Source organism: Nipponia nippon, unplaced genomic scaffold (genome assembly GCF_047370975.1).
Source record: "Nipponia nippon isolate SJK-2023a ecotype South Korea unplaced genomic scaffold, ASM4737097v1 scaffold_2, whole genome shotgun sequence".
Taxonomy (NCBI): Eukaryota; Metazoa; Chordata; class Aves; order Pelecaniformes; family Threskiornithidae; genus Nipponia; species Nipponia nippon.
The window spans coordinates 69,500,171-69,572,259 of record NW_028262336.1 but is presented as its reverse complement, the minus strand read 5'-3'; the positions used below and the strand labels follow the sequence as shown (position 1 = coordinate 69,572,259).

Here is a 72,089-nt window from a genome sequence, read left to right as displayed (position 1 = left end):
GAAACAATGCAGGATTGAGCTTAGACTTGACTGGCTTGGACTGGGTAGTGACACAAGAACAGATGAAGCATTCGGAAGTGCTTGAAACTGAAATAAAAAAATATCCTTGCCCACGTTATGGCATTGTCATCCATAATTATCATGGATTCATAGTAGTAATGATGCGAGCTTAGCTGCCAGTGTAAGAAGGCTTGCCCAGCTTGCTCTGCCACCTGAAATACCATAAGCATTTGAGCCTCCTAATCCCACCTCACAGACAAAATGGATTGGTTTTGGTGTGCCTTGCTGTTTTATTTCAATAAGTTATTTAAATATGCAGTGTGAAGAGGCAATGTCGGAGAATGAGTTTATAGCCTTGTAGTTAGTTTTTTCAGACATGAAGTGGGCATTACTCCAATTAATATTTGATTTATTTTCTGCAAAGCATAAGCTTTTAGCAGAAAAGCGTGAAAGAGACCTTCTCTATATAGCCATTAGCTTAAAGGGGTTAAAGCATCTAACTGTCAAATGAGATACTTAGATAGAAATCATAATTTAGGCAGAGGAATAGAATTTTTAACATGAATATCTTTCATCCTGGGTCTCATGATTACTGCAGGATTAGCAGAGTCAGAGGGACTCCATCAATGTCTCCATTTTTCTTCCACAAAAAAAAGAAGGCCACACTGAATTATGCAAAGACACATCTATGCATATATAAAATGGCACCCAGCTGTAGCCCAAGTTTGAATTTCCTATCGGCTACCCTAGGTTGCTTCATATTTCACTATGGATTTTGTGATTCAGGTTCTCAGGAGTTTGGTTTGTAACATAGCCTGTATATGGAGCAAGGTATAATTCTGGTAGGTAGCAGGACATCTAAGAATTAGTCATTTTAATATCAAAATCCTTTTGTGAGTTTAGCCCAAAGGATTATTCTTATATTTAAGAGCTACAGACTCATGAAAGACAGATCCAGCTGAATATCTTAAAGGATTTAAATAACTACTGTTTATAAAAATGGGCAAAATGAATCCAAATTTCATCAGTTTCTGCTAACTTCTTAATGTGCCAAGGCAGTATATTTTCGTGTTATGTAAATGTCAAAGCCAAGATCTTTTTCTGGAATCTGTGTTTTCTTACAGCTTTATATAGCATACATAAGAAGCAATGTTGTGATGAGGTCCTTTATGGCAGGGAAAGGGGAAGATGTATATTTTTAGCAGAATACTTACAGAGAGCATGATATTTCTAGTAGGAGAAAGTTCCATGTGAGATGAGTTAGGTGTGGTGTATTTTAATCTCAGTAAGATTACATTAGTAATCTTTTTGCCAGTATTTGATAGCATTTGACTTACTTGAGACCTACACGTGGCCCAAACTCTTTTTTACCTCCAGCTTTAGTGTAGAATTTGCTAACTAATGTTCTCTTTCAGTCTTTGTCTTGCTACCCTAACATGCCTTATAAGTATTCCTCTATATTGGCTTCCTTTCAGATTGAAAGCTGCCATTTCTCTTTTATAAAACTATTTTAGTATGCATACAGTATCTTTCACCCAGTAATACCAATAATGACCTTGGAAGGGAACTTTACACATGGCTACAACTGTAGTTTAACATTACACTGAGGCATCTTCTAGACCTATAGAAAATTAATCTTCTCTATGTTTGCAATCTTATAATCTTCAATTTCATCACTGTTCAAGAAAGTAGAACTATGTAGGCTGGAGCTAGATCATATAAGTATGCATATATATGTGTATATTTATGAACAATGCTGTGGATAGGTATATATAACATGCATACTCCACTTCCCTCAAATATTCTGGCTCTTTTCTGAACTCACAGATAAGTATTTTATTACAAAAAGAACAGGAGTTCTATTTATTTGACAGCCATCAGTAGCTTCAAGACTGAGTACACAAATATGTAAAAGATAATTTTCTACAAGGTTCAGAACTTTTATGGTCAATCTGGTAAATAAAACACAATGGGGAGAGAAGCGAGGTTGAACACAACCAACCGTTACATAACTTCCCCAGAAGGCTGGGACATATCTTGAGCAATTTAAGTAATTAGATTGCACACCATACATGTATAATATAAATTCTAGTTAATGATAATGGAAAGAAAAAAGGAAATGACAGATATTTGATGGTTACTTCTCATTAGCTTTATTTTTCCTCTGCAAGTAGCAAAACCGAATTCTAAGGATGAAGTATTAATATAAGAAAAATGTGGCTGACATTAAATTAATACATAGCTTAAATTCAGCTTTTAGGAATGATTCATCACATTTTGACAATTCCCCACAAAATTCTCAGTGTTGGCATCCTAGCACAAAATGGAGAGAGAAACTGTCTCTTTCACTAGCTATAACTACAACTAGAAAGACTGATGTGTATGTAGCAAGCTAAATTCATTCTAACCTAAAATGTCCTTTTGGTACAAGGAATAAGGTCACATTAAGGGAATCATAATGTTTTGATAGTTACTGCCAGGACAGGTCTTGCTCAGTATGTTTGTAGATTCATCTGGATGGCTTTTAAGCCACTGAGGAAAGGCCATTTATTTCTGGCTTGACAGTTGTATCTGACAGTGGATGCTTGCTTTGTTGTACCTTAAAGTACAGCATGAAATACAGAGACAGGATTCACTGCAGAGCCATCAACAGAGAGTTAATCTGTACTATTAACTATCTTCCCCCTTCCTATCTTTTTTTTCTCAAAAAAAAAAAAATCAAACTACAAAAAAACCCCAATCAACCAAAAAAAAAAAAAACACCTAAAATAAGTGATCTGTAAATAAGACTATCCGTTCCAGAGTTGTATATAAATAAACATTTTTGCAGATTTATTTTCTGGCTTCTGGGCCTCACTGTATAATATTCTTCTGTGCCGTGCTCATGAAAAGCTTGTGAAACAGCATCTCTGTAATACTTCAAAGAGCCAGAATCTGTGTGGCCCATTTCTACCTTTCCTCACATTACTGGGTGTGGATTTGCTGGTATGTACTACCAGCCAGAATTTGGCCTCAAATCTAAAGCACTGCTTTAGTGTGTAACCTATATGGTCGCGTGGGACTCTGAGTGTTAATGTGCCAGCCACAGGGGAGAACACTTAGAGATCCTTAGGAGATTTATTGAGACCTCTTATTTCTGTGGATTTAAGCATGAATTAATATATTTTCAAAATGAAAAGGAAAAAAAAAATAAAAGAGCAGTAAAAAAATTCCCCAAATCCTTCATCATCTGAACACGGCAGGAAGCAAGATATGAAGAAGGGCTTGAACAAAAGTATTATCATGGCATTGTATATTTACACATGAAAAAATCATAGCACAGCAAGTCAGAAATTTTACTTGTTAATTCAGATGAAACCTGACAGCTCAGTGAAAACCTGAAGATGAATAAATACTCTAAGATCAATACCTAAATCCATTATAGAGAGTTCACAGAACTGCAGGTCAGCAGAGAGCATTCTGTATTCCCACTCCTGCACAGTTCTCGTCTCATGGATCATGCCAGTTTCAAGATTGACTGTCTGTTCCTCTTCAGGAAACACCCTCCCTTTCACTAAAATGCTCCATAGGAACACCACAAAGTCTAGCCTCCAGCTGCTGCAAAAAGAAGGGGTCTGTCCTCTTGCTGCGTCTGCTCCCTTCACCATGAATCACAGATGAAACTCTGGGTAGTATGAAAAGACTTTGCTCATGTGCAACTTATAGCAACTTTCCAGAGGAGAGCAAATTTAATAAATGGAGTAAGCGTATACAAGAAAGGCCTTGGCAAAAGAAGGTCCTGAGGAGACGTCTATGGAGTGATGCAGAGAAATGCATCTACTCTACTTGTACCCAGAACTAGTCACACACACAGCTATGTTGTGCGGCATTGGAGAATGCATTGCTCTGGCTTGTGGTAATGGAGGGACGAAAACCATGTGAAAGTCCTCAGAGACTTCCTGGTAAATCTGTATCTCTGCGTGGTGATTGAGGTACCTCGAGTCTCATAGGTCTTATCAGCTCATGCTCAGTGCCATCCTAGTGTTCTTACTAGGACCTATGTGCACCATGGAGAGGTGGGGGAGCTCCAGGTGTGCAACAAACCTGTGTCAGTGAAATTTCCTGTCTGTGGAGGCATGCCCTGAACTTTTCTCCCAGTTGTTTCATCTTAAGAGCTCTTTGATCCAGAGGTAAAAATGAATTTGGCAAAAAAAAATATTCCTGCACTTTGGGAAAGTTTTGATTTATATCTAGAATTTATACCCTGAAGCAGATTATTTGTACTGTTCTTCAACAGCCTCAGGTGATCAAATCACTGTTTCTTCTGATCCAGAGGTGCAAACATATATGTTTATGGTTCAAAGTTACTGGGTGTGGAACTTGCATGCAAACAAACCCTATTTACATATTGATTCCTCAAAAACTCAAACTTTTTCCTTTGGAAATAGTCCAGTTTCATGTAAGGCATAATGCAAGAGAAAAAAACAAAATAAAACAGGCTATTCTAATACTTTGCTGTCCTAAATGAAAACAGCTTAGACATTTTAGAAATGGGATACCAGGCCTCCAGCACAATGGGCAAATGCCAGACCTGCGCTAAGAAATCCTAAATGAAACCAGTCTGTGAGTAACCTGACAGTCCATAATACACCTTTCACAACTGGAAGTGACTTCTTTTCATACCTGGGGAAAAAAAAATCTATAGTTATGTTCTAAAGATCTAAATGTTAAATTGTTATGATGCTTCCTTTTTTTTTCTTTGCTTTCAGTTCCTCAATTGCATTCATAAACACAGAAAATTATGATATGATGTAGTAAAGCTGATACTTTGAATCTCAAGATTCATATACTAATCTTTGAAAGGGATTTTGTTTTGCAGGTAGAAACTGGACCCAGTTATTTGTACCCCACATTGCATTCCAGTGACCAGAAGCAGTGTCTGGCTGGTTTCCAGCTGGACTGGCTGCTTTTGCTATGAATGCACCAGTTGGCAATACACGGGTGCAAGTTAATCTAAGTATGTTCAGCAGCTACATGTCTTAAGGTGGTTGGTTCTTTTGGACATCAAAGGTAGTACTGTTAATTGGGCCTAGGAATAAAACATACATGAAAGAGTTTGGTAATATTCTTTGCACATTTACATTTTGTGGGGGAATTTTCTATTCTCTCATTACACTCTGAATTCAGTCTCTAGGAGAAAGGTAAGAATGTTAAAAAAGCATAGGTCTACCTAGCTCACCAGTTGTGCTGTTTTTCATGCTCTTGGAACACAAAGATCCCATTCCAATCTTTTTTTGCTGACTTTAACAAGAATAGAAACAAGGCCTAGGGTCACAGTTTCCTTGTTGACTTTTTCCTCATTTTTTACATTTGAATTCAATTTGAGATAAACTTTGCCCTCTGGGGAAGCAATTACAGATAATACTAAAATCAACATAAATTAAAACCTGATCATATTTACAATGTCACCAGTTTGTGAATTATGCTCCCCGTGTGAAAAGTTTTTTTCTTCTTAATTTTGGAAGGGTCACTGCTATGTATATGCTTATATGTATAAACAGAAATACCGATACATCAAACAGAATCATTCTTCTTTGTAGCATGATTTTTTATCTATACAGTGCTGGTAATGAATAACCTCAATCAGGAAATACATTTTCTTGGCACCCAATTTTGCTCAGTCTTTGGATCCATTAGTGAAAAGTTATTAAATGCATCCTGGTTTTTGTTTTAAGAAAGCACAAAATCATTTTTATACCCATAGTAATGTTTATGCTTTGGAATAAATCTGCAAAACAAGACAAAAGGAAAAACCACACATTTAGGAACTGCCTTTTCAAGATCTGAAGAAATTCACACATGAAGCAAATAAACAGATCTTCTTTACATGGATGAAATTACTTTTTTTAAAGTGAAAAAAAGGTATGAAAAAAAAAGAAGTAGTAAAAAAAAAGATAAAGAGAAAAAGAAAAAATACATAAGTGGCAGAAATGCTTTATTTTACTTTACTTTTTAAAAAAATGTTTGCCTGTTCTTGACAAACTGGGACAGTGAACATGGGAAATTGAAGAATGGTAGAAAGTAGGTATAGGAAAGACCTAATGGAGGTCATTCTTAGCCATCCCAAATGCAAGATAGTTCCCTACAGTGTACTCTTGAGAGTTTGGTCCAGTCTGATTTTAAATGAATCAGCTGATACCATTTTTACAACCTCTCTAAGGAGACTATTCCACTGTTAAATAAATATGCTTGTGAGTCTCAGACACAGAAGTTATTCAGGCATTAGAATTAAAAATAGAGCCACAGGGAAAATAAACTGAATAAAATGTTATGTATAGATTTGGTTTGCCATCCAGATTCGATTAGAGTTAACAAAACATAATGAATGTGCATGCAAGCTCTCAGCAGGATGCCTGGCAAGACCTAATTGAGGGTTCAGGGCTGAAGCAAAATAGTCTTGTCAAGGAGTGTAGGTTTTGAAAAGAAGTGGATTTATATGTAGACATTTCTGAAAACATTTCCATATATTTAGACATCTCTTGTCCCAAAAGAGGAAGTATGACTGTGGTTCATCTCTCCTACAGAAGTCCAGAGACTTTTTTTTTTTCCCCACTAGAAAAATAAAGGTGTGCCTTTCCCTTGGGTTAGGTAACATGTAAACACTATTATATGAAATCAAATCCTAATTAAGGTTAATTGGTTGGTAGCTTTAAGATAAATTCATTGCGTACAGTAAATTCTAGCTTCCACACTAGCTCTCAGCCATACCTTATTGCCCTAATGCATGAAAGCCCAGGTCTTTTCCAGTGTTTTATGCAAGTCCACCCAAGAGAACACACCCTTTCTCCACAGGAGTGAATCCAAAACTTGCAGCCCCAGGGATATAAACAGCAATAGGGGAGTGCCCGCTACATCTCTCACACCAGCCGGGGTAAGGACTGTGAATACAGGGTTTTCTCACTTACTGTGACCGTAGGTTTGCGGAGGCAAAGGAAGAACCTGATCACAGCAGACATTGCACTCACCCAGATGGAGGAGGTGAGGGGCTGAGGTAGTCAGGAAATCATGGGCAAATTTGTGGGTAAGCACCTCACACCACACACCTGACTCATTAGGGGCAGAGAGGCTGGGCAGGAGACCATCATGGGGTCTGGACTTACTGGACTGTGTGCCCTGCCTGCCTGTGTGGAGCACATGTGGGAAGGGTGAAGCTTTCCAGATACTTCAGATAGGCTGGGCACCCTGAATACTTGCCAGCTGGCAGTCCCAGACTAACATGATGCAAAGGAAAGAGCCAAAGGAGGGAGAGGAGAGGCCACAGATAGTTCACCCCACCGAGGAGCAGCCGGGGCGATGCTGTCCCATGGGCAGGGACAAGCACGAGCCCCTCAGCTTAGATGATGTCCGAAAAGGAGGAGGGAGGAGCCTCTGCTAGGGCTCTCCCAGCTTTTTTCTTGGAAAAACTCCCAAGCAGGCCAAGGCTTGACTGACACTGCTTTCTCCTATCTGGAGCTGGCCATGAGCAGCCAGCTAAAACCTCACCCTGCTGGTTGTATGTCCCTCTCACAGAACAGCCTCCCCTTACACGCGCACCTAACAAAAAGGCTAGAGCAAAATATGGCATCTTGAAGCTGTTTTCTCCTGTTCTGGAGGAATCCTCCATCAGCTGCTTTGGACAATATAATAATTGTCTGCAGCACAGTTGTAAGGCTGAAAATCTGGCCCAAAATATCAGTTTATTTTTTCTTTAGCACGTTTCTAATTTGTCACCACAGACTGGTCTTACTCACAAGAGGGGAAAGCTATTTTTGTGCTGTTGCCAAGATACTACTGGCACTAGCAGACTGATCAGATAGCAGCTGTCAATAGCTGTGACAAACTAACACGATGATTCAAAGAAGGGAATTTAAATGCTGTATAACTAACAGTGGTACAGAGCCTGCCTGACATATCTCCCACGTGCAAATCTTCTCCTGCCTGGAAAGTTGGGTGAGTCCCATTCCTTCACAAAGTTCTCTGTGACACTGAACATCATGAGATGAACAACCTAGAGTTATCATTCACAAACCCCATCACAGAACCTGTACTTCATACCTAGCACAGGTTCCCTTAGAAGTGTACAATATAGCTTGAAGGCTACTATAAAGATGGCTTTGAGGAGCACTGTACTACCAGAAAGAATGATGGTACAAACAAGGTAGGATCGAAAGGCTTTGAGAGCATAAGTGAATGTGGAAACACAGAAGGGGTAGTCATACCTAAAGCAAACCAAATAGTAATAGGGAAAGCTTAACAAACAGAAGCCAGAAACATTTCACAAAAGCAAGATTCTTTACCTTTATTGCCAGCTCTTCAACAGTAAAATTTAATAATGCTTATGCTTTCTTCAGAATTTCTTTCAGAACAGCAATTTTCAGTATAAAATGCTGCACTTAAAAATATGTCCAATTTAAAAGAGACATAGTGGGAAAAGGAGTCTGGATTTGCTTGATCTTTGCACAAAAACTGAAGAATAAGCATTGGCGAAAATAATGCAATTTACATTCAGTAGTGAAAATGTTTTTAACAGAATGTGTACACACTTTGCATTTATATGTCTGTAGCTTGGCATATACAGTGTAAAGAAATAATTTACCAATGATACTAGCTGTTACATTAGGGATTCTGTGCCCACATAAAAATGTAAAATGTATCTCCTGATTGTGAGCCATATGCACTTAAAATGTGAAATCTCTGTCCAATAAAAATGCTTCAAAGTCACCTTGCAAAACGGAATGTACAAAATAACACTAAATGCTACATGAATAGATTTTTAAACAGAAACCTTTTATCTAGGTGTAATTAGTGTAATATTTTTAAAATATAATCAGAAAAAATGGAATTGTGTTTTTCTATGTGTACGTATATGAGCCTGTGTGTGTATACATATATACGCATGTATGAGCCTTTGTGTGTATACATACATATGCAGACACACAAATCTGTAGAATCGTATAATAGACAACATTAGGATCAGTATGATACTATTTCTGGAATTTGTATCTTTTGCCTTCCTGTAAGGCTATAGATAACAGTAAACAAGATATGATTCCTGTACTTGGTATGTTTTCAATGTCAAGGGAAAGGTTAAAGTCTAAAGCAAAAGAAAATATATAGCATTTTGCTGACAAAGCACCACTGTAAAATACTGTCAAATGAGATAAACAAGGATCCTGAATGTCTCTGAGATGACAGTGAGATTTAGATCAAGTACTACAGTTGGGAAACTCCTTTCCGCCAAATGGAGATTCCCTTAGACAAGTCTAGATTTAGAAGGTTCCAAAGTTGCCAGAGTTCAAAACTCTTCAGCTGCCACGTCAATATGTTTCTGGAAAAATCATAATTTTTGCGTCTATTTCCCTGTCAGTTCTAAAGACAGGCCAGAATTCTCAGGCAGCAATATTAAATATTTGATTAGTGTAGAGCTTTCCTTTAGTACAACTTTTCAGCTATATCATCCCTTCTAGCTAATAAAATAAGCGTAAAAATATGTTATGGTATTGGGTTTACATGGCAAGGTTTTGGTAGTGGGGGCCTGCAGGTTTGGTTTCTGTGAGAAGATACTAGAAGCTGCTCCCATGTTGGACAGAGCCAGTACCAGCCAGCTCCAAGACGGGCCCACTGCTGGCCAAAGCCAGGCCAACTGGCCGCGCTCGTAGCACCTCTGTGATAACATATTTCAGAAAGGGAACATATTTCAGAAACGCTGAAAAATGCTGCACATCAGCTGGGAGAAAGCAGTAAGAAAATGTGAAACAGCCCTGCAGACACCAACGTCAGTGAAGAAGGAGAGGGAGGAGGTGCTCCAGGTGCCAGAGCAGAGATTCCTCTGAAGCCCCTGGTGAAGACCATGGTGAGGCAGGCTGTTCCCCTGTAGCCCATGGGGGTCCACAGTGGAGCAGATATCCACCTGCAGCCCATGGAGGACCCTGCACCAGAGCAGGTGGATGTGCCCTGAAGGAAGCTTCAGCCCGTGGAGAGCCTATGCAGGAGCAGGCTCCTGGCAGGAACTGGGGCCCATGGAGAGAAGCCCATGTAGGAGCTGGTTTTCTGGCAGGACCTGTGACCCTGTGAGGGACCCATGCTGGAGCAATCTGTTCCTGAAGGACTGTACCCTGTGGAAAGGACCCATACTGGAGCAGTTCTTGAAGAAGTGCAGCCTGTGGGAAGGACCCACATTGGAGCAATTCATGAAGGGCTATATCCCATGGGGAGACCCCATGCTGGAACAGGGGAAGGTTGTTTTAGCTTTTGTTCTTATTTCTCACTATCCTACTCTGTTACAATTATTTGGCAATAAATTAAATTATTTCCCCCAAGTTGAGTCTGTTTTGCCTGTGATTGCAGGTAGTAAGTGATCTCCCTGTCATTATCTCAACCCCCAAGCTTTTAATCATACTTTCTCCCCCTGTTTGCTGAGAATCATAAAAGAATCATAGAATCATTTAGGTTGGAAAAAAACTTTAAGATCATCAAGTCCAACCATTAACCTAGCATTGCCAAGTCCACCACTAAACCATGTCCCTAAGCACCACATCTACTATTGTCTTTTAAATACCTTCAGGGATGGAGACTCAACCGCTTCCCGAGGCAGCCTGTTCCAGTGCCTGACTACCCTTTCGGTGAAGAAGTTTTTCCTAATATCCAACCTAAACCCGCTGTGGCACAACTTGAGGCCATTTCCTCTCATCCTATCGCTTGTTACTTAGGAGAAGAGACCAGCCCCCACCTCGCTACAACCTCCTTTCAGGTTTCAACCTCCTCAGTCTGCCCTGAGCCTCCTCTTCTCCAGACTAATCAACCCCAGTTCCCTCAGATGCTCCTCATAAGACGTGCTCTAGACCCTTCACCAGCTTCATTGTCCTTCTTTGGACATGCTCCAGCACCTCAATGTCCTTCTTGCAGTGAGTGGCCCAAAACTGAACACAGTATTCGAGGTGCGGCCTTAACAGTGCCGAGTACAAGGAGACGATCACCTCCCTGGTGTTGCTGGCCACACTATTTCTGATACAAGCCAGGATGCCATTGGCTTTCTTGGCCACCTGGGCACACTGCTGGCTCAGATTCAGCCAGCTGTTGACCAACACCCCAAGGTCCTTTTTCACCGGGCAGCTGTCCAGCCACTCTTCCTCAAGCCTGTAGCGTTGCATGGGGTTATTGTGACCCAAGTGCAGGACCTGGCACTTAGCCTTGTTGAACCTCATACAATTGGCCTTATCCCATCGATCCAGCCTGTCCAGATCCCTCTGTAGAGCCTTTCTACCCTCCAGGAGATCAACACTCCCGGCCAACTTGGTGCCGTCTGCAAACTTACCAAGGATGCACTCAATCCCCTCATCCAGATCATTGATAAAGATATTAAACAGAACTGGCCCCAGTACTGAGCCCTGGGGAACACCACTTGTGACCCACCGCCAACTGGGTTTAACTCCATTCACCACAACTCTTTGGGCCCAGCCAGCCAGCCAGTTTTTTAGCCAGCAAAGAGTACTCCTGTCCAAGACATGAGCAGCCAGTTTCTGCTGTGGGAAATGGTGTCAAAGGCTTTACTAAAGTCCAGGTAGACAACATCCACAGCCTTTCCTTCATCCACTAAGTGCATCACCTTGTCATAGCAGGAGATCAGGTTAGTCAAGCAGGACCTGTCTTCCATAAACCCATGCTGACTGGGCCTGATCCCCTGGTTGTCCTGTACAGGTCGTGTGATGGCCTTCAGGATGATCTGCTCCCTGACCTTCCCCGGCACTGAGGTCAGGCTGACAGGCCTGTAGTTCCCCAGATCCTCCTTCCAGCCCTTATTGTACATGGGCGTCACATTTACTAACCTTCCAGTCATCTGGGACCTCCCCGGTTAGCCAGGACTGCTGACAGATGATGGAAAGCGGCTTGGTGAGCACCTCTGCCTGCTCCCTCAGTACCCTTGGGTGGATCCCATCCAGCCCCATAGACTTGGGTGTGTCTATGTGGTGTAGCAGGTCACTAACCATTTCCTCTTGGAGTATGGGGGCTTCATCCTGCTCCCCGTCCCTGTCTTCCAGCTCAGGGGGCTGGGTACCCAGAGAACAACTGGTCTGACTATTAAAGACTGAGGTAAAGAAGTCATTAAGTACCTCAGTCTTTTCCTTGTCCTCTGTCACTATGTTTCCCCACACATCCAATACAGGATGAAGATTCTCCTTAGCTCCCCTTTTGTTGCTAATGTATCTGTAGAAACAGTTTCTGTTGCCTTTTACAGCAGTAGCCAGATTAAGTTCCAGCTGGGCTTTGGCCCTTCTAATTTTCTCCCTGCATAACCTCACAACATCCTTGTATTCCTCCTGAGTTGCCTGCCCCTTCTTCCAAAGTTCATAAACTCTCCTTTTATTCCTAAGTTCCAGATAAAGCTCTCTGTTCAGCCAGGCCGGTCTTGTCCCCCGCTGGCTCATCTTTTGGCACATGGGGATGGCCTGCTCCTGTGCCTTTAAGATTTCCTCCTTGAAGAATGTCCAGCCTTCCTGGACTCCTTTCCCCTCAGGACTGCCTCCCAAGGTACTCTGTCAACCAGGCTCCTGAACAGGCCAAAGTCTGCCCTCCAAAAGTCCAAGGTAGCAGTTCTGCTGACAGGGTAGTGATAGAACGGGTTGGTGGGCACCTGACAGCCAGCCAAGGTCAACCCATTACAGTTATTAAATTTGCCAAAAGGTCACAAATTTCAAAATCTAAGGACAAAATTTCTGTCAATTCCATACTGCAGGTGGAACAACAAACAACTACTGAATTACATTATTCCTTGAGCATTTTGTTTTGTTGCTTTACTGCTCTGCACAAATGCCTAGCGAAATGCTGTAAGGAAATCTCCAATGAAACCAACATCTAACACGGTGGAAATTTTTACACTTGGATTGATTCCTAAGCAAATAGGAAACTTCTGATCATGCCTCCTCAGAGAGTTTTTCAAAGAGCCAGGAACAAAAAAAAGATAATTTAGGCAACCATAGGATCAAAAGTGACAGACTTGCTCACCTAGCACTCATCCTGCAAAACAGTTATTTTTGTGTTCAGTTTTAAAGATGAAAAATATATGATCGCTTATCATCTTAAGTTAACCATAAGCTTGGTTTTAAAAACTTACTTAGCAGCAAATGGGAATGAACACTAGCACTTGATATCTCGTTACTTGTTGATAAGTATCAAGAACAAGCAGAATTAGCAAAATAAATCATCACAACAAAAGTTGAATGTTATTTCTTAAAAACTGAAGGCATATAAATAAAACCAGAAATCCTTATTCACGTTATTTTGCATTTTTTGGTTTTAAGTTAAATTTCCTTTTTAAAATAGAAATTTCCTCAGCATAGGGTGTTTGTTAAGAAATAATGATCAGCCAAAGGACTCTCAAATATCCATTAATCTCCAAGACATTCCTTCAAATCTTTGTTGTATTCTTTGCTCATAACTATGCTGGCATAGAATCTTCTTTTGGAAGATACCTGGGTGAAAATAGAAGAGAAAGGTAGGACAAAAGACCTTCGAAATAAAGTCATAAGACTGAACAGATGAAAATGCCTTGGTTTTATGTAGAAGTTTAGAACATGACATTTTGAAATTCTGTTTCAGGCTCACGTGTTTCAGGTGTGCCAGAAATCACCCTTGCCTTCAGTTTCCCACTGGGAAAAGGTAACAATAATATTTACTCATGTCATACAGTTGTCAGAAGGAAATGCCGTCTATTAAGTTTCAAGAAGTGTCATATTTTTCAGCTTCTAATACTGGCCCACAGGGAGACCCAGGGTCCAGGTAGACTGAGAATTTTAGAAGCCTAAGCAACATAGGAAGAAATAAGACTATAGGTCCTAAATAACTTGGGGGAGAATAAAAAACAAAAACAATATTGTAACCTAAATGCATACAGAAAGTCTCTCTGAACCTGTGGAAAAGTGTACTTGAATATTAAGCTTGAACTTTGCAGAAAGAAACTGGCGAGAAAGAAGAACTTAATTTAGGAAGCTTTATAAAGGCTCTGGCTGGCAAATTCAGGAATAGTAGAAATACAGAAAAAAAGTGAGAGAGAGAAACAAATGCCCGTCTGGAAGGATCCATAGCCAGTGGCTAAGTCATGTACCTGTGATGTTGGTGACCTGGAGTAAAGTAGGTTCTCTGACTTGTCTGACACAAAGCCTTGCAGCTGGACCCCTCATATCTGAGTGTCTTCACTAGTTCACTGCTCTGTAATCTCGTTTCCCATTGCATTGTCTGGTTTTGAGTAGATAGTATACCCTAAAACCCTGAGACTCACATCTAAACAACAGCCTTGGTCATGATAAACTCAGCTTTTTACAATCATGATAAAAACCCTACAAATATTGTATGTACTAGGGAACAAGGAGTATGCACAAAGAGTTATATAATTGCCTGACCTTCCCTTTGTGATTATGTTCTTCCCATCCTGCTGTTTCCTCCACCTGTTGTTCTAGCTCTCTATAGTTGTGCCATATCTGTCACCGGAATTAAAACCCTCTGAGCACAGAATATACCTGCCTACGTGCCTAGCATATTTTGGGTGATAGCGATAATAGCTTCACCATATCTATATCGTAAATGTTTGCAAGCTGGGTGTTTGCGTGGTGGTATTTGGTTGAATCACATTAATTGACTCACTGTTTTTGCAAGCACAGGTAGTTAGTGCTCTTGCCAAAATATTCTAGCCTTTGATGCTGCTGTAATATTCTCTAACCTTGTTCTTGTATCACACCCTGTAAAATCTTTTTGTTTTGAAGGGTGAGGGTTTATTTCCACTGAAACAAGCCATCCTCTGACGTCAATAGACTGAAGTTTGGGATAACAAAAAAGAAATTGCCTAATGGCCGCAGGAGAAAAAAAAAATGAGAGACTTATGAATGACATCTTCCTACAGAAAAGGAAAAGATAAAGACCTGAAATAATAATAACCAGATGACTACTCATTAACTGCCCTGTCAGCAGTTCAAGATTTTCCAAGTCTTTCTGTCAACAGATGGACAATTACACTGGTTGTTTTCCTCCATACACACTTTGAAGTTCTGTTTAACTCCTTGTGTATGCTTTAACATGCTAGGTGCTTTCAGCTGTTAAGCAAGACAGATTTTATCCCTCCGATCTTCCGCTGAGGGATCAGTCATGTAAACTGGTAATTCCTATAAAAATTCCTATAAAAATTCCTATAAACATTCCTATAAAAATTGTGTTTGTGTTTTTCCAAATCATTAGCATAGACCGCACAGCTGGGCTGTGCTGTTGTACCCAGGAGCCAGCTGTAGTCACCTGATATGGGAGAATATATATAAGGGCATGGATGGTGATAGTTACCCACAGATTGACAGTAGCTGAGAAGATGTTTTGGAGAATTTTAGAGGAAACACAATTTTTTCGCTGTAGTTCTCAGAGAAACATAATCTCTCTGCCATTTCCATTGCCACATATGCTTTTGTCTGTCTATCCAGCTGAACATCTTCCTCTTCTCTCCCTGCTTCCCACACAACAGAAGTTTAGCAAGCTTCATATCAATGGGAGCTGGATTCTAGAATTAGTAAAACAAATATTCACAAATACACACGCAGTCAGATTCTTAGAAAGAGTTTGTCACAAGCCATTTGAATTAATGAGAATTAAGCACACCATTAAAAATGACCTTCCACTGAGCAGTAGAAGACTAAGGATACTATACTTCAAAGTGCTCATTTTGTTTGGGTTTTTTTTTAACCTGAATTAATTGACAGAAAAAACTGTAATATATCAAGACCACATATATATAATCAACATAATTTTATTTTTAAAAAAACTGTAAATGCATTTATTAACACAACTTCATCAGCTTCAGAAGACAGGCCATATCATAAATGTACCAATCAGTAAACCCTGCTTACTGATCAGGCTGAATAATTTAGAATTATGTATGAGGGATGGTGAGGAAGGATAGTGTTTTCTCATGTTCCTGAAACAGTTATCAGAGTAGTCAATTGGAGTCTTTATTTTCTTCCATGGGTTTTTAACAGATTAAGGAACAGATAACAGGAAGGCATTAAAATTGTTCAATTAAGAGAGTAGTACATTTTAACATTAGATCCTTAGAACATATTACATGTGCCTGTCCCCAAAAGGGATAAAGAAATGTAATCACAGCTGGAGTGAAGTGTCACCTTTTGGGTTATGGGTTTTAAGATTTTTGGTTTTGGTTTTGCAGATTTTTTCTAATTTTCATCTTCAGCTTTTATGCATGGAGTATAGACCAAAGAACTAGATTTCAGGAAAGGAAACTATTTAGAGAACTTAGTCTTACTTATTTAGCAGGGAAAATAATTTATCACCTATTTTATAAACTCTTAGTTATCTCAGTGAAAAGTGCTATGGAATCATAATGGTCTTTTACCACACATGGATCTATGTAAAGACCATAAAGGTCACAGATAACATTCATGCTGTCAACTTTCTAGATTTCAAAGTCAAAACAAACTATGAGCAGAGAGGACATCGAGGCCTAGCAGAGGATCTGCCATAGGTTTTTAATTCTTCAATTCCAAAATATGAGAGAAATTAAAATGGAAGATTTTTTTTCCTCTTGATTTAGAGGATTTAGAAAGATGTTAAAAAGTTTTAAAAAATTAGTTCTAATCATTACAGGTGTATGGATAGGCTTGGTCCTGTTCTTTGTACATTCTGTTATATACATATGCGGTTTCAGAAGTTCTAATATTTGAGGTCATTTTTCCTATGCCCAGTGTTTCTTTAGTGAGCAGACACAGAGGGTAAACAGCACAACAGCTGTGGATGCCTGGGCTTGGCCAGCTCTGAGCAGGGACACTCTAAGTTGTTCCTGATACATGTTTTATTAGAGGACCAACACAGGAAATTCTGCTTTTTGCTACCTTTAGCATCTCTCATCCACAGCACCTATCTTCCATTTTACCCTGAGTACAGAGTCAAAAAGGAAGCAGTCATTCTGAAAAATTACCTCCACTGGGTCTGCATGAATAGGTAGCTCCCTGCTTTTTAAGAATTCTCCAGTGATCATTTATGGTCCAAATTCAACTCCTTGTCTTATTGAAGGCAAAGCACAGTATAAATATGGAAGAACTGGACATTTTAAAAAGTGTATAAACTATTTAAAAATTTATTTTGAGGGTAGTAAAAACTGTCAAGGTTGTCTGAAAAATAGAACTACTACTGAGTGAAAATATTAACTCTTTTATTCAAAGTAAATTACAGAATCAGAGAATGGTTGAGATTGGAAGGGGCCTCCAGAGGTCTTCTGGTCCAAACTCACACCTCAAGCAGGGCCACCTAGACCCAGTTGGCCAGGACTAAGTCCAGACAGCTTTTGAATATCTCAAAGGATGGAGACTCCACAACTTCCCTGGGCAACCTGTGCCAGTGCTTGGTCTTCCTAGCAGTGAAAAAGTGTTTCCTGATGTTCAAAGAGAACCTCCTGTATTTCAGTTTGTGCCCATTGTCTCTGGTCCTGTCAGTGGGCACCACTCAAAAGAGCCTGGCTCAATTTTCTTTGCACCGTCACTTCAGGTATTTATATAAATTGATAAGATCCTCCTGAGACTTCTCCAAGCTGAACAGTCCCAGTTCTCACAGCCTTCCCTCAGAGGAGAGATGCTCCAGTCCTTCAGTCATCTTCATGGCTCTTCACTGGACTCTATCCAATACGTCCATGTCTCTCTTGCACTGGGGAGCCCAGAACTGGACACTGCACACCAGTTGTGGCCTCACCAGTGCTGAATAAAGGGGAAAGATCACTTCCTTCAGCTTGGTGCCAATGGTCTGCTTAATGCAGCCCTGAAGGGTGTTGGCCTTCTTTGCCACAAGGGCACATTGTTGGCTTATGTTCAACTGGTGTCCACCAGGACCCCCACGTCCTTTCCTGCCAAGCTGCTTTCTAGCTGGTTGGCCCCCAGCATGTACTGGTGCCTGGGGTTGTTTCTTCCAAGATGCAGGAGTTTGCGCTTCCCCTTGTTGAACTTCATGAGGTTCCTGTCAGCCAATTTCTCCAGCCTGTCAAGGTCTCTTTGCATGACAGCACAGCTACCCACAACAAGACCACACAATCACTGTGGCATAAACATGAAGTTTCTCATCTTACAATACAAAACCACCATTTGTTAAAAACTGTTAGGAAAAGCTGTTACCAAAATTTCTAGCCAATAAATGGGACAAGAAGATAAGTAGAAATCTAGTTCATCAAAGAAAGCTTCTTTTTCACGTCAGTAAATCACATTTTCTCTGAACTCCTATTATCAATCAAGAAAAGCAGCAATGTTTCACAGTAAGGCAATTCAGTAGGAATTTATGAATGTTGGGAAGTGGCAAATTAGAGTAGATACTATCTTGTTCAGCTTGACTAGTTATACTGCCAGCTGAATATGACTATATTAATTATGGGTATTTTACTTTTTTAACATAGTTTTTCATGCCTTTATGCAACATAAACTGTAGTAATGGATTAAATGCAGCCTTGAAACCATGACTGCACAGAGTCTTATCTTGCCTCTTAACATAAGAAGGATGTTATCAACTCAATGAAAAGACCTTAACTCAATCAAAAGGCCTCCCTTAATGTGGGAGGTTAATTTGGAATTTATGATTGACTTCCTGTGTGGATGCCCATATTCTCAATTCTGAAGTGTGCAATTTGGAATAAAGACCCTTATTTTAGAGTCAGAGGATGTGATTCATCTCATTTAGCTTCAGACATCTACAGCTGAGATGTTTATAATCAAACAAGTCATCTTTATAGTCAAATAGAAAGACAGAGATGCCCAGAGGATGTGATTTATATGCCCTATTTTAGATTTCTACCTTTAGAATAAGATGAATCATATACTGGAAATGAAATTGATTATTAAAGGAAGTCTAAATAAGTGATTCAGTGTGAATATCTAAAGTTCTGTAGGATTAACCTGCTCAGGAGGTCAAAACCAGTTAATTTACAATCACTGTTTTATATCCTACCTCAGCCTGTATTAATTTTCCATGTAGATCAGACTTAAATGAATCAGTGTCAACTGCTATATCACTGCTTCCACTTTCTATTACCTCAGTTTCTCTAAAAATTTCCCATATAAGTGCTGACAAATCCTAATCCTACCAAACATCTTATGAGATCATTATCTTCAGTGATACAGTTGCAAAATTTTCACATACTACATGTAGACTTCTGCTTGCACGTCATTCCAGCCCATTCTTATTTCTCAAGCAGATCACAGCCTTTGATGACCAGGTGTTTCTGAGTAAAGAGTTCATACCATATTTCAGCTAGCCTAGATGAAATCTGGTCATTTTCCAGAAAACTTCTACAAAATACATATTCACAGAAATCATTCTCTGATGTACAACCTTATTCCCTGGTTTTCCGTTACAGTTTATCTCGCAGCTTGTCCCGCTGATATTATATTGAACACTAAAGTTGATAACATCTAACTGTACCTCATGCTTGATTTCTTTAGTGTAAGCACAATTTGCAGTAGTTTACTGGATAGTAAAAAGGAAGCTTATCACATAGGTCCTTGCACACAGATACCCAAGACTGTTTTGTTTACTGAAAACCTGTGACAAGAAGGAAGATACAAAGTCTAGACTACTGAACAGCCTATTTCAGGTAATTCAGCAAGCCAGAAACTATCATCAAGGAGAGAACTTTTCAGGCAACAACGGGAACTCAGGTGCAGGCATGATTTTGAAGATTAACAGGGAGATGGTTGAACAGAGTCAATATCCAGTGTGGTTTGCCTGTGGTTTTCCTGGGGGTCATGAGGGGAACCCCTCCAGGTGGTGTCATGGCAGGATTGCATTCCAGAAGGAAGACTTTTAGATTGGGTGGTACTTTCAGGAGAGACTACTATTCAAAATGTGTTGGTAATAAATATGTGTCTTTGATTGATTTCTTGTGAAACAAGAAGCCATGCACATAGCTGTGAGGTATTGTTATAAGGATTGCATCCTAACAGATTGGAGGGCTAACAAACACCTCACTGATGGAACCTCCCAATTTCCAGAGAAAGCCTGTTATAAAAAAGAGTCCCCCATGACTTATCCCTAAATCACTTAGTCTATCAGCCTATCAGGTTTCATTGGTGAAATATAATGCTGAAGTTAAATTGGACAAGCCTTGGTGATGTTCTATTCTGTGTCCCATTAGCTAGCAAATTTGCAATTTAAAGGAGAAAGCACCAAGTAGAATTTTTACATTTCTCCAAAGTCAGTGTACAAAAAAGCCAGTTTTTAGCTTGTTATATACTTGTGTTCTCACTGTTGAAAACAAAAATCTGTTACACATTTACTTACAAAAATGAATATGAAATAATTCTTAGCTTCACTCTTCTATTGAATTCTAAATAGCATTTTCAAAAGCCTGTCTTCCATTCAGGCTTTTGAAAATTTTACCTTAAGCCATTCCTAGACCCTTCTTGGCTGGTTCTCTGCTAAAGCAATAGTTGCATATAACTACATATAATGTAACCACACTAAAAAGGGGATAATAATTTTACAGAGGCCGGTTTTAAAAGGGGCTAACCACATGAAATACTGAGCTGTTTTGAGTTTAGGAGAGTATAGCCAAAATGTCAGCAAAATTTTAATTTAGACTGAGCAATTGTGACTATCCTCACATTCACAGAAAAGGTTGTGCATCCCTTGTCTTCTGCTGTACAGGACTGGCTATTAGCCTATACTCACTAGTAAGACACATGCCCATGCTTACAGCAAGGTTTCAGGGTCTACTTGACTCAAATATGACAAATCATTCCACATACATACTACCACGTATATGTTAGTTCTGTTAAATAGAAAATAAATCCAGATATTGGATATTTTGATTAACAAAGATGGGATGAAGTTCAATAATGCTTCAGTTTTGAAAAATCACTTTTTCCATGCTACTGTCCAAATTCAGTCTACAAATTTTGATCAAGATCTTGTTAATGATAGTAGTGGAATTGTCATCTGAGATAGATTTTTTAAAAATTAGTCACTCTATTTAATGATAAAGATATAAAAAAATTCAGAGCCAATAAAAGTAAAATAAATGTTTTTAATATTGGACTATAAATTTCACCACTGAAGAGACCTTCAAACAGTTACACTGGAGAAGATTAGCATCCACTATCATCCAAAGATAGAATAGTTAATGCAAATTAAGCTTTTTGTTTCAAAATTTAATCTCATATTAAATTACTAGAAATTAGAATGATATGTTCATGGAAATAGAGTATAATGCCTTTGTCTAATGTAGCTTCTCATATTCCCATGAATTCAGGCCCTGCCTTTGATTCTCAGTGAACCACGGGTCTGAGACAGCACAGTAATTCCCGCAACAAAACCCAACCTTTTACTGCATCACTTGCTTAACAGCCAGTGCTTGTGATTTCAGTATGAATCACACAGTACACGGTGTTGTTTCTTAAAACTTAGCTTCTGAATCTTAGAAATTACGTGAAAATCTCAGACAGCCAGCTAAAGGGTCTGAAATTTTAGTGCAGAGGTTTTTAAACTTGCACATTTTCCACCTCCACAGTATACAAAGTGGTCTATTAAGAGCAATGGCTTTGGGACTGTATTGGTAATTTGCACCCTGGTTTTCTGGTTTCTTGAACTCCCTATTAATTCTGAAGGCTCTCTGACTCCCCATTCAATAAACACTCGGGTGTTATGACTGCCAGGTTGCTGAAAGCAAGTCTCCTTGGCTGACTGCTTTTCTGGATTATTTGCTACCTGAGCACTCAGCTTTCCTCAATGGCAAACCTTGAAACTAAACTGGCAGAGGAGGGCCTGATGCTATTAAATGCAAGAGAATAGTAGTCACTTACAGAGGTCTAGCTCCAAAATTCCCTGTCAGGGAATGAAGCCATGCAGTGATGAAGACAATCAGGCAAGCTGGCAGAAAGCCAGGGTATTTTTTCCTCATCAGAAATCTGCCGAGTTTTGACAAATGTTTTCTTGATATCAGCTTGTTTCTATTCAGTGAATCTGAGCTTCCTGACTTAAAGTGTCCCACCAGAAGATGTCCAATCATTTTTAGAGGGAAGAGAGCAATTTAACTCATTAATAGAATTTAAGCTTTGTGAATTTAATTTTAAAATGAATCCACTCTTCTATAAAAATAAATTATTTATGAGTCATAACAGTTGTACTTGGTTTCAGTTCTCAGAGAAGGGTAACTGAACTCAGTAGTGCCCTTTCAGTTCATTGCCTGGCAGTACAGTGAATTCCCCTTAATAACAAATATATCCCTTTAAGAAGTATTCCCATCTGAGATTTTCTTATCTGTTGGAGAACCATGCAAGAGTTTCATATGTATTATATATCTTGCATACTTTAAATGGTAATGACAGTCTTTCCTCATTTAGCAGGATTTCTGCTTTTCCAGGTTTTTTGGGTTTTTTGTTGTTTTTGGTTTGGGGGGGGTGTTTGGTTTCGTTTGGGCTTTTCTTTTGTTTGTTTTGGTGGTATTAATGACTACAGCAGTTTCTCTAAATTTGTGAAAGAGGGCATTTTGAGGAAAGAAGTCTTTTTTGGGGGGAAGAGAAAGAGATTTTCAGAGGGTTTACATACATATTTTAGTTTTTATTGATAAAGGAGAACACTAAAAGCATCTAGTGGAACTGTTTGCCATCACCTTTCACACTGTTGCCACACACCTATTTACACTGGATCCTGAAGTTATTCATACCACTTCAGTATGTGATCTTCTCAGATCACAAAAGCTAAGCAGGATCAGAGCTACCCAGTGTTTAGCTGAAAAAAGTTCAAGGAAAACCCCAGCTAGCAGAGTGTGGGATGGAGGAGACCTCTTTCCTTCTGATTCAGAGTGGAACCAATCTGCTGTCAGAGGCAGCATGTATTGACAACATTGGGCCAAATGCTTCTGTGCGATTAAGCTCGACTCAGTGCAGAAGCAGAAGAGCTAAGGTGGAAACATTCCTAGAGGAAGCTATACAAACAGTCTGTTTTCCCACTTGGTTTTGTTATTCCATTTATCTGCTTTTCTGCCTTCTGTAAAGCTAGTCCCATGTGCCTGATCCAAAGCTCCCGTGATCCGTGCATATCTTCTATTTTGTGTTGGGATATTTTTATAATTACATTTGCCGGTGTCTGAGGTGAGGAAATTCTTTTGAATCTTCTATGCAGACATTCCGCACTCTTGCACAGATTTCAGTTTCTTTCACTGCTACTCAATACAGAGAAATCTGATATACCCCCACATGTTTAAGTACAATCCAAATTAAGTTTGATGATATCTCACAAGCTCTTTATTATTCTTGAAGAAATCTCTCATGTACCAATAGAGCAGCTGTTCTAGTCATGTTCTAATGACTTCTATGGATGTTTTTGTAAAACATTCCTCCTGGTATTTTCTACTCACTGTGCTGCCTTACAGCCATTGACCTCTGTGCATATAAGTAGTTTGAGACACCAGCTATATTGGACATTTACTTCATTTTTTTATTAGTTTTACCTACTGATCAATCAAAACGATTGCCCTTATAAAGAAATTTTATGTTCTTGATATGGTCCAGTATGAAGTGAAATTCTTTGAAGTGGCTACTCAAATACTTGTAGCTATACATAGTTCTTCATCCTGAATATGTTATTGCATGTTAACATGATTTTACCTTAGCTTGATTTGAGCTATCTTGAAAAGCAATTCTGATGTGATATTGTGATTATGAAAAAGGCAACTCCACTGCTTTAGAATTCATGTTTCTTTCTACTAACTGCCAGAAGGGTTATCTAAATACTGTTAAAGAGCAAGTATGTTCCATTAATACCTCAGGAATTCTTGAAATAAGCTGAAATGAGGTTTGCTCAAAGTCTAAAATTGAAAATTTGCTCACTGTACGTAAAGTCCAGTTAATGTATAAGCAGCCCAGTTGCAGAGAAGTTGTAGCTTTCATCTTGTCTGTAAAGGCTGATAACTAGGTCACTAACATAATTCCTGCAGTACACATTTTCTTCCCTTTACCACTGAGTATTTGCCACAGATCAGATTTATTTCAAATCCGTACTCCAGCAAGAGAGTTGTTTTCCAGACCCTTCATAAGCATATGCTTAGTAAGAAGTATTTAGGCAGCGTGTCACAAGAATCACTTTTAATAGCTCCTAATGATCAGTTGGGAATTTTATTTTACCTCGTGTGGTTTCCTTCTCCTCAACCAAATCCATCGACAATGGTCCTTACCTATACATAGGCTGAAAATATTATCTGGTCTAGCAGCTACTTAAAAGCTGGACTCCTTCATCTACTAAGCCACCAGCAAATAACTTACAGCAAGTTTCCCCATTTTTAACACTTTTCATGTTTGCATTATATAGGTGGCTCACAGTCCTGTGAAATAACCAGAATTTTCTTTATATATTTGCAAATAATTTGCAATTCATTGTAAAAATACTTTTATTAGTCCCAGGATATATGACCATGCACTTTTTGTGCTATAAATGTATTCTATTACTCCATTCATCAAGGATATACACTATTTTAGTTGTTCATGATGCCTCTGAACTTTGTGTCATGGCCAAATTTCATTAGCAGTGTCCCATGAATTAAGATATTTAAGAATACTGGTCTTCTGGTTCATCCTGGAAGAATGTCCCTCCCATCTTAGATTTTCCTTTTCATCATTACCTATTGTTACTATCTCTATAGTAAGACCCATACTTACTTAACAGTTACTTTACAGACTTCGTCCTCTCCATCTTCTGTAAGTGGGATTTTATTAAATATTTCACTAAAGTCTTTGAGCAGCCCCGTCTAAACTGAACTAGCTGGGTTTGGATCAGATGCTGCCAGAGGTCCTTTCCATCCTCAGTTATTCTGTGCCCCTATGGCTCTTTGTTTAGATTAGCAAGACCCCTTATATTTCTCCTCTCTAAAAGAAAAAAGAAGTTATTTAGTACACTAAGTTAGCATCACATGGCTTGTTTTGCTAAACAAATGGTTATTTTGTTCAATTTTTGTTCACCTCCATGTCTTGCCTTGAAAATCTGACATGCAGCCTGGTACATATGTGGTCATACAGCATACCCGTGATTGTTGTTTTATCTGTTTTACGCTACATTGCACCCCCATGGACTAAGCTTGAGTTAAACACACTTCTTCTAGGGTTGAATTGAAAACTAAAGAAGCTAACTAACTAAAAAAAAAAATACAGTATTCCCCGTCATACTTTCACTTAATTGTCATTCATCTTTATTAGTTTCATCTTTATTCATCTTTATTAGTTTGTGTTGCCTTTTTTATTAATAGAGTGTAACTTTATTTTGGATTTGCCAGTCTTTATCTTTGAGATTTAAGTTCTTGTTATCTTTTCAATCTGTTAAGCTGAAGATCTCATTAATATCTGGCATTTTCTTGATGGGAAGATACCAGTAGACAAGCCACAAGTCGTGTTCATCTTCTTTTTATTCACTGACACATGTTGAATTCTTTCCACTGTTTTCCTGCATTTTTCCCTTAAATTATGTCTATATCCTCTACATTTTTCAAAATAATTTCAAATGGGGACATAAGAGGTAAAAGCAGCATCTGATTGATCAATGGCATATTCAGAGGTCTACAAAAGTTTTATTATTTGGCTGAATTGCCAAGAGGTTTACACTTGAAGGGTACCGTCACTGTTCTTTTGTTTCTCAACTTTACTTTTACAGCAGTAACACTTGCCCTTCAACAGATTTACAAATTCCTTCATGTTCCTATTTTTCATCATATAAATGAGTGAGTCAAGTAAGATTCAAACAGCTCTCTCATGAAAGGATAACTACTTAATAACACAAGGTAAAATTAATTTTAGAAGTACATTCCTCACATATTGTAGGTTGACTGGCCTATTAAACAATTATCTTTTCAGTGGTTTCTCTCAGGACAGTAATTTCAGTCCTAAGTACTGAAAAGGATGGGTTATGCCAATAAGCCTTAATATGAGAGGGAATTTTCCCTGCCTCAGGTTCTGATCGGAATGCAAGATATATTCACAGTGACAGCTATACATTTACTGAATATGTTTCAAAAGAACTGCTGGAAGCAGAGCAACCAGTTTTGTCCACTCTTTGCAGACCTTTCAGCTTACTGATATAGCTTCTGTTTCAAAACAATCTTCTGTAGTAAATGCATCTCTACATGCACTACAATCAATATTTTTTTTAAACTGGGAAAAATTAAAACTGTTGTGGCATGCAAGCTACATCTCTTACCTAAATTTAGTACTATGCTTTATTTATGTCAGTTTAGCCTTGAGCTTTCTTGCATCAGTTATCAGCATCTTGCAATGAACAGTTAAAACATTGTTATCATGAGTGTTGTTCTCTCCTGATAAATATGAGTTATTCATCCTTTTTAGCCTCCCTTCACAGAAATTCTCTAGTTATTTAGAGGCAGTTCTCTATATAGTTCAGACCCTCCATGCTCTGTATTTCTAGATAACACAGGCGTTTTACAGAAAAAGTTTTCATCTATAAGTTTGGCTTGGGGTATCTTTGTCCAGAGAACCTTTCAATCCCATTATTTTCCATTTCACTCCTCTTGCTTACTTCAATTTCACACTAAGAAAAAATCATATATAGAAAAATACCAACTTGAAGTGAATGCAGTTCCCTAAACCATTGTTAAGCCAGTCCTGTAATATAAAGACTCACAGGTCTTTGTAGTATAACCTCTGCAAATAAATGTTATATGTATATAGGTTTTAGAATTACATTGCTGTAAGGAGAGGCGGAGCTTTTTTTTCATTCAAGATATTGTTTTATAATAGAGTTTCATCTTTTAGGATTTCCTCTCATAAGTGAAATTTTGCAATAGTTTTACTCCAATGGTAAAAAAGCACACTTCCATTAATAAGATATTATTAGTAATAGTATTAGTATTGCCCAGTAACACAAGGGCAAGAAGGAAGACCCAGGAACTACAGACAGCTGATTCGCCTTAACTCACTTGCAGTCCCTGAAAAAGTTACAGCGCAGATATTCCTGGAAACTGTCTCCAAGCACATGGAAGACAAGAAGGTGACTTGGAACAGTCAGAATGAATTTATGAAGGGTAAATCATGCCTGACTGACATAGTTGCCTTCTATAATGAGATGACTGGTGCTGTGGACAGGGGAAGAGCAGTGGATGTTGCATGCCTTGATTTAGTAAGGTCTTTGACACTGTGTCCCACAGCATGCCTGTGGCCAAATTGGTACTATCTGGACTCATTAAGTGGACATATAAGGTGGGTGGAAAATTCACTGGACCACTAAGCTCTAGGGATTATGATCAGTGACACAGGTCCAGCAGGTAGCTGGTTACTAGTGACATCGTTCAGAGATTGATACTAGAGGCAATTCTGTCTAATATCTTTATTAACAATCTGGACAATGGGATGGAGTACACACTCAGCATGTTTCCAAACGATACCAAACTGGGGGACTAGTCAAGGGCTGGAATAGCCCTCCAGCTTCAACAAAAGCAAATGCAAAAAGTCCCACACTTGGGATGGAGCAACCCACACAACAGCATAGACTGGGGACAGACTGGCTGGGGAGCAGCTTTGCAGCAAAGGACCTGGGGGTTCTGCAGGACAACAAGCTGAGCATGAGTCAGCAGGGGACCCTTGCAGCAAAGGAAGCCAGGAGACTCCTGTGCTGCATTTACAGTGTACAGCCAGGAGGCTGAGGGAAATTATTCTTTCACCCTACACTTGTGAACCTCTATTGCGAGTACTCTGCCTGGTTCTAGGTTCCCAGGCAGAAGAAAGATGTTAGTCGAAGGCAGTAAATCCAGTAGTGTGTTAATAATTTGGTTGAGGGCTGAAACACGTGGCAGACAAAGAGACGGAGAGAACAGGACTTAGTCAGCCTGGAAAAGGCAATGTTAAAGAGAATGTTATCGCTATCTACAACTACCCAATAGGACAACAGAGAGAAGACAGATCCCGACTCAAAGGAGCACAGATGAAGGACAGGAAATAACAGACCCAAGTTGAAGTACAGGAAATTCCAGTTAGATACCACAGAAAATTTTTTCACTATGAGGATGGTCAAACACTAGACCAGGTTGCTGAGAGAGATTGTGGAATGCCTATCCTTGGAGATATTAAAAACTTGACTGAACAGTCTCTGAGCTATCTGAGCTGATTGGACCTGCTTTGAGCAGAGAGTTGGATTCAACCTCCAGAGTTGTCTTCCTGCTTAAATTATTCAATGATTCTATGGTTCCATGAGATGTTCAATTATTTCTACTTAGTTGGTCTAATGACCAACTTCCTTTTTTGGGGCACCAGTTTAGTAGAACTCTCAAAGAAATCTGTCTAAAGGGATGAGAGTTCTTTTAAAACTATAGTCCAAATACGGTGCATGTGAAAATCAGGTCTTAAGATATGGTTTGTGAAATCCATAAATGATGACAAAGATTCCATTCTACTTCAAAAAATGAGGTGTTATGCAAATCTTTTTATTAACATTTACATGTGATTAAAATACTGGAAGCCATATGAGCATTTCAATAGTAAACTATTCAAATATATTTAAAACTCCTCACTTAAACGTGGTTCTTGACAATTACTTTCAATATCATTGCAGATATCAGAAATACTTTCTAGTCAACATTCTACGTCTGACATAGATATATGTTTTGCTGATATGATTGACCTCCAGGCCCTTTTAATGCAGCTAGATGGTGAAAAACAATTTCACCCTTTGCCTTGTAGGGCAAAGCATAATCTGATAAAAATCTCTACAATTACAGGATTCATCAGAAATAAAGTCCACACAAAAATTCAGCAATGGATTACACTTTAAAAAGATACAGATTAGTAAATTGATTCACCCTGCAAAGTTATTTGTTCAAAACGCTTCTTTCTTAACTAATACTTAACATTTTACTCTACTTGGTTTTGAAGTATATCCTGAAGCACTTGGATTTCTTCTCTGCAGACAAGCAGTGCTTGGGTCCAATTTAGCCTGGAGCAAATGAATACTTTGACTTGCGTAAGGAGATATACACCACTATATCAGTCAGTGGAAAATGAAGAGTACCTGTCTTATTTGTGATCCTTTTCTATTAACTGCAGAATTTCCAAAATATGTCAGAGGTTCAGAGGTTCTTTTTTTCTTGTTTTCTATAATATAATTAGTGCCCTGAGTGAAAATATAATCTGCTTGCTGGATTACTTAGCTCATATTTGGTGTCCATAGTGAACTCATCTGGTAATCACATATGAGAATAATTATATAAGCCCTGGTCATTTCTGCAGAGAAAAAAAATGCTTGGAATATTTATTTCACTCTTTTTCCTTATGTGAGCATGTTTTTACCACCCTCAGAGAGCCTTCAAATCATTTAACTTTCTGTTTCAGAACTAGTCCATGCTAATCACACACTCTCTCAATGTCATAACTTCAGATTTACAAAAGAGCTATCATGCTTTGTTTCACCGGTTATTTCACAATAGCGTCCCTTTCTAGACAAGCATTATGATTTTACCAGCTTTTCATTTTTGAGTAGCAACCAATAGGCTTTGAAGTAATTATTCAATAGCATGTTTCCTCTGCATGGTTTTGATGTGACCAAGATTCCTCTGAGCATCTTCTTTTAGTCAAAAATTCAAATTCTTAATAACATCAGACTGGAGTTATTGCTAGTGATTTTTACAATGGTTTTGGTTTCCAAAGGTACTGTAAATACTAAAAAAATTGACTAACAGAGTTTTGTTCCAATACTGGTAAGATGTGAAAGAAAAACAGGTTCACAACTGATTACCATTTGAATCTAGTCAATAATAGATCTGTCCGTAACTTGGCCATGTATGACAGATATAAATTGCAATATTGGCAACATTTCTATTTAGCATCCTGATGTTAAAAATTATTTAGTAAAGCATAATGATTAAAGAGCAATACAAGAATTCAAGAGCATTTAATACCAGTGTTCTAAAAAGGGCATATTTTAGAAATTTTGATCATACTGCAATCTGCTCAAAGCTGTTAAAGTATGGATAATTTCATTCAATTTTCCAGTAGGTTTCTGCCTTGAATAAGTAAATAGTGTGTAATGGTTTGTGTCAAAGTCCTTGTAACACTCCATTAAACATAAAGCATGACAATCTGATCAGATGTCTCTTTTATAGTCAGAAACCGACTTGTGACTTTGGGAGTTACTCAGCTGCATCAGGTCACATCAGAAGTCTAGTCTTTTCATCTTCTAAAAATCCCTTATGGCTTTACATCTGACAAATTTTGAATCATAGCATCATGACCTCACTTTTAAAACTGCATTTGATATAGTCCGAGCACTGTTACTGAATGGAAAATGGAACACTCTTCTGCTGTGGACTGTATAAAAGGAAACCTTCTCTTTTTTTAATGCTTTAGATTTGAATCATATTCTTAAGCTTCAAGTACTTCATTTACATGAAAAGAAATTAGACTTCAGAATTGTCAAGAGTCTAGCTTGAAATATACACAAAACCAAGGGAATCCAGAGTTAGAAGAGAACCATTTGTCTATTCAAACATTAGCATTTCATGAAGATAAAGTTTAAAAACAAACAAGCCCTCATTTAAATAACTTAAAATAGAGATTCTGGATAAATATAGGAGCAGAGATTCTCTGTGTTGTGCACAAATATCAGTAGAGTCTGCCTATGTAAAGTCTTTGCATTGTTGTACATTTAATGTAACATTCAAAGTCTAAAACATAATGACTCCCCACCTGAAACAGTCATATATCTTTCAGAAACTATTTGCCCATTTCTTTCTTTCCTGCAGGGTAATCTCACTTGTCTGAAGTTCCACAGAAAAGGAAAGGTTAGGATGTGCTAAGTGAGGGAAAGAGTAAAGACTCAAAGGACAGAAGACAGGAGAACATCAAGGAAAGGTAGAGAAAAAAACCAGCTTGTTCCCAACATTCAGCAGAGCAGGAGATCAATGGAAACTCTTTAACAGCCAAGGACCAGTCTCAGAGAATTGTGAAGAGAACCATTGGCAAAGACAAGTGCAATAAAACAGACACTTTATGCCTTCAAATTCATGGTTCTGCACCTTTGGCATGATGATGTTTTACAGTTTGTAGCCAAACCTTTGCTTTTTCTCTGGGACAGGGCAGGACTTAAACCATGTCCTCTTCCAGGCTAATATTATAGAAGACATGGTCTATCATTCCTGGAATGCTGGAACTATGAAAACAATTTGATGGTATTATAAACAGCATTTCTATAAACCCATTAACATTTTAGATGTCTAATTTTATACAAGAATATATGACTGCTCTATGTCAGCTCATCTAATAAAGTATGTCATCTCTCACTCGAAACCATGCCTTTTCACGTTCTTGGAAGAGTGCAACTACAGAAGCAGAAAATTAAGAATATAGAAAAGAGGTGATGTCTAGCTGCTGGAATAATCTTACAGTGCATTAGATGACAGCCTTTCCATAAAGACCGACCTTGATTCTAGTATCAGTTTTCTACAGAGGTTTATTGTATGGACTTGTTAGTGAAATCACACTTCATTTCCTATAATTCCCTATGTTGACAATGGATTTTTTGGGCAACATTCTCAAAAGGATTTGTTACTAAAGTATTGTTTTAGTGTCACCACTGCTATCTTTCTGCAATGGTAAGTATAGATTATATTTTGATACTGTATTTAATTTGAAACTATAACTTTCAAGTGATTTCCAAGCTATTCTGTCTTATTCCATCAAGTCTGTATTTCTGGAACACCCATCGACAGGAGTGTGCTTTCCCTTACCTCTCCCTCATGCAGCTGGAGGTACCGTATAAAACAGAGCACTGGTATAGAACAAGAACACTTTTTAATCAATTAGAAAGAATAATGCTCCCAGTTAATCCAAATTAGCTTCTTAAATCCCTTCCATAGAATAAGAACCATTAGTAATATTAAACTGTACTAAGGAAAACACTACCTTGTTTCTTGGTGGAATGGGAAAATTTAGTTAAAATGTGGTTCACACTCCTGACTTAAGGCTCTGATATGAACTAAAAAATTAAAGGAAGTTTAGTCTAAATTAGAGCCTTTAAAAACATCCACAAAATAGTAACATATTGTTCTCATGGGATTTCAAACTCTTATGCTTAATACCCAATAGATTGCAAAGCCAAACTCCAGACCAAATATTTGGTGTAACTTGAGTTTTGCCCATTATCCTTTCTTCTTGCTGGCTGAAAAAAAATCTTGACGTAATTGTACCCTGGAGAAAAACAGTTTCTTACAAAGCACAAAGCCAGGTGCAGGAGAGCTTTTATTACAAACATCCTTAAACTGAGGCCTGTGACCTGTTTAGGACTGTTTAGGACTGATCTAGTCATAAAATAGATAGCAAAACACTGAGATATCTAATATGTTTAATATTGAATGAATTGTTCTAATGAGCATCAAGAAAGACATTTTATATAATTCTCAACAGACTTTTTGTTAGTAAAGCCATTAAGAAAGTATAGAGAAGCAAATGAAAAAAAAAGGAAAATAACATTTTACAGTACAGAAATAAAATATTTATTAATCTTTTGGGACAAACATTTCTAGTATGAAATAGCACAATTAATTCTTAGGCAATATGTTTTCTTATTACCACCATACTGTGAGGGGAGTTGTCTTAGAAAGTTTATTTACATTTTGTTTAGCAAAGGAAGAAATATATTTTTTTCCCCCAGAATTCAGCATACTTCTTGAACTAAACTAATATAAATGGAAACAGGATGGAAGAAAAGATCTGAAAAGGGACCTTCTAAACACTTCAGGGATTTAATATTCATTTAATGCTAAAAAGAGTCTTTGACCCCTCTCCAGAAGTGAGGGTGATAGCTGTCCCATAGCATAGTCCTTATTATGTTCCATGATGGCTCACTTGCACAGGAATTAATTTCATCCCTTATAGCTTGAAATCAAGAAGGAAGTTCATAAACCATGCACTCATCTTCATGACTTTCAGTCATCATGGTAGGATAGTCAGAAGACAAAATATGTGCTAAACCACAAAAAAAAATGGCTTAGTCAAATAGTCACAGAAAATTAACAACTAAGTTTCATTATTAACAATTTTCTTCGCAGTTAAATTTTCTTTCCATTGTCAGCTTTTAGGCCTTTGCCATAAACTGACATTCTTTTGCCATGGCCCTGTTGCGTGTTCAGCATTCTTCTTACTCTCCCTGTATATTTAAATGCATTCACTACAGGCCATAATTACATTTGGGTTTAACAAAATTGTTGTATTGGGTGTCGGTGGGAAGGTTTTGGTAGCGGGGGCTGGAGAGGTGCCTTCTGTGAGAAGACACCAGTTGAACAGAGCCAGCTTCAGGCAGCTCCAATCACTTGTCCTATCACTATGGTCCCTTGTAAAAAGTCCATTTCCAATTCTTGAAGAACTGCAGCCTCTGGAAAAGACTCATGCTGGGGAACTCTGTGAAGGACTGTATCCTGTGAGACGGACCCCACGCTGGAACAGGGGAACAGCATGAGGAGGAGAAGTAGCAGAGATGAAGTGTTATGAACTGACTACACCCCCCCTTTCCCATCCCCCTGCACCGCTTGGGGTAGGAGGTAGAAGAGTTAGGAGTGAAGATGAGCCTGAGAAGAAGAAGGGGGTGGTGGGAAGGTGGTTTTAGTTTTGTTCTTATTTCTAACTATCTTCATCTGTTATTAATTGGCAATAAATTAAATTAATTTCCCCAAGTCAAGCCTGTTTTGCCTTGACAGTAACTGGTGAATGATCTCCCTGTCCTTGTCTCAACCCATGAGCTTATTCATTGTATTTTCTTTTCCTGTCCTGCTGAGGAGAGGGTGCGAGACAGTGACTGGGCGGGCATCTGGTGGCCACCCAAGGTTAACACATCACAGTTCTTTGTGGTGCCCAGTGTTGGCCAACCAGACCCAATACAACTGTGAAAATGAAAGATAAGCAATTTCATGGGGCTGGATTACCTAAAGTTCATTGATAACTAGTAGGATGAGCAATTTCTAGTCATAACAGAAGATTTTCACACAAGTGATAAATGCATAAATGGAGTAGTCTTAACAGCGAGCTTATAGAAAAAAGGAGAAAACTGCCCTTTCACTTATAAAATCTTGACGCATCCCATTGTGAATCAGAACAGCCATAGGAAGCCATTCTGTACAGAAGACCCTCCCTCTCTCAAATGCTGATGAAACACCTTCATGGAGAAGAGTTTCTACACATGAAGAGAAATTAAATTCTAGTGTGTTTGGCTTATCATCAGACTGTAAAAAATTTTGCTGCAGTCCTAGGACCTGCAGCAAAAGGCATTCGAGAATCACCTGCCAGACCAGGGCAGACAGAAGAGTGCAGTGGCCAGGAGAAAGGAAGACCAAGGACATGGAAGCAGCATGGAGGCAGCAGTCATTGTCTGGAAACCTGCTTCTGGAAGCTGTGGGTTGCTTGTGGGCTTGAAGCTGGAGAACAGCAAGGTCTACAAAGAGGCTGGAAAGATGTCAGAATCATCCTCTTTATGATTTTACAATTTTTCTTCTGCTCTCCAAGGCTTTCCACCTGTGGAAGGAAAAGGAAGGAGAGAGAGAGAGAGAGGAGGGTTTTGGTTCATACTGACCACATAATTAAAGGCCTATCATAACAGATACCCACACACAAAGCAGCAGTCCTTGAAACTGAATAAGGCATCAGCAGATGGAACACAAAAGTAAGGCGAAAAAGTCATAACCAACACACAGAGCCCTAGCAAAACTCCTTTGGAATAAGACTGATGCGTACCATAGAGACTAGATCAAACCTGAGCCAAAAAAAATTTTTTTTCCTGTGATTTAAAAACCAGATGAATCATGTTTTCACACTTTCTTTATTATCTACTGATCTCCAAGGCTGCAGGGCACTTATTTAAAATTCACCATTCTAGTATATCCACTTGCAGGGTTAGAGCAGATATATTCTAACTTTTATATTTCTTCTGAGGAAAGAACGGTCATTTTTAGAATTGTATCCCAGCTTAACAACTTAACTAACAATTCACAGAATTCAGTATAGCAATGTGTTTCTAAGTACCTAGACTTGGATGGGTTACTAAATCTGGTTGATTGTCAGGTTTTTTTAGAAGCACTCTCTGGGTCTTTGCTGAAGAGAAAAAGTTCTGATCTACATTTTCAATTTAATAGCACATTTTAATACATGCAAGGCTGGCTCAGTCATGCTTTGCTCATAAGCATCTTCAACTGCCTTAGAATAAAGGAATGGAAGTAGTAATATTAAAGTGACTTGAAATGACTGAAATATAGAAAAGCACAACACACACTCCAAAGCCAGTATATGAACACCTCAAAATTTCCAAATAAAGCCAATAATTTGTGTGCACCTTAGTCCCTCATCCAGCAGAAAAGGTGTTTATCAGTTGAATATTCAATCATTTATTATGTGTGTCACCAAATTTCTCTGTGATAATTGTTTACTGTAGATTTATCTAGCATAGTAATTTAGTCTTTAGTTAGGCTTACTGTTTGCTTCAATATTTATTTCATTTAGAACAATAATCAATAGAACAAAGCTGTTGCTTGAGACCATGTCCCATGCCAATAGCATGCAAAATTGTCTAGTAAATGAAAATAACCAACAAGAACTGTCAAGCTCCATAGTGTCATTTCAAATTAATCTCCGTAAGAATAGTCAGGCTTTATATTAATAACAACAATAGCTGCAATACATATTTTTCCTTTTCTTTTTCCTTAGCAAAATGTGAAAGTGACAGCACATGATCTGAAATGCCAATTAATACAGACAGCAGAAAATATTTTTTGAGAAAAAGATAAAACAGCTTTCTATTGCTTATTTGTGGTGCACTGTAAGACCAATACAGTAGCTAATGTGCATACCCATTATATTGTCTAAGACACAAATGTGTAGTCAGTAGCAGGAAATCCCTGCCCAACAGATAAGAAAGGAGGACTACTCTACACTATTCAAAAATATTGTGAGGTTAAAATTGGATTATTATTCAGCCTGCTTTAGTTTTGAAAAGTCCATTTTATTTTTAACCCTTAGAGAAATAATTCCAGGCAGATTTGACTTTTAGAATGACTAACTTTTTCTATATTTTAAGGAATAGTGACCCGTTTCAAAGTTTATTATTAGAAAAGATGACAGTTCTTTTATTTGCTCTGAAACACCTATTTCTGAACTGTTTAAAACAATTCTATACATACATATTTTTAAAAAATTGTAAGGGAAAAATATTTTTATTAATATTCTGGAAACAAATAGAGCAAGTCAGTAAAGTTAATAAAGTCAGATCAATCATAAGTTCATATTAATGGGCTTTTAGGTTTGGGATATATTTCATTTAATGAAATTGCCACTATGATTGCCAGTAGTAAATGAATTATAAATAAAAGATATATTCCCTATGTGGCCTGGTGGTTGGAATTCAGCTCCAGGGATCAGATCAAATTAATTTGATACTGTTATTTCAATATAAAGCAATACTCTACAACACAAAGTCACCACACACAAAGTGTGAAAAACCGTTGCTATGTGCTAAAGAATGCCAGCAATCAGAAAGACAAGGGGCAGATTTATTTGCTGTCTTCAGCAAAGTCAGAGAAATACCTGAAGTAATATAAGTTAGACCTCAAAACAGTTTATGGGCTGAAAGGAAGTTAAAGTGGGAGTATGAGTGTAAATCACACATGGAATTGTTGGTGGAATTAATGAAGTAGGGCAATTGCTTTTTTCAGTTATAACTTCTAAGGTTCCTCATTTTGCAGTTTGCACTGATTTAGAATTCATAGACTGTCAGAACGGAAGAAAGTTACTCAACAGGATTGCTTCTGAGTGCAGAAATGTCTAAGTTAAGTTGAACTTGACATCGGGTGTATTCCATGTGGTTTTGGAAAGAACGTGTCATATAGAAGAAGAGATAAAATACAAGGTTTGGGGTTTTTTTTGTAGGTGTACAGGTGATAAAATATACGGTTCCTCTTATTTGCAGAATTTTATCATTACAGAAGAATTTTTAGAATGGACTGTAATCTAATCAGACAGAGTAACCAGGGTAAATGCTGCATGATCATTTTGTTCCCCACCTATATGCCTATTTTTAAAATATTACTTGCTTTTAGAATAACATCTACAGCTACATGCACAACTAGTAACTCTTGAGTTACTGTGGAGCATTACAAAGAGTTTAAGCATGACTTCCATAGGGCTACATCATGTTAATAACCACAAGGTTGTTCATCTTGGCTGAGTAGTATGAGACTGTGGTCAGAGAGACTGAATCAGCAGGGACTTCTAAGCTTAATACTGTCAGATCATCCTGGGATCCAGCTACCCATCTATCCATCTGTCCATCCTAGAACAAAAGGGTAGGAGCCTTTGGGGAAGCACTGCTACCTACTGCCCTGAGTTACTTCTAGATCTTTTTGTCCCCTTGAGTACCAGTGTTAAAGTTCAAAGTAACAGTTTTTAAAGTGCCATGGCATACTAAAAGGCTTTTTCTTGCTAGGAGGGGTTTTTTTGGAGTAGAAGTTCACTTAGCATCTTCAGAAATACCGTGCATATAACCCAAAATCGCTGACAAGGAACAATAGATGCAAACACTGTAGTATGAAAAATAGCATTCATACTATGCTTCCTGCTCGTGCTTTATAAATACCAAAAGAGGTGATTTTGAGGAGGAATGCTGGACAATAATCCAACGCAACATGTCAACTTTATCTTAGATAGATCCAAGTGGTTCACAGGATTTGTGCTATGCTTTTTAAAGCATCCTGCTCCATTACAGGAGATTCATGGGATTTGGGGGAGTTTTGGCCTTAAGGAACACACCCAGGAGCCAGTATGTTCTGTGATCCCAGTAATGAGAAAGTTTCCAAATAATTCTTGGATATTTTTGCTTACATATTTTTATACAGTACTTTTACATAGGGCAACCAACTACAAGCTTTTGTATTTATCTGCCAGTACATTTGGAAGAGTTTCCATGTTTTAAACAATGCCTAAGCTTTATGCCCTGCTCTAGCTGAGAACAAGAGTAAGTACCGAGCTGGAAAGATGCATTTCTTAACACACTGTATCAATTTGTATGCATATGGACAAGTTTCCAGAACACCAGGGAACTGTATAGAGCCCTCATTTGCACTGTAATACTTGAGGTGCAGAAACAAGGTATAAAAGCAGTTTTATCATATGTAGGAACATATTAATGAAGTTTGGCCAGTGATAGCTACAACATGAAATGTTCATTTCCAGGCTTGCTTATGAAAAACAGGGATCTAGCAACAGCTAAATGAGAAGGGTGCTTGGTGGGGGAGCTGGAAGCAGTGACGAGTCACTGCTTGTCAATAAACCAGCAATGAGCCTTCTGCCTCTGAAAGGCAATCTAAGATGACTGCAAGGAGATAACAGGTATGAAATATCTCAGCTCCCTTGGCTGTTATCATTGATCTGAGCCTGCTTGTTAGAGCCTGAGTGAAGCCTGTGCCTGACCTAATTGGCACTTAAACATGTACCCACTCCCTGGCCAAACCCTGTGTCTTGCCATTGCCTGCCCAAGCCACACTCAGTATAGTCCGGGCTCCTTCCAATAAAGCCATGTGTCACTTGACTCCCACCTCATTTGTTCCTACGGGGGGGGGGGATGGGGTGCCTCCTCTCATACTCCTGTTACAAGACAACCTGTGTTTTACGTTCCTTTGTAATTGTCTTGCAGCTCACTCTCAGGTCATAAGGCTTGTATTATTTCTTACAAGAGAGAAAAAGGTTGTTTGACCATACTCAAACTGGACTTCTGCATTGCAGTTTTCCTATCACTGCAAAACAGTCCCAGTTCTTACAGAGGACTACGGAAAACTTCTCTCTGGCTCTCCATTAATTAAAACCAATCCTAAAACAGGTTCTTTAAAACAAACACTTTTTCTATTCAGACAAACACAAACAATATGCACAGAACAGGGTTGAAATAATGTGGCTTTTTTAAAATTTATTCTTTGTTTGCAAGCATGTGTTGGCTTCTCTTTGCCCAGTTGCACCCAAATCTGTGCAGCAGCAGACACACCATGCTACTGCACACTCAGTGCCTTTGAGACTGGGGAGCTGCATGCTTGTGGGGTTGTGAATAAGCCAGACAACCCAGCTGAGCACACCGTAGAAACCAGTGCCAAAATAGGGACAGGAAAGGACTAAGGTCCCATCCCTACCTTTAAAATCAAGCATGCTATTTCACTCAGCTTTTTGTTTCTGCCTCCCTCTTTAGAAATAATCTTTAACTGTGAGGTGTCCCTTCAGTCCTAAATTCTGCCTCCAGCATCACTGCCCTAGAAAATACATCATTAGCTGCATTACAGTAGATCAGATAGCATTATCCAAAAGTGTTCATCTACAAATCTCTGAATGATTTTTGGTATGCTCTTTGGAAAAAAATGGCTCTCATTCTTTTCCTGGTCTTTGAAATTGTTTCATTTCCTTTCATTTTCCCTATAGAAGTCTCTTTTGATTTAACCTCATACAGCCTGCAGAATAATATGGAATAAGTAAATTAGTAATAATATTATATTTATACAATACAGTACTCATATATCCTTCGTTTTCCACATCTGCTGCACCTTAGTGAAATAGCTGAGCAGATCTATTTTGTAACTATCTTAGAGAAGTTTGGTTACAAGCTCCATTTTGGCTGGTACATTTGTTACATCTAAAAGTAAAATGTTTTTTAGAGTTCCTTCTTATGAACAATGCAGTTTTCATAAAAATATCAGACATCAACTTCAAAATGTCAGTTTCTCAGATCAAAGTTTCATATTCCATCCTGTGACCTCATTGCCCCAAACCCTCCTTTCAATGAGCCTCGTTTCATTCCAAGCACATCTAATTGTAACTCAATGTCTCTAGGTAAAATGAGCCCACAGAATTTGTTGGGTCTCTCCTGATTTCTTCATTCTTTCCCAAGGATTTTCTGTTAAGGCTCATATATTTGACAGTACTCTTTCCAAATGCAGGGATGGATGCATGGATGGATGGATGGATGGATAGATGGATGGGTGGATGGATAGAAAGAAAAATGGATGTTAAGTGCCTGAACTGCTTCTTTTGACTCGGTTTCCCCAAATTCAAGTACATCACATTGCACAACACCCTCATCCCTAGTTTCTCACTAACAGTATACAGTAGGTTATCTTTCATGGTCACAGAGCACTTATTCCAAATTGACCGATGTACCTGATGCTTCCCCTGTGGAAATGGGTGGAGGTCCTGCTTGCTCTGAGTCATGTCAGCTTACAGGCACTGGGATTATGACCTGAGGATAACAGCTTTCACTTTTGTCTGTAATGGAGGGAGAGGATGTTGACCTTCCCTCCCCTTGTGTTTCCCTATCATCTTGTGTATTTTCACTGATACCCTCCGCTGCATTCCTGCAGCCAGCTGTCTCTGCTTTTAGTGAGGAAAGAAGCAGATTTCTGGCTCATGCATATAATATGATTTCCAAGCAAAATATCAAAAGGTATGTCCTGTGATATCTTCACTGACAGTATTCCTGACCTTTACTGGGCATGTGCAGAAATGTGCTCTTCAGACAGCAGACGTGGTTTCATGCTTGGAACTTTCACCTGCATTTTATACCTTCCCAGCATCTGATATTTTATTTTCCCATATGAGATCATACCAGAGCTCCAGAAGCCCCTGTGCCCCAACCCTCTTAAATGTCTGTCCCATGCACACTGCTTTGCCATCCCCTTCATGCCAGGGTGTTTTGAAATTCCCAAAATGAAACATTAAAATAAGCAGTTGTTTGTAGTTGTTTGATGGAAGAGTCACCTATCAAAAATCATAGATCTTGGAAGAACTAGCAGTGTACCTTTCTGGCAGAAGATGTATCACATGGGTAACTGCATTGATTTGAAATCCAAAAGCCATTCTGGCTGGCAATACAGCGGGTTACCTACCCGGTCCTCAGAACATACTTCTAGACATCAGTTGGCAAATTCTTCCCAGCTAAAATTTCACGTGAGTGTTTCTGTGAGTGTTCTTCCCTTCACATCCTTGCCTGTGCTTCTGGAGTAATTCACAAATGTTTTCTGACATGACCCTAACCTGTTCTCCTTCCTTGGGAACTTATGAGCCTCCTTTTCAGACTAATATATCCCTACACTTTCAAACATGCTCTTTGTTAGGGCTCTCTAAGGTGAGCTTTACAAAGAAGAAGAGGCACATATGTCATTTTACCTCATTTCTAAGTGCTTAATTATCATATAAACACCCATAAAAACTCAGTCCATCGGTTTCAATCCTTTTTGTCATCTCATATTTTCAACCCAAATTTACTTAAGCATGTGAAATTCTGGTACGGGTCCCATCATCTTAGCTGACCTGAACATCCGACTCTGACTCAGGCTATAAAAAAAGGCCAGGCTGAGGCCAGGTTCAACAGTTCCTGTAAAAGCCATAGCAGTGGTCATTCAGGCATGCAGAATTCAAAAGGATCAGATAGACGGAAGACAAGAATGAGACTGAGCAGCCTGTGAAAAGGGTATTCACAGAAGCTGGTGGAGGAAGAAAAGATGGATAGATGGACTTGGGATCTAATTCCAAAGGCAGTGCACGTTGAAGTAAACAAAGGTCAGGAAAAATACATCCACAGTCTTCCATTCCTTCAGCTCTGCCAATGCAACATCATGTTCACAGCGTTCCCAGATCGAACAGGAAAGGGATGTCATCCTTTGAACTGTGTGAATGACAAGCAGATTAGAAAGCTCTAAAGCTAAAAAAGATTTAGAATCAATTCAGAGTCTTTTTTACTTCTTAAAATATTGTTTATATGTATTGGGGAAAAAGTTAGGGAGCTGCCTTCTGCAGTGAAAAGAACTGCCAGCTGGGGGGAGAGACAGAGAGAAAGAGAGACAGAGGAAGGAAGGAAGGAAGGAAGGGAGGGAGGGAGGGAGAGCACTTAACTGCTGCAATATGGAGAACTGAGAAATCTGTCCTGCTGCCCCTGTGTTTGATATAGATATCATATTAGGCAAAAGAAGAAAAGGCAGGATGAACATGTAAAAGTGTATATCTGCAGGGAAGGAGGGCTAAGAAGAATCAAGGGGCCATCATTAATCTTCTGAAAGCAAGACTTTCACATCCAGCACCTTAAAGACTTCCTGTGAATACTGAACTTTCTTATTACATAATACACAGGAAAGGGCTAAGGCAGCATAAAGTGAACACAATGATATTAAGGTGGATATTATCAGAAATTAATACAATACCATTTCAAAGTGATTTATGACAGCTGTATAGCTTTTCAGTGGTTAAATAAAAGACCCTTTTGCACAAAACGGGCTGTCACCTCTGGTAAGTAGAAACACATGCATTTTCATTCCACCGCATATAACAGAGGCATTTTGCCCTGAAATTTAAAAAGCACACCCAATACATCAGTAATCAACCTGCATCTAATGCTGCATGTAGATCTATGGCAGGTGTGGAAGCTTATGTGGAATCGTATAGGCATGTGAATACATCCCATTTCAGTTGTAACTTAAAATTTTATGGAGTCATGTAACTCAAGTTATTCGTGATGAACTCTCCACTATATTTCTCTACGTGCATGACTCACATTTCTGAATGCCACCTTCAATCTCTCTTACTTGCCTCCCTTCCCCCACCCCTCAGCCTCATCAGCCTTTTCTCTTATGGTGCAATGCAGAGTACAAAGAAGTAAAACTACAGAGAAGACCAAGATAGGATATTGAAAGGAAAAAATTGACGTTGAACACAAGGGCTAACGTCTGCTCATTTGCTCCACTCTGCATTGAGAGTAGCTAATCTGCAGTAATGTTCCTCAAAATCTAAGTTTCTGATGCAAGGTTCACTAGATGGTAAGCAAGTGCAAACAAGAAACTAATCTTGTCTTTGACTGAAAAGAGAAGTTTACTATTGGCAATGGGCAAGTGACAAGTCTCCCAAACATCTAATCTGCTAGCCTGGGTGTCTTCACTGCCTTCTCTTTTTTCTGAACCCCTAAAGTAGGAGGAAATTCAGAGTCATTTCGCTAATTACCACTACTAACCCACAATGTTTTTTCTTCAGTTCCTGGTTGACTTTTACACCATTAATTTTACTTAATTTTACTTCTCGGTAGGTTTTTTGGGTGGGTTTTTTTGTGGGGGGTTGAGGGGATGTTTAATCCTCAAGACTAACAGAATTCTTTTCTCTGTTTAGTTTAGTTTAACTTTTTGCGTCTATTTGGTCATAGCCCCTCTGAATCACAGGATGTACTTTGTTGCCTATTTATGCAATGGCAGTATCAAAACTAGTCACTTCAACAAGGGTCTTCCTTCGATACAAAATCTCATAGGTACAAGAGGACAATCACTGTCATTAAAATTTTTACAATCTAAAAGCTATATATGTTCAAATAACAATTCCTTTAGCATGCAGTAGATAAAAGCTGTACTTTGATTTACTTCTTAACACATTGCTGAAGTCACCTCTTTGAAAGCTTTACAGCATGATTATTTCCCAGCAGCAGGGTATGCAAAGCCTAGTTGAAACAATTAAGGTGACAACCAACAGCTTCAGTTGCATTTTGAGGATATCAGTTTGTGTTAATATATTTTCATATGAACAACATTTAAAAGTATGTTGGTCTGTCACCCTCTGGACAAATTACAATCTTAGAGATAAATATTAAAATTACCTTTCAAAAATTGAAGTTCAAATATGGGTAAGGAAAAAGGACTACCTGTGCCTATATTCACTAAATAACCAGTACCACATCCTGCAAAAGAAACACAGTTATACAGGACATGAAATTCTGCCTCTTGGTTGTATATCATTTCTGATGGCGGCTATCTGTTATAATGGAAAAAGCATCAGTGATGCATCAGGATCTATCTGGCAAGGCACTATGAGGTTCTCAATCACTCAGTCTCTGCAAAGTGACAGCAGCTGCAGTTCATGCTTTTTTGTACAGAAACTTCAATGCATTGAAAATGTCAGGTTACAGCAGCAGCAAGATCTCCATCTATTTATTCCAAACTGAATATAAGACTGTCGTGGTTTAACCCCAGCCAGCAACTATGAACCACACAGCCGCTCACTCACTCCCCCCCAGTGGGGTGGGGGAGAGAATTGGAAGGGTGAAAGTCAGACAACTCCTGGGTTGAGATAAGAACAGTTTAATAATTGAAATAAAATAAAATAGAATGATAGTAGTAGTGGTAGTAATAATAATAATAATAATAATAATAATATAATACAATAATAATGTACCAAGCAAGTGATATACGACACAATTGCTCACCACCCCCTGACTGATGCCCAGCCTGTTCCCGAGCAGCAATCCCTTCCCCCCCGGCCAACTCGCCCCAGTTTATATACTGAGCATGACGTCATATGGTGTGGAATAGCCCTGTGGCCAATGTGGGTCAGGCCCCCTGGCTGTGCCCACTCCCAGCTTCTTGTACGCCATGCAGAGCATGGGAAGCTGAAAAGTCCTTGACTGGTGTAACCACTACTTAGCAACAACTAAAACATCAGTGTGTTATCAACATTATTCTCATACTAAATCCAAAACACAGCACTATACCAGCTACTAAGAAGAAAATTAACTCTATCCCAGCTGAAAGTCACAGCACAGAACTGACTGCCTCTGATACATTAGATGTGTTTCTCTCATTCCAAAATGCTACCAGTGCCTTTATTTCTTTTCTAAGCAATGCAGTATCATCTTGATCAAGACCAGAATCACTGTGCAGGTCTCACAAACTTGTGCCAACCTGAAAAGTTTCTATCATGAAGCAACCTGTGTCGCCTCTCCCTTTGGCTACAGCCAGTGCAGAAAGCTTTCTCTGGGGTGGTGTGGCACAGTTACACCCAGCCTTCAGTGCTGTCCAGCCTGCTCTGTCCTCAGCGCCTGTCCCTCTCTATCCCTGGGCTTCAGAGATAAGTTAAGACACATGTTCAGCAAAAGGGTGAGGCAAACAATGGGAGGCAGTAGAAAAAAGAGGCTGATGGTAGCTCAAGATAGGAAATGTTGTTACTTAGGTTATTCTGGTCACCGTTATCTGATTTTAAGCCATTTTAAGTTTCAGAAATAGCAACATATGCAAAAGCCTTTTTTCAATCATAATGGTAAATACAGAAACAGGAGGGTAGGCAGAGTGGACTGCTGTTCACTACATCATGCTTAGTAAATGCAGTAAAATTCCATTTTTTTCCAGTGATGCCCCCTGATAAATATACATTGAAAATGTGAAGCTTCTCTCTATTCCCTTCAAGTGGTCCACTGTTACTTACAGAAAGCTTTTTACTTTGCTTTTCATTAACTGACTGGTATTGCTTTTCCTTTTTCTTCAAAAAGCCATTATAACAGTCTTTTGAAACAAGAGGTTTATCTCACCTCCTCCCCCCCAAATTAATAATACTTTGCAGGGCCTTCATTTAGAGGGCAGCACAATTTTTTATATAGCCTCAAGGAGAGGGAGGAGAGAGTAAATCAACATTAATGATTCATTTGTAGCCAGCCCTTGGTATACGAGATTATATTCTAGGAGTGACTCTTTCTTTAAAATAACATATTTAAAGCTGCTACAACCCCTAAGGTGCTCGTTGTATGCACATGTTTTGTATTCATCCAACTCCCAAATATGACCCACTAAGAAGAACTACTCAGCATTCTGATATTTCACCTTGTTTATGGTAGGTGGCTGAGAAAAGGAGTACTATTTTAAAGCAAGAGCATTATACTTACAAACAATAGCTCCTAAACATTTTCACTTTCTTTCTTAAATTGAAGAGGTGGAGAAGGGGAGGGGAATTCGCACTGTCAAAGTTGCGTGTCAAATTCGCACTGTCAAAATCCAACTGAAAGAGAAGACCATGTTGCTGACACACTGAGCCACCTCAAACAGCCCTTACACAGGTTGAAAACGATGTGGCATCTGTTAGGAGCAGACATGAATTCATCCCGTCAGTCCATTGCATAGTGCCTGCAGGATCAGGCTACAGCTATCACACACTCCCAGAGGCAGTACCAATTCAGTTCTAGACTGCACCTTTGTCCTGGTTTCAGCTGGGATAGAGTTAGTTTTCTTCTTAGTAGCTGGTAGAGCGCTGTGTTTTGGATTTAGGATGAGAATAATGTTGATAACGCACTGATGTTTTGGTTTTTGCTGAGCAGAGTTTACACTAGTCAAGGACTTTTCAGCTTCCCATGCTCTGCCAGGTGCACAAGAAGCTGGGAGGGGGCAGAGCCAGGACAGCTGACCCAGACTGGCCAAAGGGCTATTCCATACCATATGACGTCAAGCTCAGTGTATAAGCTGGGGGAAGAAGGAAGGGGGGGACATTGGGCGTGATGGCGTTTGTCTTCCCAAGTAACCGTTACGCGTGATGGAGCCCTGCTTTCCTGAGGATGGCTGAACACCTGCCTGCCCATGGGAAGTAGTGAATGAATTCCTTGCTTTGCTTTGCTTGCGTGCGCGGCTTTTGCTTTACCCATTAAACTGTCTTTACCTCAACCCATGAGTTTTCTCACTTTTACTCTTCCGATTCTCTCCCCCATCCCACTGGGGGGGAGTGAGCGAGCGGCTGTGTGATGCTTAGTTGCTGGCTGGGGTTAACCCACGACAACCTTGATAAGGATACAGCTCGATATGCACAACTTAAGTCAAAATATTGTAGTGGCAGTTGTAATGTCAAATTTTGCTCTTGATGATGTCGACATGCCCTGTTGTTCCTACAGGAGTCTCCCCTACCTCACCCTAACTGAATGGTTAAGGATACTACAGGTAAGGATACACTACAATACAGAGTGAAATGACTGTGATTTACATAATCCTTTTTAATGAGTGTTATTTGGGAATGGGATGAGCTTAATTCAAAGTGGAGAATGCCACAGAGAGTGGGTTCAAATCATTTGCTTTCAATAAAATATAAACATAAAATAATTTGTAATGAATAAGAACACTTAGAAGAACAATTATTATTAACCAGAAAGAGAATTTATAGAAAGATTGTCAAAATTTTTTTCTCAAATAGTACAGTTGAAAATGTTTGATTCTAAAAGTTCCTATGGTGTTTTCTTTGAATACTGTATCTACAAAACTTTCTCCACTTGAAAGCACTGAACACGTTAATATTTTAATTCAGTTTTCTTTCAGATAGGGCAATTACTTCTGAAAACTTTATTTTTTAAAAAGCTAAACTATTTTCCAGATATTTTTTAGGTATTTCATTCAATTAAAATCTCAGTTTTGGACAGCAAAAAGTACCTACAGTTGACTACACTGCAAATTACTTATTTAAAGCTTGTTTACAAAGTATGATTAAAGTTTTCCCTTCATAAGCAGAGAAAAGGATGTCACCTGAAAAAGAAGGAATAGCAGATGTCAACATAGTCATGGTGAACACAATTTCAAAATAATTATAGTGTCAACTGGGTCGTATTTGTGTAATAGACATTTTCAACAACATTAATTATAATGGATTTTATCAGATAATTTCAGAGTTTTGCATTATTTTAAAATAGCAAGGAAGTTCTTCATATATGTGTTCATGTATTTGGAAAGAGAAAAGCTTTATCAGCAATTTTATATTTTTTTAAGAAAAGACTAGCTTAATAGCTTTTTCACTTGAATCACTCTGGAATCTTAAATCCATTTATAAAATGCCAAATGGAGTTGTACAGGAAGCATTAAGGATCACTGGCTAATTCTAACACTGTATGAATTTTCATACAATTTGCAAAGGTGCGAGTCAATATAAAATGTTGTGAATGACTTCACTGAATCATGTGGTGTATCTCCTCTGAAAAGATGATGAGATGAAGTAGTTGGTACGAGGAGCAATTGGGAAATCCGGTGAATATTCACTTCTTCACAAAGTCTTATGGTTCTCTTTGAATCTAAATAGTCACAGAGAGCAGACTGAGCATCCTTGTAATGTTTGCTTAGCAAAATGCAACATTGGTGTGATAAAAATAAATAAACGAGGGCATACATTTCCAAAAACCTGAATCCACTAAATTACCCATATTATCTCGAGTTGTAAGCAGAAGAAAAGCATAAACAGTACCTTGTAATGTAGGATTTTACCATATCCCAACACACAAAAAAGGATTATGTTTTCGACACAGGATAGGTGCCCAGACATCTTTTCTGTATTGAACAGGAGCTGCTTAGGCAGGGGTCCAAGTAGACCAGATCAGGCCAGGAAAAGCTTCCAGAGAGCCTTGTTTTGTTTACCTGCTTAGTTTTTTTTCTACAGTTTGAAAGAAAAAAGTGAACGGGTATATTATACCTGTTTGATTAAATATCATGCCCCTAGTCATTCATTGTAATGCAGAACAGTTTCTCCCACTGTAAAACCTGTAGAGGCAGTTGCGGTTTGTAGCTGCACACAGCTTTCTAGGTCAGCTAACTTTCATGCCCACTTTTATAAGTTCTGGCCAGTCAGGAGCAAAGCTCAGGCTTTCCAGAAGAAGTACTGGCATTGCGTTTTGTCTTGCATGGGCATAAAAAGAAAGCCAGGATGACATACAACTTGAGCAAAATTTTCACACACAAATCAGTCAGAGTAGCCAAGATTCTGTTAGAAATTAATAAACCTTCAAGCTACTCCAGCATTCCTCCAGCTGCTTTGCTGGCCTTTTCAGTGATCAAAATTCCCATCAGAGTTTTTCAAGAACTCAGACAACTCCTTGCAATCTGCCTATTTTAGCAAAGGGAAGAAGTGAACAAGGAGATGGAAACACAAGCTAAAACTGAATCTGGAGCCAAAGATGCAGTCCTAATGCACAGAGGAGAAGACAGGCTGAGCGGGGTGAAGGCAGAGTAAGATTTCTGCAAGACGTTTATAGTGCACCACCTGCAAGATGTGGATTGGTGAGACAATTCACATCAGTTGAGCCCAGAAGTGGAATTCAGCGGCCTAAAAACATGTACCTACCACAAAAGCAAATGTAAAGTACCCTGCCTGCTCTCAGAAGGGTTTGAGTCAGTTATCAGTCTGCTCTGCTTGCCGCATCTTCCAACCCCATGTGGATGTCTTCGGTACCCTACAGCATTAAACATCTGCATCTAGGCCACTGAATTCCCTGTCATGTTTTGCAGTAATATTTTGAAGTAATCTGTTTTCCTAAGAACTTCTCATTTTGACATATTTTGTGAACATTTGAACACTTTGTTTTAAAAGACCATTGGAAAGTCTTGCTGGGTATTTATTGCCCAAGGAAATTGTAAAATGCACTTTATTTTCAGTAACACAGTTGTTGGTCTCATACAACTTCCTCATTTGAGCAGTTGATTCAAGTGGAAAATAATACTACCTTTATGACAAGGACTGTGATTCCACCAGGAGAGTTAGTGACACCATGAACACATGCTACATCACTTGAATACTCACCAGCCTTGCTGCTACAACACCCAGGCTTTTAAAATAGCTTTCAAAAGCAGATTTTGATGAAAATGGTGACTACATTCTCTTTACTTCTGGCTTTGAAAATGAAGCACATTAGAGAACAAGGGTGAAGAGCCAAAGCTGCTGTTACTGTGTCATTAATGTAGAAAGATTTTTTTTCATGGTTGTTGTTAAATATGGCATAGCAAACCCTAAGGCTCCATGTGCTCTAGTCCTGTACACATACTCCTGTGCCATCTGTAACACCCACACACGTCCTATGCTATCTCTCTGATATCCTACATCATACATCTCCTGGAGAAATCACACCTAAGAAAGGCAAACATTCGCCATTAGGGAGAATGGGCTGCTCCAGTAACAGTGCTGTGAGTCACGGCTTTCTCAATGTCTGAATCAGTTGAACAGCTGCAGCAATCAGAGACCAATACAGCTCTTCAGGAATAGGTAGATTCCTGCTATTTCATAGTGCCGCTTTATGTTTTTCATTGTGCACATTGCTTTGAGGGGTATGCAGAAAAAGACAGATTGGCTCAGCACACAGGGGATGTGTCTTATGTATTTGGCTTTTTTTAAAAGAAGCAGTATCCAGTGAGAGTAGGAAGGTCCAACTCTTACTCTTCATCATTTACTACACCAGCTGGCTGAAGCCATTCTGAAAAATGGCGCATCTGAACAGCCAGGTTAAGAAAGGATGGAATTAACAAACCAAGTGGATTTTTAAAACAATGCAGTAAGCCATATCTAAGTTTTGCCAAATAAGCACAGTGTCTCTGGTCCTGACAACCCATTGTATATTTTACACTGGAAGTATTGGCCAGTTGCCATAGTAAGAATGGGAAAAGCTGGAACATTGAAAACACATAAAAAATTATCTTAGGTCTCATCAACCTCCAGTCTAATGAAAAAAAATATTTTGGCAATCTATTCTTACAGATTAGCAAAGAGGTCCCCTGGCAGCTCAGATATGCTTTGGCCCCTTTTGTCACCTATATAACATCTCAGCAGCTCCAGAGTGTCAGTAGGCGGGATGCTTTTGAAAGCTACTGGTTGAAACTTATCAGGGAGCCCCAGGACATGCTGTCTAGCGATTCAAGTGGATTAAATATACAATACTAAGGTGTCTGACAGTAAGTTTTCAGTTACAATGGGGCATTTTCTCCTTAAGATCAGCCACTGTCTGATATGTACATGTAGATACAAAAAATACACGTATTTACCTGTATTTTATAGGTATACATAGATATAAAATAGAAATACGCATATACATGAAAGACTGGTTTCTGTTTTACAAACTATAAACCAACACATACATGGGCAAGCCTTGAATAAGAGCCTGGGTAGCACACTGGATTTATAAAGGTTTTTAGGCAAAAAGCATGTTGAACAATCCCGAAGCAAATCCCTCACCAAGCCAAACTGGCACTGATGTAAAGTCAGCAGAGTCATTTGTATTGTGCAAGAGCAAGAGGGAAGCATGGCTCTCTAGGTTTCTCTGCCTGAGTAAAAAGAAGTAAGTATAGCAGATCTCAGATAATTCTGGTGAGTTTCTCTGCTGCTGCAGAGGCACCAGAGAAAAGGTGCATTACATTCAAAACCGGTAGCTACCTCACCCTTTGCCAAGATGCTTTTTGAGATATCTTGCATGCCTATATGCATGGAATTTTCTCTGCATTCTTACACTAGATTTAACAGATCCTGATGCCCATGATATTGTTTTTTACAGATTTTTATAGACTGTAATCACAGTTGTAACAACAAACAGAACTACCATAACATGTTCAGCCCTTTAATGAAAATAGTTTCAAGGTTCATTCAGGGTTTCTCAGCAATGTAAATAATACCAAGTGTTGCCATCCTTTATCAGCAAAATAACTTACTGGTAAAATTTAGCTGTGTGGCAATCATAGAGCACCTCCCAGAAGCATCAACCATCACTCAGCAAGCTTCCCCTTCTGCTTCACTTGCATCAGGCAATGATGATGTCCATTTTCCATCAAGTAGATGCAGCACTGTCAGATGAGTGGAGAAGAAAGAAAGGGGGCACCAGCTCCCTCCTTCTCATTTTGTCCCTCAGAGATAGAGCCACCTGCTACCTGCATGGGTAGAAGCATGCAGAACAAAGGTAAAATTTCAAGTGCTGGTGCCACTGTCTCCACTTAGTAGCAGAGACCTTGTCCAGGCTCCACAGCTGGGCTTGTCCTGGAAGGGCTGTGCTGGAGGAGCTGCTCAGGTGGTACCAGGCAGTCAAAAGCTGCTATCACTAATGTGAAGGTCCCCAGACACCCTCTTTGGCAGATGATGAATTTGCAACCCCTCCACCAACATGCTGCTCCAGGCAATCATTTATTTTGCTTGTGCCTAATGTTGGTCCTCCATAACCTTATGGATAGGACTCAACCCTTTGCTCAACTACTGCCTACTATGAGATAGCCTGGGGTCATATCCTCTACATGCAGCCTTGTTACTTCCGTGGATATGTGTACTGCATCTAAATTCAGCATCAAGATAATTGGGAGAGTATTTAGGCATTATAATAGAAATAAATAATGCTGCATGCCCTTTTCTTTCTCCACTGGCTACAGCCAACAAACAAGATACAGGGCTTCTCAGAAGGAGAAAAAGAACATTCTCATCCCTTGCTATTCAAGTGGTTTCATTTTCTATAATGCAATGAAAGATAAACTGGGCCAGCAAGGCAAGGCAACAAATTCATTAATCTGTAGCTTCGTGGCTAGAAATGCAATGACAGTCCTGGAGTCACTTCATATATGGCAAAGTGCTCATTGTATATTTTACCCAAAATCTGTTTTATGCAATTGCAAATGAAAGAAGACAACTCTGTCCCGAGAGCAGCAGATGACACTCATCACCCTCTCTTCCTCTAGGCTAGCGTAGGAGAGGGACAGCATCTTTTCTGGGATGCCTCGCTATTCTTATAAACTATACACTATTGTACCCATTCTAGAAATTAAAAAAATACATTTGGCATGATAGGGCTTTTTAGTATCCAAGTGCCCTTTAAGAATCTGGGCCCATGACATTTTCTTCTTCAAAAAACACAGTACAATTTAGTACAAAAAGACATTTTATTCTTCACAGTCAAAAAATTCTTAAATCCGTTTCAATTAAGAGGAAAGTAGAAAAATGTTAACATTGGCATTGTCTAATACTCATTACAAAGCAGAGAGCAAAGATTTTTTTTTCAAATTGTGATAACATGATACTGAGCCCTAGTAGCCATATAATAATACTGTAAATATAAGGTAATCGACAATCTGCGTAGAATGTAACCCCAGGATAATTATGCACTTCTCTATATCTTTAAAACAAAGCCTTATCCTCACATCGAAAAAGTGGAAGTTACATGGTAATTATTCTTTGAATTGGTAGTATAATTATCAAGTAATCTGCATGAAAATAATTAGGTATTTACATAGTCTTTGCAACGTAATTACAGAGTAGTTGGCTGATTATGCAGTGTGTGCCTTGTAAGAGAAAGTGATACCAAAAAGACAAAAAAAACCTATAAAAATACTTGCCATTTCGAGTAAAATGAATTAAATCTGAAAAAACATTTCTCTGTATTTTGCATGAATGTGTGCATGTGTGTGTACACATACATGCCTGTGTGTGTGCATGAGAAAGTAGAAAACAATAGAGATTCAAATGGAGATAAAAGAGTGTACAAATCACAGCAGCAGTCAGTCAGTTTCCCGGTGGAAGAAACTTGTAGAGTCAATCATTTTCCGAGTCATAAACTTCTCTCAGAAGACAATAAGAATTTCTTCCATAATTCACAACTGCACTCACCTCTCCATCTCACAAACCCATCCGCATTCAGAGATGCTTAATAAGTTAGTAGAAACAATATGAGGATACAGTGATTGTTTAAAACAATTGCTCTGGCTGACTTTTACTCTGATTAAGTGTCACCTGAAAAAATGAATTCACAGTATACTTTTTGTTTTAATTTTAAAGACACTATGAATTATCTCTTTCTTTTTTTTTTTAAGAAAAAAATATGCTAATAGCAATAGTTTGCTTTTGTTGTGAGTGAGGCAGCCCAATAATTGATTTTGATCCCTCTTATACATCTGCACCTTCTGCTCTGGCTGCACAGTTCTAGTCATATTCAATTATCAGATGCAGATCATGCAACAATGGAGATTATTTCTTAAGTAGAAAGTTGTTATTTGATAATCATTTGCATTAAAATAGCAATACAGAGTGAATAGAATGTAAGTGCTCAAAACACTAGATATATGGTCACAGAGTAAAATAAATGGAGAGGAGCAAGAACACTCCTTGAATATTACATATAACAAACAAGCACCACCAACAGAAAAAATCTAATATTATTTAATATTTGTGTCTGTCTCATCAAAGGAAGCAATCATTATTTTTACACTTCTTCCTTATTAAATTGTTTTCTTCTAGGTAGCTCTAGCCTCTGTTTTTCTAGGCCTACCCCAACTATGTCCACCAGTATTATGAAATCAATAAGAATTTTTTTCCTGTGAATTTTTAAGGCCACAGACCATTTATGATCATTTAGGTTGACCTTAGACCATCTGACATAACAGAAACCAACTCATTCTTGTATCCAAGTCCAAACTGATGTGTCAGAGAGCTCTTCTTTAGATGAGCAGCTGTTTTTCCTCTTTTTGTTTGTTTGCTTGGTCTTTACTCAGGGAATTCTTCATTGTTCTTAAAATGAAATTACCTAAATGAAATATTAAATACAAAATTGAATAAAGATTTCTATCTACTTTTTTTTTAACCAAGTGAATAATATAACCTGATGGAAATTATATAAACTAGTTTTTAAAATGAATGTATAATCCTCCCACTCATTTCATTATTTTGAATGTCTGAATTATTCCCTAATGAAATATTCCAGCAAAAGTACATGGTTAAAGGTTCAGCGAATATCAAACCCATGTTTGATGCACCTCAGATGTCTGGAATGAACTTTTCCTGATGAAACAAGAATACGTTTCAAGCTGACTAAGTGTGAGAGTTCATGTTTCAGTGTTCAGCTTAATTTCACATAGAGGCTAAGGGCAGCTAACAGGACTGACATTTAGGTCATTTCTTATGCATAATAATATGGAATTCGAGTGTGACAGGATGCATCTATCTTTTCCAAAACTCACTTTGCATCAGAACTGTGGTCCTTATGTGAGTCAGAATCTCATCCACTTTTGAGGAAAACAGGGAGAGAACTAAGGTCCAGATCTACTTACTTATTAGCATACCATTAAATTGATCAATTTAATGGGAGAGAGTTAACCAAATAGCTTGAAAGTTCTGCCTGAGCTATCAAATGCCTTATTTTACCAATAGAAGTAAAATGGATTACTAAGATAATTAGTAGGCTTATATTTTTTGTATCGGTTGAACAATAGAGGAAAGCACACTTAGCTACTTTAAGAAGCAAATTTCATTACAGATGTCTGAAATGGATATGAATATGATTACCTTGCTGTATCGTTAAAAAACTAAAGTTCACAGCAAATACCAGTGTCTGGTAGATTGTAGGTAAAAAATAGGAGCTTAGTTCAGAAAGACAGAAAAAAAGAGAAAAAAAAAATAGGTCAAATTGAGCTGAAGCATCTGTAGAGCGACTGAACTCAGTACTAAGTTTCAAGTGTGAATGGGACACATAAACTCCTTTGTGCTACAAAGCCTCCATTTCCCATAACTAACTGACTGTGATTAGAGCTTGCCCAAAATATAGGGAAGCTTTTTTTTACATTCTGTGGTGTCACCATGATGAACCTTAAAGACCCATTAATGACAACTATAAAGCTTTATTAAAGTGTAATTCAGAAGCTGTGGAAACCTGAAAACAAACAAAACTTTGTTAAATAGATAAAAATCAGACTGTGTGAGTTAAGTTAGCTGGTGACACCAAAGAGTTAACAATACTAACAAGAAAAAAAGATTCCAATTCACAGCATGATCAGTATTTTAAGCTCCAGACAGCCTTGAAATATGTTCGCACAAGTTTAAGCCATCAAGTTCCATTTCTGCTAGACAGGAGTTTTTAAGAGCTATTTCCACTTGATTCAATTGATTTACATGATAAACAGTGCCTGAGCTAGGACCAGCCGCTGTCTCATTCTCCAGCCTACACCAGGGAACCCAAGGCCCTCAACGCCTACATATTTTTATTCCTTTGTGTTTCTTATTTGTAATTTACATTTCTCCGTTAATTTCTGAATTACTATGGTCAGTTAATAGAAGCCAGAGCTATTAACGGGTAGCAGGTTACATAAGGCAAGATCTTGCACGCTGCATAGCAGGTTAAATTGGCCTGTTACTCTCCAGGACAAGCCTGAATGGAGACTCTGCAGGAGCACAATTGGAGTTAAGAGCTCTGAATGCTCTTCTATGGCAAATGGCAGTAGTCTGACCCTGCAGGACTCGTTCTCTCTTGCGGCAAAGTGTGATAAAACAAATGCCTCTCTGATTAGAAGAATTAGTGCTGCCTTGTCTCCTGTGTGTCTGTGTCTCAGTCCTACCAGCAAAGTACTCTGCATCAGGTGCAGACATACTGTGGATGGGGCCCAAGACCTTAAGGGGTCTAGCAGGCTTTTTCCCACCTGCCCTATATAGTACACAAGCTCCAAGATACATGACAGCAGTTGCTGCCCAGCTGCATAGCTTCCCTCCAATTTAGAAGGCGACTGCACTGTCTTTTGAGGAGCCACACTCGCTGCAACCAGATGATTTTGAGAAAAAGGGCTGTTACAGCTTGACATGTAGACAAGGCAGGCAGCTGCAATCTTCCATGCCCTCTATTTCAAAGGGACGTTTCAAACACTGAGAAAGTTTTCATCACCAGGGAATCTCTAAGAAGCTGTGAACTCACCTGGAAGTCTTTTCTTCAGTCGGGTCACCCAGAATGTCTCCCTCCTCCACCAGTCACTATTTTCACAAACTCTTTCAAATGCAATTATGTCAGAGATTACATCTTTCCACCCAATCAGACAGTGGGCTGGAGAATTTCCACAGGAAATCAGCCTAAAGAGCACTAGAGTTGAATAGGCTTTTATTGGATGTGTCTGAGTAAATATGGTTCAAGTGGCTTCTGGAATGTAAGATCCTCCTCTGGATCAAGGCATGGTAATTGACTGCTCATCAGCAATCATTAGTACTGGATCAGGTTTCATAACTACACTGCTCATCAGTTTTCACACTGAGCTTATATGCATTTATTTATGCTACACCTATGCATTAAGCAGCTCATCTAAAGCCAAATATTGAATCCAGGTGAGTATTCGGGGTTTTTTTAATGTGATTCATTTATACACCTTCACAACACATATTTTCAAATGTCAGCTAAGTCCTGTACAGGATATTATAAGCCATATTCAGTCTTGCTGTAAAACCAGGATGACTCCACCAAAGATCCATCCACTTAAGCCAAGAATTTCAACAGTCTCTAGCCTTTGGAAATACTATATGTATTGCTAATCTCAAACCCCAGAATTAAATTGAAGAACAAATTTTGGTTCAGTCTTTCACTTTCTCCAAAAGCCAGTTAGTGCAGGTAAGTGAATACAGTTGTCCTTCTTGGGCTTTCCTCTACCCACCCTACCCCACACCTGGTTATATTCCTGGCCACTGTTTCCTCCAGTAGATATGTATACTCACAGCCATATAGTAGCCTTGGATAGCAAGAGAAGAAACTCAGGGAGTTTATCACTCAGGAGGCATCATCAATGTAATGTACATGCTGTGCCTCAAAATTAAAAAATGAGAAAACTGTTAGAAAATTCATACTCCACTAGAAAATTATACTTTACCTAATGTTGCTTTTGCTTTTGTAAGAGAAATTCAACAAACACAAAGCATTTTTGACAAATAATAATGAGTTACATCTCCCTGCTAGGGTGCAGCCAAGAACTACTGACTTTTGCCAGAGACCTATTTAATCTTCAGGAAAAATCATGTACCTGAACTATCATAATTTAATTCTCTGAAGTGCATTAAGCCAAAAAGGGAGTTTAACCAGCATATCTAAGGCACTGAAACTGTGAAGCTGAACAAAGGAAAAAAAAGTCTAATGAACAACTAGGAGTGAATAAAGAAAACGACAGAAATGGCTAATGTTCAGTCTGGGACAGTGTGTGATACTTAAAATAAACAGAAGTGCTACAAAAGAATTCCTGCCTGTGTGCATTTCCAATAGCTGACTCTGCTGATACTTGCTGGTTTTGTAAGCATTGGCTTTCTGAATTCACTGATAACACTGAGTTAGTAATTTTGCACAGAAGGGTGAGGTACAGGCATTTCCAGCCATATCCTTCACATGACAGATTTATGCAGATATTGCACTTTATTGCAATCTTGTATTTATGATTTAGCCATACAATGTGCACGGCTATTATTGTCATGTAACAGGCTGGCGGCTTTTCTTCAGTGAACTCACCCTGCTAACAGGTGTTGATCCTGCTGGGAGATGCAAAGTGATGACTCACTGCAGCAGATGGGGCTCCTGAACTCTATCCTGCTTGTACCAGAGGTGGGAGAGCCTCTCTGGAAGTCAGGCTCTGCACTGGGCTCTTCTCAGGGAGGCACATCCCAGACACATTGGTCTGTAGAGAGTTGCTCACCTGGAATGTCTCTTATTTTGGTAATAATGCTTGAGAATAAAACAATTCACAAAAATTGAACATAGGCAAGCTGTCCTGAAGCAGGCTTAAAAACCTGATTGTTTATATAATATATTCCAGATGCATTTGTATATGCTTTCCCTCCCTCAGAGGTCATGAATGTCAGGATTAGGTGTACCTAGCAAACCAGTATAAATCCACTATCTTTGGTTTTACTTGCTCTGCCTGTTACTCAAAAGGTCATTGCTTGCTGCTGTTTAGCTTTCAACCTACTATCTTTGCTTTGCATTACAAGTCCAGGATAACTGGCTCTTGCAGTAGTTTAATTTGAGAAATCCATCAGAATTTGCTTTTTCCCAGTAAGCCAGTGTCATTAGAATAGCATACTTCAAACACACCGCACACATACCCTTCATATTTTCCCCTAATAGTTTATTTCTATGACACAGCTACCTCCAGTGTTGTGTCCAACAGTGAAGTATTTAGTAATGATATATACATATGAGACTAGACTTGTAGACAAAAGATAGTGGCTCCAAACTACTAGTAATTCAGAGACAGAGACGAGTGCTAAACTGCTGTGAGGCTTCCTCCCTAATATTAAGATCATGAGTGGACTTTGACTATGCTTTCAAAAAAACTTTCGGCCCTTTTTTTAAAGGTCACAAAGTCTTCTGACTTTGTCTTCTGACAACATCTATGAACTGGTCTCACCTCTACCAATATTATTATATTTTATTATGTCCCTTCTTAGACAGATCCATGCTTTCTCCAAAATTATCCACTCCCTCGCTTTAATAAAATTATTCCATTAAACACATGAAAACTTGCAAAAAGCTTAAAAGAAACAAAACTGGAGTAGAGGTAGTACTAATTAAAAGGCATAAATCCCCAGACACAAAGACAGAAGAGGTTATGCTAGTGTCTTCATCTAGTAGCAGTCTGATGTTAATATTATTACCTTTGTTTTTTTGCTTTTTCTTTCCTTTTTCTTCTTTGTCTTCACATAGTGTTGATTATTGAGCATCAAAAGCACATTGTAAGTTCCCAGCAGAGAGGAAAAAGGATCAATTTTGCATTTGTCTTTGAGAGGCACAAGCAATATGTTAGAAACTTCACAAAAGCTTCCTAAGCTATATGGAAGAGACTAAAAAACTGCCGGATCTGGTTGGGGAGTCTTTGAAGCAGTTCAGCTTCTACGTATATTCATCAGTAAGCTTAGTCATACATCTTTTGTGGACTACACTAACTCATTAAGAGTCTCTCATATAGCCTAGCCACTGTCTCCACTTTATACTGGATTTTCTTAAACATATAACAAATAGAAAACCCTTACAAAAAAGCATAACACTATTCATGAAAACTTTTGGGGAAAAAATATAACTCTTATTACTTTATCCTAAACATTGAAGATATTTCAGAAATCTCTGCTTGTGTAGAACTGGCTGCAAAATAGGCTACTCGTTTGTATTCTTTTGCTGCTGCTGTTTAATGGCAAACTTTCAGTGAAATTTGTGGCCAAAATGTAAGATTTGGAAAGCTTCAGCCACCTTAGACTGAAGGTCACTGTGTGAATATGCATCTTTAGACTGCAAGCTCCTGTAGTAGTTCTGCTTGTGCAAATGTATAGCACAGACCCAAGGAAAAACAACATCCCTGAGTGGTATGTCTGCACAAACATATTGATTTGTGGCCAGTGTTCCAACAACATGAAGGTGAAGTACAGTATTAGGATTTGTACTGACAGCATTGTTTAACTCAAACTGTGAAAAAAACAATGTTATTGCAAAGGAGTGACAATGGCCCTTCTTATAAGGGTTCATAAAAGAGAGCAGGGTCTAAACCAGAGTGCAAGTGCTTCTCCTATCTCTTCATTTTCCCACATGTGGACTGCGGACAGTCTTATTACATCTTCTTGCTGTTCATTGTAAGCAAAGCAAAAAACGTGAAGTTGATAAACCAGGAGCTGCTCTAAACATCTCTTTTTTGCAGCTGGTTTGGGTTACTAGGACAGTGCACATATACACAGTTAAGAGGCAGTCCAGCAGGTGAACAGTGAAGATTTCTTTAACTCTTCATTCTGTCACTGACAACTGCTCTCACCACAGTGTTATCCCTTATTGCACTGATGTATTATATTCTGAAGAAGATACTGTACTATTCTGTCAATACAGCACATTCCTTCAAGCTCAGTATATTGCTTTGGTAAATAAAATACACAAAGCCTTACCCCTTTTCCATTTGTGCTCATATTGATTTTTTATTGATTCCTCAGAATTTCCAATAGTACTTCATCACAGTCACTCAACCTACAATACATATTTTAAGATAAAAAATTTAAATTATGAAAAAATCTTGAGTAACCTTCTTGTCACCTAGAAATTAATTAAACCTTTTTTAAGTTTTAGTGGATTGCTTTACAACAAACCAGACTGTTTAGCATGCATGTGAATTACTTTATCAGAGTCCTCAGAGTAAAACTCATTTTATTTTACATTAAAAAAACAAAGCAGATCACACATAGCTATTCATGCAAAATACTTCACACTTTCTTAAGCAAAAAAAGGTGATTACATATTATGCCATTGCCAGGAAAAAAACAAAACAAAACAAAAAAACCTTGCAAGTTCTGCAGTTTTTTAGAATTCAGTGTACATGAATATTCTGGCTCTATGGTAAGTTTTTTCAAACCCATGAACCCATCTGAATGGTTTAGACTCTGCAAAACCCGAAGATTTTCCAATTAGGGAAGGACTGCAGAACAAGGACTCAAAGATTCCACAGGTCAACACTTAAAAATTTGTAAGGGCTAAAGGTGAAAAAAGAAAGGTATAAAGATAGCAATACTTAAAATACTTAACAGAGAGCCATCACACCATAAACAGAGTATTCTGGGTAATACATAACACTCCGAAGATACTCATAATGCTGGTCAATGCTCACTACAAAATATCTTCTTAAATCTGAGAGTCAAAAAACCTCCCAGTCATAGACTATATTGCTACAGTCATCCTTTGGTTTAATGGATAACCATAGTTATCAGCTGGATAACCCATTTGCAGCCTGGTGGAGGCCTTGGCCTGGGCAAAGAGAAAGACTGGCTCTATGACTGAATGAAAGGCTTCAGAGACCAAAAAAGCAACAGGATTCTTGGGACAAGAAGTAAAACAAACAAAACAACAGAGGCAGGAATGAGATCAAAAGGTCTAAACAGAAGTACAAGATGAGACAAGAACAGACGTTTGGCCAGCAGCCACATTTCTGCAAAACATTTCTTAGCAGGCAGTAGAGGCTCTACCCAGATTTGTACGATGAAGTCAGTGTCACAGCTGCAGAGTGAGACCCAGAATAAACAGAGGGTGGAGAGTTAGAGTGTGGGAGGCAGGGAGACAAAGGGATTGTGCCATGTTGTGTGATATAGTTGTAGGCAGCCAGATGTACAATCCATTCGATTCAAGCAAGAGCTGCAGGCATCTGTCAAAGCGACACCTCCCCCACGGAGCTTCCTCCTATCTGGCTGATGGATGGCTTCACAGTTGCCAAATGTATTTGTTCATCAGTAGAAGAGCAGCACCAAAAACCATCCCTTATTAACCTCCTCAAACAATTTGATCAAAACCCATTTCCAAAAGTATGTGGGGCAGAAAAATCTGGACCACAAATCATTTTTCTTCCCAGATATCCAGTGTTCCTTTTGTCCATCGCTTTAGTATCAGAGTGCCAGACTTCCTAAATAAATCTGAATAACCCTGAATCAAATCAAATTCTGAAGTGTCTGGACAAAATATTTTAATTTCTCAAAATCGGCAGAAATGTGGTGTGTGAAGCTTTCTTTAATGTTAGAGAAGGCAGTGGAACAGACTCCTTCTTTCCTGACCTACAAGGGAAAATTTCATCCTCTAGCCTATTACAACTTCTCTGTGGTTGTTACCATGGAGAATTAAGAGAATAATTTCACAGCATCATTCCCACACAGATACCCAGAGAGTCAAAAACATAATGAACAAAAACTCTAACACTAACACTGAATATCTGACAAATCATACTGGTTACCAGACATATCATATATAAGACCTATACGTGGACTGCCTTTGTATATTTGACCTTGCTGTTTAAACATCATCATTGATAAAAACAGTGTAGTTTAAGGTGGTCAAGATAACAAATCCAAAACATTTGTATCCTTCCTAGGAATCAAGTTAAGAGGATGTATAATCCACCAGACTTTTTCATTATCATAAGGAGCAAAAAAGATAATTCCTACCTGCTCGTTCTGAAAATAAGAAGACAAAATAAAGGTTCAACTCTAAGAATATATCCCAAGAGACATTTAGAGCAGTTTTCCTTAAAAAGGACAGTCATTCAAGGGATTATAGTTCATCACTTCCGTAAGTCCTCCCACAGAGACAATCTTCTTTCAGCAACTTCATGTGTTCCTGATCATTTATATTTGAAGCTTTAGTGCCATTGACTGCTCTCACTTTTGGGGGGATTAACCTGATTTCAATGAGGTGAGCTTGTGCTCAGCAAGCTTAGAGCACAGAACCTGAAATGTATTTCAGAACCAGCATAACTTCAGTCCATAGCTACACAACCCCGAAGTGTCATAGCACTTTGTTTCACAGTGACTTCCACAGAGGACAAGTTTTTAAAATAGGCATCACTAGGCAATGGGTCAGAAGTATGTTTGTCTCTCTAAATTGTTCAAGCTTTCCAAACAACAGAAATTGATAACTTTGGTTTCTGAATGAAGCTTAGCCTCCTTGGAAGCTGAGCTATGGAAGCCTATCGACATGGGGTACACTTTCAAAAAGTTACATGGGGGTTTAACTGTGTGTTTTTCATGTACTACTTGAGTGAAGGCCTGCCTCTGCATTTTCAATTGAGGAGCATCTCGGTAAAAGTGAGAAGTAAACACATATACATACATACTTATACATACAATTTTTTCTTTCTTTTTTTTTTTCCCTTTATATATTATGTCAGAATTTCTTCAGTTTACTTGAGTCATTCATATCCATTCGCTGTAGAGGAAGAAATTCTTTCTCAAGAAAGGGATCTGATCTGGGTAGGTAATGTCTTGAGGGCGTTCCCTACCCTCTCCTAGACAATTTTGTGAGTAATCTATAATTAAAATGACTGCTGTTTAAGGTATCTAACAACACATTTCCACACATGCATTCTACATTGCCACAGACATATGCCAGAGGCCATATATTCCATGATTATAGATAGGCCCCTTTCACATACACCCCAATATGTTTTAAATGAGACTTTCAATGAATATTTTTTTTAGCTTTAGTTGGCTAAGAGAATGACTACTGTGAAACAAGAACAAGAGTGACTCCCTTTACAGGAAATTTTTTATGTTAGTACACTAAATCTACTTTATATTCCTTGTTCCTCAGCTTAGGTCACTGAAAATGTTCATGTAATCCTTGATAAATACAAATCTATTTTTATCCAACTTTTAGAATCTGGAATTCAAAGCTGGCACTTACATCAAGATCTGGAAGCCTTACTAAATGGGTTGTTTATATTGAAAGACTTTCTATACTCTTACACATTAAATGTCTCTATGCTCTGTAACCTTTTTTATTAGAAGTGTATATTGTTTACGTCGGAGATCAAAAGCCTTTCAAAAATGTGTTCTCATGTTTATCCACATGATTAGTCCTCCTGATTCCAGCAGAGAATTGGAGTTTAGTTATATTTTAGAGCCAATCTTTAGGAATTTATATTTGCTCTAAAACTCTTAACCGAAACATTTCCTATCTGTAATCATTAAGTGTATTCTGTGGGATAAGAATTTCCAGATCGATTTTTCCATTGTGGCTTTCCTTTAATGAATTCAGGCTTCTAAACCATATATGTGTATGTATTCAATGCATACATGCAACAACAACAAATAATTAGAAAAAATAATTGGAAAAGTTAAATATTAGATATTAGATATTAGATGTTAGATATTAAATATTAAATATTAAATATCAAATATTAACTATTAACATTAAATATTAACTATTAAACCAACTGCTCAGCCAGATCAATTAGCTGAACAAAATATATATATTAAAAAAAGAAAAAAATCTTTTTAAAAAAACCCAAACAAAACAAAAGAAAGAAACCCCACCAAACTCAAGGAAATTCTAAAATTACTGTAAAATAATAATAATGAAAAAAGTTAATTTACAACAAAATGAGTAGCTCTACTCAGGTAGTGTTCCTCACACAAGGTGAATATAGGTCACTAGTATACATCCTTGTGAAAACTAGTGAGCAGTGTTATTTCAAAACAGATTTGAGAGAAATCAGAATATATCCCATAATATTTTAGTGTTTACCACAGTGACAGATGTTCCTACTCACGATCAGGCAGATTTGCAGCACAGGCTTTGAGTTATATCCTAGTTTGGGCCAGGAGGAATGCAAGGGAGTGCATGTTGTTACCCCACCCTCTAGCCCACAGCTTCCTCAGGAAAAAAAAATACTAAAAAAATCTCTCACATTATGGTTAAAAGGAAGAGGCAAATCTTGTATGAGTAAATACATTCTCCATTTGTTGTGTTCATCTGCTTCATCATTCTTTTATTAATTGAAATGCTGGCAAGCAAACTCTGTGTGTCTTCTTCTAGATAACAAGACTATCTAGAAATAAAAGCCTGTGAGAGCTGTTATTACTCATGTTCAAATAAGCACTAAGGTATATCTTCAAATGGTTGGCTTTATAGGTGTAGAGTGCTAAAAACAGCAAGGGTTCAAATAGTACTGCAGTTTAGAAAAGTTTCTGAACTTCAGTTCATCTGTGATAACAATCTTTGTGTGCTCTTTACCCACAGCAAGTATAAGGTAATTTTGAGTTAACCCAGGGCTGAAGAAAGTTGAGCTCAGTTAAGCTGCTTTGCTTTTCTCTCAGACTTAGAGTGTGCTCTTGAAACGTCCATGTGCAGTAACTCAGTCATGCTTTTGAGACCTAAGAACATACCCAAAGATTCTGATTATAATATTGCATCTTGCAAAACAATCACTAAGGAATAAATTAAAGAAAGGAGTAATCTCTTCTTGGTATGCAAAACAAAATTTCAAAAATGTGCCAACAAGATATTAGGTAACAAATATGAGTGGTGTATATGAGTTATATTTAAAATGCCAAAGGGTACCTATATGCAAGGGTGCTATATATCCTGACAGCAAATTAAAATTACGATCCATGTAGGAATAGCATCACATCACAGAGTAATTAGTTTACCAGCCAGTGAGTCAGAATAGCAGATCCTATAATAATCCCTTACATAATTTCCATTGTAAGCAAAAGACAGCAAACATGATCTGTTTTCTCTAAAGTGCATGAACACATCTTGTACAGTAAAAATTAACGTAATCGCATGAATAGCATCTACCAGCTCTGAACAGGCATCAACAACCAGTTATTTGAGATGCTGTTTGCACATAGAACAAAGCCCATTCCTGACTCAAATGGCACGGAATCCATAGGCCTTGCAAGACTGCCAAAACATACGTGTGCTTAAGCTAAGCAGAGGACCAGTGAGAGAGCACCAAAGTTAACACACTCAAGAGTAAGACCTATATTACAGTTCACTATCACATACACATTTACATTCTTTCCTCTCAGTTTCATGTCATCTCTCCCTTTCAGCTGATTAATTCACCTTTATCAACACTGGATTCTTGGCTCCACCACACACTGGAAAAGAAACCACTCATTTTACAGCTGCCAAGAAAGATGAAAATGTTTAGAGCAAGAGTATGAAATTAACAGGTTTTTAGTGTCAGTTACTAATGGACTCTTGCCCTGAAGAAAACTATCAACTCTGTTTCTGTTTCACATGGGTTAATAAAACCCATAGTAAACCTGACCTCCTGAAGTTAGTTTATCTTGGATTATAATCTGAATCTTTAATGACTGAAGTAGTTAAAGTAAGTAACTATTACCTATTATTCACTTTATATGCTGAGTACACTTTGAAAAATTCTTCACCATATGATTATGTATACCAAAATACAAAAATTATAGATGGTGTTTCCATATGTTTCCATAATTATATTCAGTTTATTATCAAGCTTTCAAGTAGGGTAATATACTCTCCTCAAAATGGGGTTTGCTAGAGCTTATAAAAATAACTCCTTGTGAACTCAAGTTGGAGACACACTCAGCCTTTGCTGATGCTAGTGCACACGTTCATAAAAACAGTTTAATGAGTGTTTAATTTATTTGATTTTTAGGGGATTAAAAGGAGGGATGCTCGCATGACTAAGTGCAATCACATTCCTCAGCTGCCGCCCCAATACTGTTGCTCCTTCGAAGAAAACAACCTTGTAGTTTGGGAATGGTGGATACAGTCAGTATGTCTCTGACTTGTGGTTGTTTAGAATGAATGATGAATATATGAGTTTTTTTCAGATAACTAGCTACTAAAGAAGGAAAAACATATATGCCAAACCACCGCTGAATCATGTCAACTAGTAAATCCCTATACTCCAAGGCTCCCATCTTAACTGAAAAGAAAAAAAAGATTGGGAATTATTGCACAAAAGTACATGTTAGGCTGCACGTATTTTCAGAGCAGGACCAACAAGAGAAAGCATGTGGGGGGGTAGGAGTGAGGGAAATGAGAAGAGATGGGGCTGCATGTTGCAAATCATGGTTTGGGGCACGAAGCAGGTTTCTGAAAGACACTGTTATTGCTGCAGCCTATTTTTTTTTCCACACCATCAACCAAAATTTACGAGCCGAGAGCTCAAAGGAAAAATGTTCCTCCAAGAGACATGGAGCAGTTCTGGGTTCAGTGCCCTGCAGTGTTGTGTCCCCTCTGTGAGTTACTCAGTTTCTCTGGCCTTCCCTTCTTACAAGAATAATACTACTTTCTCTTTTGCTCCTTGTTTGCTTTGTGTGTTTAAGAATAAGAATTATCTATTTCAACGGCAACCAAGAGAAAAATATCCTCACTGGAAGAAGAACTGCGTTCAAAATAAGCGCAAGGTGTGTGGGGAGGTGGGATACAGATGTGTATGTGCTTGTTTTGTGTTTTTAAGATGACATACGATGAACCATTTGATTAGTATGATATTTGATGAATTATCCTGGTTGAGGGCTAGTGTGAAAGCCAAAGTAATACATGTGTTCAAAAAGGGATTCAATAAATTCATGAAGAATAAAGTGAGCCCTCTCAAGAAGTGCCTAACATTAATTACTGGAAGATGACTGGATATTTCTGAGGAAAGAACACATTATATGCAGTCTTCTTTTTTTAACCTTTCTCTGAGCTTCTTCTGTTACTGGATTAGATGAACTTTTGGTCATCTCCAATATTGCACTTCTAGTCTTTAGTTTGGGCTTGTAACTGCTACCTAAATTGCATGTATATGTATATGTATATGTATATGTATATGTATATGTATATGTATATGTATATGTATATGTATATGTATATGTATATGTATATGTATATGTATATGTATATATGTCTGTATGTATATAAGCCGTATATCCTTTATAAAGCTATATCACTTTGAAGTGAAAGTCGCTGCTATATTACTAAAATTGTGCTGTATTATCATTGCACTCTTTTTCTATACAAGTGGGGTTATTTTCTGTATGAGACTCCACTATTTGGGACAAATGTTCTACAGAATTTGTCAATGATAAAGAAAAGGAGCAATGGGAAATGGAAGTGTGTGGTACTGGGAGGACATCACCGGCCACAAGTTGAGCAGAGCTGTTGTGTTTTTTCTGTGCAGCATCCATTTAAGTTGGCAGTCGAGGCCCTTAAGAGACCCTGTCTTAAAAGGCCCTCAGAGGTCCGCCAGAAGACAGATGCCAGCCCATTCAGGATGCTAGCCTGCAATGCAACAAAAACAGCTACTGCCTTGAAATTGGTGCTGTTCAAAGGACATTAAAATAACATTGCATTGTTTCCTAACAAGATTACCCAGAAAAAATTCTCCCACAGCCAGCCTCTCCACTCCCCCAGTTGCCTCTGCACATATGGATAGATGCTGTCTTCATCTTATGTTTCTCATGAGAGAGGGTGAGGAGGCCATGTGTAACAGCTCTGGCTTGTCACTTGTAATGCTGACATCATCTGCAGGCCTAAGCAGATATTGAAATACACATCTCATGGCAAAGGGCTAAGAAGATAAAATTATGTGAGATTTCCAGATATTTTTTTTTAAATTGTCATTTTTCCTGGGAATGAGCTAGGTATGCAGATGTACTGAAAGAGCACCAGTGTTGTCTGGATACTGAAGTGCAGAGTGCTATGGTGTCTGGAATCACAAAAGAAGAAGCAATTCTGTGTGACTGCATTAGGGTTTGCATTAACTCCCCTCTCCTGTGCAAAGGCAGCACTGCAATTTCTGCAAGATGTAATGAGCCCTGTTTGTCCATTAGTAGCTCACAAAAGGACATACACCCACACAAGTGTGCATACACATGTGTACACACACAAGCATCACTAGTGTAAAAGCAAGAAAAGAGGAAATTTTGAACTGCTGCAATTTAGCCTCCTGATGTTATTTACTTGCCTGTTACTTAAAGGCTTTTTTATGTATTCCTTCTAAATTTATCCAATAGTTATTGTTTGCCTCTAATCATAAACATTTATGAAACTTATTTCTAAAAATAGAAAATGCAATATAACTTTGCAATTAAGAAAATAAGTTTTAGATATGTACTTGGAAAAATGTGTTTCCTATGTGGCCTGCTTTTCTTACTCAGAATTAGAAGTTCTTTCATAGAATCATAGAATACCAGGTTGGAAGGGACCTCAAGGATCATCTGGTCCAACCTTTCTAGCACAATCTAGACGAGATGGCCCAGCACCATGTCCAGCTGAGTCTTAAACGTGTTCAGCATAATGGAGTCAACCACTTCCCTGGGGAGATTATTCCAATAATTGACTGTTCTCATTGTGAAAAATTTACCTCTCATGTCCAATCGGAATCTGCCTGGGAGAAACTTGTACCCGTTACGCCTTGTCCTCACCATGTGACTCCTTGTAAAAAGGGAGTCTCCATCTTCTTTGTAGCTGCCCTTTAAGTACTGGTACATGGTGATGAGATCACCTCTAAGCCTCCTTTTTTTTAGCACCATTTAATCATTTTAATAGGAAAAAAAGTAATTTCTTACCATGAATAAAGCTCTTAAAACATCCTAACAAGCTAGTTGCTAACCTCAAGGACTTTCGGGAGAGATAAAAAGACAACAGAAACTCTTTCCTTCATTCCTGTTCCACTCTGCCTTGCCCCTTCTCCTGTCAACAGCAGCCAACAAATACAAAGTATTGTAGTACCTACAACAAAAGTTTTCTAATTTCCAGAATATTAGTTTATCTCTGTCAGCTTGTGTGTCTGCTGTAATGTTGCCATTTAGCTTGCTAAATGAACTCTGTATCCTGAATATACCTGGATATGCCTAAACTTTGCTCAGTGTTTTGACTGAGAATGTTCCATTTCTGCATTCCTGTTGCTTGAAGTTGTCAGAGGAGAAACTTAACTCTGCCACTAGACAAAGACCTTTTGATATTTTTTCTAAGCTGTTGCTGAGTGATTTTTGCATGTTTACCATTAAGCAAACCTACAGGAACTGTATCAGCATTGTAAAGCTTCATGGTATGACACAGTGTAATGACGGGGGAGGAAAAATTGTCAACCACAAGAATACAACTGTTTTCTCACCATTTCAGTCACTTGCAGGATGATTGTAACACACAAAACCCAAGACATTTCAGTGTGCTGATATTTCTTTTTCTTTCTATTCTTTCTGGTCAGGTTCTTTTCCATGAATTCATCACATTTTGTTAGAATTTGCTGGACGAACTGGTAGATATTTGGTGAATATGTAATTTATAAGGAAAAAAAATATCCCTTTTTATGTCATAATAACAGATCCAGAAAAGGGCTCATTATGCAAATAATGTTTTTCTTCTTTTATGGCTACTAGAAAATTGCAGTTGCAGGGGGAAAAAAAAAAGATTAAAGTAACTTAGCTTTGTAAGAGTTTAGTTAATATCATATGTTGTCAGCATCCAAAGATAAACAGTCCCAGGATATGGCTATGTTAAAGCAGGTAAACTGAACATATCAATGGTGCTTGGAAGTAGAGCTGCCCTGGTGACAGAAAACTTCTTCCAAGCCGTTTCGGTGGGATTTTTTTTTGTTTGTTTTTCATCAAAATTTTCCTTCGAAACTTTTAGAGATTCATCTTATAATTACTTCCCACCTCTTATTTCCAACACTTGAAATATAATTGAAAAAAGGCCTGGTTTGTTAAAAAATTGTCAGAACATTTTTTTTATTCCAGTGAACCAGTCACTATCTGAAAGAAAAAAAAAATCATTCAACTTTAAAGCAAATTTATATTAATAAAAACTTACTTTTTTCATCTGCCCCTGGGTGACTTTGTCAGTATTCCAAATCTTTATTCAGTTTTACAACTTCTACTTCTCCACCCCCATAATTACTATAATGCTTTTACTACCATAGTGGGTATCGGTGACCTACTTCACAATTTAGGATGGTGTAGACACTTAGTTTTAAATCAGTCTTCATTGACTACTCTACGATGAGACTTCCAGACTGAAGTACTATGAATCCTATCCTAGTCAGACACCTCATTTGGATTTCTCTTTGTAAGTTCAAACTTTTCACTACAGAAGTTTAACTATCCTGAGCACTTCCTGCTCTTTACTTTGAGCCAGATTAAACCTGTTCTGTAGTTATGTGGGTCAGTTTCCAGTTGAAACAAAGGTATCTCAGATTTATACTATTCCTGAAGCATTGACTCACTAACCAATTTTTTTCCCAGAAAGTTAGCCTTTTCTACCAATATGCTTTGTAGACTAGAAAGCTCTAACCCCAGTCAACAAATGAAGAACTTACTTCATCATTATTTTTGCACTAACTTGTAGCACAGACAGGCACTGTGATGTAAAAGAAATGCTTAAGAAAGCAAGCTCATATAATAAATACCATTTGAAACATTCTAACAAATAAATCCTAGTTCATGCCTAACATTTCAGTCCCACACTGAGAGTGATTACTGTTAACAGCTTCGTTTTTCATAAAATTGAGGTAATTGCCTCCTTGCTTTACAATGTGCAAATGAAAAGCATAGTCCACAGGCTTTATTCTCTATTTTAATTTCAGGTGATATCCAAGATGGCACTTAAGCATTAAAATATAACTTAAGCAGAAATTTGATGTCTTAATTTTTGGAGTAAATTAAAAGAAAAAAAATACAAAAAACCTAACCAAAATAAAATCTGTGTTTCCTATGTCACGCAAGCTTTTGAATTTTCTAGCAAAATCTTTGGGCAGGACACTGACATTATGCTAAGAGATCACTTCTGCCTACAATCTACATGAACACCAACCTCCTGCCAACAGCTGGGCAGAAGCTTTGCCACACCCCTCATCATCTGTTCCATGGCATCAGCCCTGTTACTGGAACAGGCTCCCCAGAGAGGCAGTCACAGCGCCAAGCCTGGCAATATTCAAGAAGCATTTAGACAACGCCCTCAGACATACGGTGTTAATTTTGGGGTTGTCCTATGCAGGGACAGGAGTTGGACTTGATGATCTTTGTGGTTCCCTTCCAACTCAGGTCATTCTATGATTCTATGATCCTTCCTAGCCTGAATACCAATTTATGGATGAGACAGCCTGCTTGCTGGAGATAAAATTCCCTTTCTTGATCATAAAGAGAATTTAAGACAGTCATTGTAAGGACCTTAAGGGTGGAATCAACCTGGAGCAACTAGGTCAAAACCTAGTGAACACTGTCTCCTGAAAGGAAGAGAATGGTAGCGTTTTATAAATGTATTGTACACAATATAAGGCTATTTTTTGCTGAAACAGAATGTAAGAAATTCTTAACAATTAAGCAAACTGTCTAAATAACAAAACAAAAAAAAACAAAACAAAAAATCTGTATTTCTGTATTTTTCTAGAAAATGAGAAGTCACTTATGGCCAATTTTAATGAACCCTGTTTATTTGTGTTAGTCTTGCCAAGGATCATATGCTTTATGCTTATTACTGGAGAGGAAAAT

General features: G+C 38.3%; 1 long non-coding RNA gene across 1 annotated transcript; it reads right to left on the bottom strand.

Moving 5' to 3' along the window:
- Positions 1 to 32,535: 32,535 nt before the first annotated feature.
- On the bottom strand, positions 32,536 to 44,308 carry LOC148055832 (uncharacterized). The gene is made up of 3 exons (XR_015705020.1): positions 44,247 to 44,308; positions 34,301 to 34,532; positions 32,536 to 32,993 (listed from the first exon to the last, which is right to left on the bottom strand). It is a non-coding gene; the product is annotated as an uncharacterized LOC148055832 (long non-coding RNA).
- Between the last annotated feature and the right edge of the window lie 27,781 nt (positions 44,309 to 72,089).